The 62,703-nt window shown below is 34.9% G+C and overlaps 3 protein-coding genes across 4 annotated transcripts; all 3 read right to left on the bottom strand.

Moving 5' to 3' along the window:
- Positions 1 to 12,843: 12,843 nt before the first annotated feature.
- LOC142642953 (peptidyl-prolyl cis-trans isomerase 2) lies at positions 12,844 to 13,718 on the bottom strand. The gene has a single exon (XM_075817418.1). It carries the CDS (start codon positions 13,629 to 13,631, stop codon positions 13,110 to 13,112), a length of 522 nt encoding a protein of 173 aa, XP_075673533.1. The 5' UTR covers positions 13,632 to 13,718; the 3' UTR covers positions 12,844 to 13,109.
- Positions 13,719 to 18,353: 4,635 nt separating this feature from the next.
- Positions 18,354 to 41,878, bottom strand: LOC142643352 (uncharacterized). 2 transcript variants are annotated; one of them, XM_075817918.1, is made up of 32 exons: positions 41,644 to 41,878; positions 41,393 to 41,566; positions 41,048 to 41,143; positions 40,717 to 40,786; positions 40,393 to 40,526; positions 39,676 to 39,816; positions 39,438 to 39,595; positions 37,959 to 38,127; positions 37,574 to 37,672; positions 36,934 to 37,011; positions 36,788 to 36,847; positions 36,520 to 36,677; positions 36,116 to 36,317; positions 34,988 to 35,107; positions 32,394 to 32,479; positions 32,154 to 32,258; positions 31,813 to 31,911; positions 30,971 to 31,059; positions 30,090 to 30,238; positions 28,508 to 28,651; positions 28,309 to 28,416; positions 27,871 to 27,981; positions 26,555 to 26,662; positions 26,343 to 26,453; positions 24,186 to 24,358; positions 23,565 to 24,021; positions 23,057 to 23,164; positions 22,878 to 22,936; positions 21,748 to 22,132; positions 19,345 to 20,865; positions 18,771 to 18,978; positions 18,354 to 18,679 (listed from the first exon to the last, which is right to left on the bottom strand). In XM_075817918.1, the coding sequence occupies exons 1-32, from the start codon at positions 41,752 to 41,754 to the stop codon at positions 18,579 to 18,581; spliced, it is 5,892 nt and encodes a 1,963-aa protein (XP_075674033.1). In that variant the 5' UTR covers positions 41,755 to 41,878; the 3' UTR covers positions 18,354 to 18,578. The 2 variants fall into 2 exon arrangements, with proteins under 2 accessions (XP_075674033.1, XP_075674035.1); XM_075817920.1 differs by lacking the exons at positions 41,393 to 41,566; positions 41,644 to 41,878 and having other exon boundaries at positions 40,717 to 40,860; positions 41,048 to 41,136.
- Positions 41,879 to 55,680: 13,802 nt separating this feature from the next.
- LOC142643746 (uncharacterized) lies at positions 55,681 to 58,709 on the bottom strand. Its single transcript, XM_075818460.1, has 2 exons — positions 58,449 to 58,709; positions 55,681 to 57,831 (listed from the first exon to the last, which is right to left on the bottom strand). The coding sequence occupies exons 1-2, from the start codon at positions 58,669 to 58,671 to the stop codon at positions 56,060 to 56,062; spliced, it is 1,995 nt and encodes a 664-aa protein (XP_075674575.1). The 5' UTR covers positions 58,672 to 58,709; the 3' UTR covers positions 55,681 to 56,059.
- Between the last annotated feature and the right edge of the window lie 3,994 nt (positions 58,710 to 62,703).

Here is a 62,703-nt window from a genome sequence, read left to right as displayed (position 1 = left end):
AGAAAGATTCCATCCATAATCTTTTCAATAGGAGAGACAGCAATACCACTCTTGTACACACTATTGATGAATTTGGTGTTGAATTGGTAGAGATGGGTCACACATTTAAAATGTCATATTCATCTCCATATATGGGCATGTTCAAGAGACACTTGTAAAGTTGCAATTGTCTAGTACCACATAATGCTAGTAAGAAGTTTTGTTTGTGTAGTCATGTATTATTATTATTATTATTATTATGTTCTTTTTTAGATAGTTAGAAATACTTTTTTTTTTATAAGGATAGTTAGAAATACTATTTACACTAATATGTTGTTCCAGCATCTCATACCCAACATTTAAAATGAATACAAGATTCATCAAAGGAGAAGACATGGATATATACACACACTATAATAATAAAGATTCAATCTCACTGTAATTTTATACACACATACATGTGTATATAAACATATATATATATATATATATATATATATATATATATATATATATATATATATATATATTGTAAGTGCACAATTGCACCTAGACCCAAAGACAACTACGGGTTCAGGCCCAATGAGCCTTAAACAATAAAATTTGTAGAGCGTGGGCTTGTAACCTAGATTAGAAGTGCAGAGAACTTAATAACGGGCTAAGAGTTACAAACACATGTAGATAACAAAAGATAACTGAAAAAAGGCCTCCTCGGACGTAAGCCGAGGACCACTTCTTTTTTTGCTGATCCCCCTTCCTTTTTGGTCTTTACCCCTTTTAAATACTTCCTTCCCTGATACTTTTTGAACAGTGACTAGAAGTTTCCACTTCACTGTTCAGGGGTCACTTCCCCATTAATGCGGCCAGGGAGGTAGGTGTAGAGCATTTAATGCGGATGTGGCAGCCTTTGCACTTGATATTTTCTTTAACACTGGTGCATCTAGAAGGTTCAGGGTGTCCCCTTTTAACCATTAGTCTTTCCAGAGTTGTGCCTTGACCTTCCTAATGAAGTCTTGAGTTTTCTTGGATCTGCCCGAGGAGAAGCTCACTCTCGGCTGTACCCTCGGATCCTCGGCATATGGGCCAATTTGTAGAGTTTAATTCTGGAGTAGGTCGGCCCTCCATGCTACAGTTCAAAAGCCCATATGCCCATTCAGGTCCTTTTACTCCCCACATATATATATATATATATATTCTTCATAAAAAATCATAAAAGGAAAGAGGAAATTTTTCAAAATTTAAAAAGTTTCTTTGTATTTGCTAGTAGGAAAATAGACACTTTCAAAGTTATATAGCATGATTTATCCTTCTAGTCTACATGCCTTGAAAAAATGATTATCTTCATCTCAAATTATTCTATTTTATGGTTTAAATTAAACCTTACAAACCTAAAGGAATATCTAATATCAATTGTCAAGTCATTTAAATTTATAAATAAGGTAACGCCATAAATTTTGTTACATACAAGGAATAAAGTTTTAACATGAAATGAGAGAGGTGGTATCTTGTGTGCCTGCTCCATGGTGTAGACCACTCACAACTTTGAAATTGGTGCGTAGATAGTTATTGGAAGTAAATAGAATACTATTTCATATAACTATAACTAGGTGCAGGGAATTTCAGGAATTTCTAAACCTGTGAGAAAGAAAAATAGAAAAAAACACATGTCACAGAAAAATAATCACACGTACAATACAGTATTTACGTGTTCGGTAATTTGCCTACGTTCACAGAGTTGTAGAGATTTCACTATTATCGAGGAAAAACACAAAGTGTGGCTGCAGTTCCTTTTTTCTCTCACAAAACCGACTACAACATAAAAAACCCTAATGACAAAACTGTGTCTTTTAACTCCTGCGCATAGGATACACAATGGGCTACAAAACGGGCCAAAATTTTTTTCCCAAGAGCGTTGCCCCCGGACCCCCAAAAGACTTATCCATAAGCACTCCAGCTTGGCCCTGTCAACCCAAGCCTCCACTCCATGAACTAAACCTCAGAAAATCTCCCATTAAAAAACCAAGCAATATTATTCAAGTCAAATCTGGTCGTCAACTAAATCAAACATATATTAGGCTCCACAAAGCCCAACACTAAGAGTAGCAATTTTTATCCATATCCATGAACCTGCCCATTACCCACCTTATTTGGATAAGTCTTAACCCAACCCATTTAAATATTATGGTTAAATGGGTAAATACCCATTTGGTTATTTAATTAGATGGGTCTAAATGGATAAATCCACTAATACCCTCTAAAATTTAAAATTAAATAAACCCACATATACCCACTTAACCCTTCTAAAATCTAAAACTTACATAAACATTATAACCTTAAACACTTTCCCTCAGATTTTCTAACCCAAAACATTCGGCCCTCTCACTCTCCTTAAACATTTTCCCTCAGATTTTCTCAGTAACCAAACAAAAGTAAGAAAATTCTAGAGAGAGATGGAACGTACTTGAATAGCGATTTGAGGTTGGGCTTCAACGGTGGCGTTGAAGGCATCAGATTTCTCAAGTAAGTCACTCAATTCTTGGGTTGATTTCTAAGTTAAAGTTTTCGAGAATTTTGGGTTTGGGGTATTCGGAGACAAAAAAAAATTTCAGGTTTGGGGTTTTTGTATTTTTTTTGTTTATTGTTTTGTGATTGTTGCTGACCATGATGTTTTTTGGGTTTGATTAGAGGGAAGCAATGAAAAAGACTTGGAGAAGATAGCTCAACAAGAACAGAAGCTATTTCCCTTTGAGATCGTATAGTCTATAGCATATACGATTGTATAAATACAAATAACTAAAGGAATACATATTAAGGATCTCTATATATAGAGCTACAATTGGTTGTTTGTGAAAGTTTTTTTTTTTTTTTTTTTTTAAATTATCATTGGTAAATTACACACATTCAATAAGTTTATTATACATGACTTTACCCTCCACCTAAAACTAATAAAATGAAAAACTAGTTTGAGAAAGACGATTCCCTCCATAAATTAGACTAGTAAAGGAATAAACTTTTGCATCTAGTCAAGACAAAGAAAAACAATGCTTTTCAAGTTTTCCAAACATCGCATCAAAAAAAGCTATATTTTTTACACAATAAAGCCACTGATCGAGTTGCTTTGAGTCCATTCAGCAACATTGCTAGCACTTTTCTTTTACATCTCTTTTTAGATGACAAAGAAACCCACATTGCACAACCCTATTCTTTATTAATCAAGAAAGGAATCTAAGACCTTAGTTCCAACTTCTTTAGCCATGTAACCCATTTTACCCATTGAAATGCAAGTGAAAATTTTCAGTCAGTTTTAATAATTCAAAGATTCCTGGGAAAGGTTAGGGATGCAACGAAGAATGAAAAGGAAGCTTCCTTTCAATATTATTGCTTGGAGGAAGCTTCGTTTAGAAAGCATGCTCTAGTAGAATTCGATTTTTATCTAATTCTCACAAGCAAGAGCAATCCTTGTAAATTTGAAATACTTCTTGTGTCTATTATAATGTTTAGCTTGTTTCTTTATTAGTACTCTCTTAACTAAGCTGTAATTATTTCGTGTCCACTTCATGGAGTGAACCTCTCACATTCTGTGGATCTTATGCAGCAATGAGACCTACAACTTGTGAGAGGTCCTTAAGTTATGAGAGGCTTGTTCTATGAAGCGGGCATTTAAGATACCGTTACCCAAATGGCATAAATATTCAATATTTAGAACATTTTAGTTGATTTAAAATATAAAATTTCAAATACTATTTAGACATTTTAAATTTGCGGTCACTTCTAAATCGATTTCTTAATTATTACAATTTATAAATTTGATTTTCAAGTATTATAACAATACCAATGCATCTCTTTCATCAATATTCATTAGAATCTTAACATCAATTGACCCAAAAAACGTTGTGTTGAATAAAAATAGGAAAAAAAAATTGCAACTATTTTAGGTGGTTTATTGGTGAAAATGTGACAAGTCATGATTTTGATGGGATGGGCACATCGTTAGGATAATAGGATGTAAATTATCAATTGTAAAAAGTTTTCAAAACTGATTTAAAAACAACTTTATAATGAGAGAATGTAAAGTGAATTTTAACCAAGAACAAAATGTGACTCGTCCCCCAAGCAATCCAAGTTAAAATATGTACACATGATTCACACACCAAGGGTGGTGGGGAACCACGTATAAGTTCTCATAACTCACAAGGCTTTACACACCGCAAAAAGTGTAGAAACAGATCATAGGATAAAAAGATATTCCTCTGCTTATTAGTTATTAGTTAGTGGCGGCTACATAATTTTTTTCTAGGGGATTAACAAAAAATGTATTTTGGATAAGAGATGAATTTTGCGCTTTACAAGGATATCTTATTACAAATTTTCCCATTATATGCATAAGTAAAAGAATAAAAGATAAACTATAAGTTCATTTAGCACATTATTTCTTGATACAATGAACATATTAATTATTTTCATTAAGTGAACTTTAGTTATTACTATTTAAAATATTTTTATCTATTAGTTTAGGACAATGATATGTTAATATTGTACTATCAATGTAAGATTTATATTGTAGATTAAACAAATGTGTGCAATATTATACAAATTTGCAAAAAATGTACAATACACGTTTGTTTAGAGCCAATGTAAATCTTATATATACAATATAAACTAAGAATTTTCTATTAGTTTATTTCAAATTTGTTAAGATCTAAATAGGTTTTTTTTTTTTAGGTTTAAGATGAATTTTTTTTTTACTTTTGTTGTTGGGATTTTTTTGTGTGTTTAAAAAGACCAAAATATTATTAAGAAGATCATATTTAAGCTTATTTCAATTGTACTAAAAAAAAATTATGGTCAGGGTATTCAAATTTTCATTTTAAGAGGGACAAATCAAAAATTAAAATTAAAACATTATATATTATAAAAAAAAAAGTATGCCAACTCAAGGGGTTTATTTGAACCCCTGAGCTCTATATAACGTCGTCCCTGTTTAGTGCTCACTCCTAACACTATGGACCGTAAATTAATAGTGTCCACAGCCACAAGCCCCTCTTCAATATCGGATCCGTTGGACAAAAAGTTCAAAATCAAGATCACCATCACCTAAAAGTCATTCTCGACTTCCACTGTCTTGCTTGTATCTCAAATGGAAAAATATTAAAACCACCAACTATTTTACACAAACTTTTAATATAGTGCTTGATTATTAGTAAGTAAGTAAGTAAAAAAAAAACCGATGTTATTAGTGGACTCCAATAAGAACCTGTAAAAATTTGTCATATAAATAATTTGTAAAAATATTGTAAATTAATTTACGGGTGTCTTGCTCCTAAAATTCCATGAGCCACTTCTAAACTCGTACTATATCTATATGTCAAGAACAGAACAATTGAGAACTAGTCTCCATCATAAAAGGCCTAAGGGCCCTAAACTATATGGACCAGAAGGTCCCCACGGCCCATACGCACTAGATATCTATATGGCCCATGAGCCACAGTAATTTTCTCTCAAGGTATCTAAACATTAACTAATGTTGAGGTTTTGAGCCCATTGGACCTTGCTTTTAAGGTCCTTTAAATATGAAAGGTTTATTCAAGATTCATATAAAACTAAAGAAAATAATTTCATAGTAAAAATTATATAATAAAATAGATTAAAAAATTAGTGTAAATAACATGAATGCACACAATTTAAACCTACTTTTTATCAAAAATCAAAGATTGTAGTGGATTACAAAATTAGTTAAAACATATAATTATACTCATATTAAATTTCTTGAAATTTTTAATAATTGAATCATAATTGAAGTAATATGATAATTTTTTTTAATACTCCATAATAGAGTTTAATCATATAATACCTGATATAATATAATGCCAAATGTGAAAGTTGAAAGTTGAGAACTCTTGAATAATCTTATCTCTAACCTTCTTTCCCTACTCTAATCTAATCTATAACTAATAGTACTTAACTAGATTGGTTTCTAATCACCATTTGCAATAATTAAAATTATATTATTTGGTAATATAATTGTAGCTATAGTAGAATTTTAAATTTCTTATAATTTAGGTAATATTTTAATTGTATCCAAAAATAAAATATCTTAACAATTAGTGAGCCACTTGCCATTTAGAGAAAACTATTTTATATGATTAAACCAATCAATTAGTGAGCCTCTTCAATATCGAATCCATTGCCATTCTCCACTTCCACAGTCTTGCTTGTATCTCAAATGGAAATGTTAAAGCCACGAACTATTTTACACAAACGGTTGATTAGTGCTTGATTATTAGTAAGTAAAAAAAAATGTTATTAGGGGACTCCGATGAGAACTCGTAAAAATTTTTCATATTAATAATTTATAAAAATATTATAAAATAATTTACGGGTGTCTTGCTCCTAAAATTCCACGAGCCACTTCCAAACTATTACTATATGCCAAGACAGACCAGTCTCTCTGTTTTAGACAACAAACCCAGAACAGAACAATTGAGAATTAGTCTCCATCATAAAAGGCCTAAAGGCCCTAAACTATATGGAGCACTAGGTCCCCAAGGCCCATACACACTAGATAGTATTCAATCATACACAGTAATTTTCTCTCAAGGTGTCAAAAACTTTAACTAATGTTGAGGTTTTGGGCCCATCGGACCTTGCTTTTAAGGTCCTTTAAATATGAAAGGTTTATTCAAGATTCATATAAAATTAAAGAAAATAAATAATTCAAAAAAAAATTACATAGTAAAAATTATAGAATAAAATATATTAAAAAAATTAGTGTAAATAACATGAATGCACATAATTTAAATCTACTTTTTATCAAAAATCAAAGATTGTAGTAGATTACAAAATTAGTTAAAACATATAATTATACTCATTAAATTTCTTGAAAATTATAATAATTGAATCATAATTGAAGTAATATGATAATTTTTTTTAAATATTCCGTAATAGAGTTTAATCATATAATACATGATATAATATAATGCCAAATATGAAAGTTGAGAACTCTTGAATAATCTAATCTCTAACCTTTCTTTCCCTACTCTAATCTAATCTATAACTAATAGTACTTAAATAGATTGGTTTCCAATCACCATTTGCAATAATTAAAAATAAATTATTTGGTAATATAATTGTAGCTATAGTAGAATTTTAAATTTCTTATAACTTAGGTAATATTTTAGTTTTATCCAAAATAAAATATCTTAACAATTAGTGAGCCACTTGCTAATTAGGTAATATAATTCCTTTTAGAGAACTATTTTAATAACTAATGAAAGGTAGCTACTTGTTGAATAGAAAAAATAGCCAGTTGGTGCAATAATTGCTTATGTAAGTGCACAATTGCACCTGGACCCCAGAACAGTTACGGGCTCAGGCTCAATGAGCCTTAAACAATATGAATTTGTAGAGTGTGGGCTTGAAACCCAGGTTAAAAGTATGTGAGGATTAAATGACAAGCCAAAGATTGCAAACACTCGAAAAATAATGGAGAATATTGTAAATCAACCTCCTCGGACGTAAGCTAAGAGTTGTTATTATATTATCTTTTCCCCTTTTTTCTTTTCCTTTTCGATTACAAAGAAGTCCGTCCCCCTTTCCTGTTCTAGGTTGCCCCTTAAATACTCCTCTTTTTGATACTTTGCACACGTGTTGTCCCATCTCCCCCTTAGCCTAGATATTTCTTTTCTCAGTGCCTTTGAATAGTAACCAGAAGTTTCCCTTCCACTGTTCAAGTATCACTTCCCCATTAATGCGGTCAGGGTGGTAGGTACAGGGTCTTTAATGTGGAGGTAGCAGCCTTTATCTTTGACATTTCTCCAACATCGGTGCTTCTAGGGCATTCAAGGGTTCACCCCCTTTAACCATTGGCCTTGACCGTGTCATTCCCTAACATTTACCATGAAATCCCGAGTTCTCCGGTGTCCATCCGCAGAGAAACTCACCCTCGGCTAGATCCTCGGATCCTCGGCGTATGGGCCGACCCATAGTACTAACAAGTCCTAAACCCAAGAGCAGGTCGGCCTTCCTTAGCATGGCCCAACGGCCCATGTACCCATCAGGGTCTTTTTACTCCCCACAGCTTATAGGACCCAAATTTATTATATAGTATATGAAAATTAGAACTAAGATTGGGTTGTGTAAATTTTCAAATTATTTTATAAGATAACAAATTATTATTTGTAATTTATTGCTAATATAAAGTTCATCTCATAATAAAAATTACATATATATATATATATATTTTAAATATAAGGTTAATGGATCTAATTTTGAAAACCTCATGGACCAAAATTTTTCTATATAATTAACATAGTTTCAACTATAATTGGTAATTAATAATTAGCATAGGTTTATAAAAAGGTGAAAAGTTTTGGTCTTAGTGTTTTACCATATATGGAGAGAGAACAAGTTAATCAAATAACTTCTTAACAAACTCAAGCTTGTTAATAACCATGCAGTGTATGAATCTCAAGGATGAGAGAGAGCGAGAGAGAGAGAGTAGGAATGATCATGCAGTGCGTATGAATCCCAAGTACTACGTTATAAAAAATGTGAATGAGAAGTTAGGATGTTAAGATTCTAATTTAGGCGCAAAAGTCAAAATAATTAAGTAGAATTGTAGAAAGAGAAGCTATTTGCAAAATCTGGTTCTTGGTAGAGTAAACAAAAGCCGCAAAAAAAAAAAAAAAAAAAAAAAAAAAAAGTCTAGCCAAAAATAAAGTTTCAAAAAAATTTCACAACCTTTGTTTACAATTTGTTAACATGATAGACTCAATTAAAATTGGTGTTAATTCAGTCACAACAGATCAGGTAAACAACTATGAAAAAAATTGTAAAAAATATTATATTCTTAGCATAAGCCAAAGAAAAATGCTCTTTTAAAAAAAAAAAAAGTAATTAAGCAAGAGGAGAATAGAAAATAAAAACCTTGATGAAGTGTGAATTTCAAACCCATCTCCAGTACATTGTCTCTTCTCGTGTCTTGAAAGCAATAAGTTTGATTTTATGTAGACTTACCAAATACAATCGGCAACTTATCAAATACTTAGATTGATACACAACTTGACTCATTCAAACTTGATTGACTTAGGAGTAAATTCTAGTTTAGTCTGCCTTTTTTCTTTAATCTCAGCTAAGTCAACATTTTTTATATCTCAAGCAATTGAATTTGAGTTTAGTCTACTGTCTCCAACGTTATGTTCAAGCTTTTAACTTTGCGATTAGTCTACTTCTCCCACGTTATGTTTTAACCTTTTAACTTTGTTTAGAGCATTCGTAGTAGGTATTGCAGTTGTGTTAAATACTATAATATAACACATTTAACACATCAAACACAAAAAATCAGTTCTCATCAGGTATCTCAAATCCCAAAAATTATAACACACTGCTACAGTACCGTCTCATCTTTGAGACGGTACGGACTGGTGTGCCAAAACTTCTTTTCCTTATTTTATTTCCTTCTCTCTTCTCCCAATGCATTCTCTCTTCGTCTGCAACAGCTCTCTCTCCTCTCTGGTCTCCATCTCTCCCGTTGCTCCCTATTTCTTTCTCACTTTCATTTTTTTTTCCTCTCACTCTCTTCCTCTCTCTTCCTCACTCTACTCCGCAGAAGAATCAGTACGTGCTCGCCTGGAGCCGCCGCCCGCTGATCTCGCCATAGTCGTCCTCCACAGCTCCCTTTAGCCTAAAGCCACCTCAAGCCGCTAAAACTAATCTCGCCTGAAGCTGCCTAAAGCTGCTTGAAGCCGATCTCGCTGCCGATGTCTCCCGCCTGAAGTCAATCTCGCCGCCTGAGCTGTGGGTTTGTTTGATTTGGGATGGGTTTTGAGGTTTGTAAATGTGGTGGCTTGTGGATTAGTTGTGGTAGTGGTACTGTGGTTGTGGCGGCAATTTGGTGGTTGTGAGGGTGATTATTGGGTGGTTGTGGTGTTTGTGCCGTTAGGTTGTTGTGGATTTTTTTTTTCTATTTTTTTTTTTAAATAAGGTGGTGTTGGTGGATGTGGGTTTGTACTGGTGGTGGTTGTCAGTGTTGTTGCGGCAGTGGTGTTGGTTGTGCTGTTGTTGATGGTGTTGTTGCTGTTGACGATGGGATAAGATAATATATTATTTTAATTTGTTGTAAATATTATTTTAATGTATAGAATGAAGGATAAAACATCTGATAAATGGGATAGTGTAAAATGATGTGGTAAAATGATAAAGTAAGTGTTTGGTATGTCAAAATAACATTTTTTTTAAACATCTGATGAGAATGCTCTTATGTAGGGTTTTAATTCTCCCACGTTATGTTTTAACCTTTTAACTTTGTTTATGTAGGGTTTTAATTATTTTATAGCTTATGCTTGAATGGTGTTAACAGGTGCTTTAAGGGTTGTTGAATAACGTTGTTCTAGTAACATTATTTTTATTTTTTAAAAATACATGTGAATAAAAAAGTGTTAAAATACGTATAATGTTGTTTAAAAATTAAAAATATATATTTAAACACATATACCGCACTACCTTAATATGTGTTAATAAGCTATTTTTAAAAAGTTTGGTCCTACTTTTCTGGAAAAATATAGTAATAAGTACTTTTTTTCTTTCCCCATAATTTTTTTTATAACATTTCCTATAAAAAATTTCAAAAAGAAATATTTCCTAAACTAGGGCACCCATTAATTTTTTTTTTTCCCTAAAATAAACTGTAACACATACTCATCCTCATCCCACATCTTGTAAAATCCATATATTGTGGGTGCACATACTTTGAGGAAGAAATGGATAAAACCTAATTATTATTGCTAAAAATATCTCATTAAATATTCGCATATGTTTCACACACCAAACAACGGTGGGGCGCCACATTTCCAGTTCTCAAAAGCCACATCCACATATGTATAGGGGAAAAAAAAGAAAAAAAAAAAAAAAAAAAAAAGAAAGAAAAGAGCCACGTAAATTATTCAAACACCCCCTAATCTAATCTCTCTGGACCACACAAAACACAAACCAAACCCCCCCATTAGGTACAAAAGTCACAGTCACCTAACAAGTCTCATACTTATCCATTTAGCATTTACTATACTTTCTTCACCCAATTTATCCAACTAGTCTCCACAACCACCCCAATTCCAACAACCCCATTTCCCCAAAAACTAAAATATCTCACAAATCCAGAAAACGTAGTCCACTAAACAGTACCTCCTTTTTATTGTCATTGCCTCAATGGTACATTACAACAATAATGGGAGTGAAGAATGCTCAACTGGAGACCCATTGAAACCGATTTGGAGAAAGCTTTGGCATTTAAATCTTCCACCAAAAATTAAGATCTTTGCTTGGAGGGCTTGTATCAACGGCCTTCCTACAATGGAGACCATTAACCATAGAGGAATTTCCCATTCTAAGAGCTGTCCGGTATGTAAATATGAAGCTGAAAGTCTTGATCATGCCCTACTTGATTGTGCTTTCTCATCCTCGGTCTGGAATCTTTGGCTTGAGAATCCGCTGAGCACCCATGGTACTAAAATTTCTTTCCTTGACTCTACTATCTTTATTCTCTCCCATGCAACACTCAAAGACTTAGAGCTTTTCTTTGCTACTGCTTGGGCCATTTGGTACAATAGAAACAAGGTTGTTCATGAGGGTTGTGGGCTCCCTCCTAATCAGGTGTGGCAATTGGCGAAGAGTAGTCTTGAAGATTATGTGTCCGGCATTGTGGGATTTCAGTCACCCAAGAGCTCCCCCATCCTGCTGGGTTCCTCCTCCCCATGGGTTTTATAAAATAAATGTTGATGGGGCGTGTCTTCTGACTTGGAAAATTCTAGTATCGGTGTTGTCGTTAGAGATAGTTATGGTCAAGTTGTGGCTGCTCTTAACAAGCCTCTTCAAGCTTGCTTTACTGCTTAACTTACGGAGCAAGGTGTTCTTTTGGCTCAGGAGATTCAAGCTTGCTTTATGGCCTGGTTGGAAGTTAAAAAAAAAAAAAGGGACAGAGTAAAAGAAGAGAGAGCAATTTAATTATTTTATTTAAAAGTCTTTTAAGAAACGAGGAGTTTGGAGGCCAAATTTTCTCCCTCATTTTCCCTGCCCCAATCTATACTCCTCCAATAAAAATTTACTACTTATTTACTTAATTAATTAAATATTATCATTATTATCTTATTAATGCTATTATTAACTTATATTACCATTATTTACTTATTGTCTTATTTATACTACCGTTATTAATTTTACAATCATCCAAATAATCCAATAAAAACATCCAACCTCCCATCTCCGCTCCACTCCACCTCTAAACTTCCAAACAGACCATTACTGCTGAACTTACGGAGCAAGGTGTTTTTTTGGCTCAGGAGATTCAGCTATCTCGGGTAGCAGCTATGGGCACATTGTGCAGGGTATTCTTCAAGTTAGTGAATCTTTTGAAACCTGCTTGAAATAGAAACTTTAACTCCGTGGCTCATGAGCTTGCTCAACTTGCTAAAAGATCCGGAACTCAGCACCTTTGGATTGGACTCACGCCTCCTTGTGTAACTTCTTTTATTCAAGCTGATTTGATGTAACTCGTGTGTATGACTCTTTCTTATGGTTTAATCCCATATCATTTCCATTTCCCAAAAAAGAAAAAAAAAACAATAATTGGTCCAACACTCCCAACACAATCATCATATTGCTTCAATCCAAATTTATTGGGTAAAAAACTGTGTTTACCCAATTAGTATGGCTCATAAATTAAATAGTAATAACACCCAACTTTATCAGTCTCAATTTGACTAAATCAACTCTCAGTTCACAGTACATTTCTCAAATTAACAAACAACCATGTTAGATCTATATCATCCACTCATAGAAATTAACAATAACAAAAACAATGATCAAAGATAATTATTTAAAGGCAGCTCATCATTTATCATATTATATGAAAAAGGTCTCAGAACCACCATATCACCAGAACCACAACCCAGTTCTCATAAAGACTCCCAAAAAAAAAGAAAAAACCATAAGCACAACCCCTAAAACGACACTGACAGAGATAAAAAACTAGAGCCAGTAATAAACGACACCCCAATCGATGAAAACGACAAAGATAGAGATAACATTATTAGAGATAGTTAAAATCAGATTTTTTTTTCGTTGACTATTTTTCAGATCTAGCAGAGTTGACCACAGTCAGCGACGACCACAGGCTTCGAGGTCCTTCCGGAGCTCGATCCGACCTTCTCCACGGCCTTCACGACGTCCATGCCCTCGGTGATCTGGCCGAACACGACGTGCTTTCCGTCGAGCCACTCGGTCTTGGCGGTGCAGATGAAGAACTGAGATCCGTTGGTTCCGGGACCAGCATTGGCCATGGAGAGGATTCCGGGACCGGTGTGCTTCTTCACGAAGTTCTCGTCGGCGAACTTGGCGCCGTAGATCGACTCACCTCCGGTGCCGTTTCCGGCGGTGAAGTCGCCTCCCTGGCACATGAAACCAGGGATCACGCGGTGGAACGACGATCCCTTGTAGTGGAGCGGCTTGCCGGAGCGGCCAGCGCCCTTCTCGCCGGTGCAGAGAGCCCGGAAGTTCTCGGCGGTGCGGGGAACCACGTCGGCGTAGAGCTCCATGATGATACGGCCAGCAGGTTGACCGCCGATGGTCATGTCGAAGAAGACCTTAGGGTTGGAAGCCATTGGAGCAGGGATTCGAAGCTTTTTTTCTGAAGAAAATTAAAAATTTTAGGGTTTCGAAGAGAGAGATGGATTTTAGGGTTTTGTGGATCGAGGAGCTTATATAGGAGTTAATGGAAAGGATATGAAAAAGGAAAATTAATTTGGGCCGTTGATTTTTGACACGTGGAGGGTGAAGATGGGTTTGGGTGTGACTATAGTTAGGTTAGTTTTGACTAGGGTTAATGTGAAAGGGATCCAAGGATAAGGTGGTATATGCTTTTGTGTCATTATCCGAAGGGTAGGAGCGTGTAGACTTTAATAGGGAGAATGAGTTAAACGACGCCGCTTAAGGGTACATTTGTCATACTAATTAAAAGGCTCTTCGATGCATGTTGCCACTTGGCTTTTGATTTTTATTTCTTTTGGGGCCATTTGTGGCTAGTCATTGGTTTTGTAACTTTTTACCGACTACAAATATCTATATATTTTTCTTTCCTTTTTGCATTATTATAAAATTATTGAGAAATAAAATTTTGAAATTTACTATCTTGTAATTGGTCTTATGGAGTACACAAAATTTAGTGGTTTCATTTTAATCTAACCATTAGAAGGTCAAAATGTAACTGTTGAAGAAATTTGGGAGAAAAAGGCATCTTTGTTAACTGTTTTTTCCTTCTATATTTTTTTTTTTCAAAAATAATTTTTTTATTTTTCTAACTAGACAACTTTTTTGGTATCTCAGAATTAATTGAAAAGAAAAGCTGTTTTCAAATCTAAATTTGTGAAGGAAATAGAAGCATGAGCCTGTGTAATGAACTCATCATATTTATTTAATGAGATCGCGTTCAACTCCCAATAACAACAAAGTACAACCTTTTTTTTTTTTCTCTTTTCTCTGGTAAAATATTTTCTCCTTCTCTTACCCAAACAAAAAGATATCTTATGCGTTGATCACATAAGACCTTTGTCTTTTGTGTAGGGGTGTAAATTCAGGTTAGCGTGTCGGGTTCGTGTCGTGTTGAAATAAGGGTATTCAACTAAATAATTCAACCCATTTAATAATCGTGTCATGATCTTTCAACCCTATCCCGACCTGTTAATAAGGTGGGTTAACCTGACTCAACCCATTTGACACACTTAATAAATAAGTCGTGTTGAGTTGACACAAATGTAACACAACTCATTTTAACCTAACTACATAATATTAAATATGACATCCATCTAGAAATAATTTTTTTTTTACATTTCAAAAGCAGTGCATACACTTCAAGTCTTCAACCCACATTCAAAATAATATAGTTCAACAAAAATATAACATTCATCTAGAAATAAGTTCTTTACACTCTAAAAGAAGTGCATACACTCCAACCCAAATTCAAAATAACATAGTTTAACAAAAATTAAATAACATAGTTCAACAAAAATATAATATCCTTGGAACTCGTCAAATGCTAAGTATCAATATTGAAATAATTGGAGCAAACAGTAAACTAATCCTGACTATGACTATGATTATCATATATAGATTCTTTATTGATGTCCAAATTCATAACATCTTCCACAAGCTCATCCAATTTCATTTGTGCAAGTTCTATGCCAAAAATATATATGTAAGTATTAGTAGTTACAAAATATGATCATGCCTCAACAACTTTAAAAGCAATACCCATTAGATCTAGTTTATAAACTACCTCAATAAACTCACTTGCAAGATATGCAGACAATGTCCAACACTAATACAAACACCAAAAGAAAAAACACACGGCACAAGACAAAAGCTACAATTGTGACCTTAATTAACAATTAATATATCTCATATATTAATAATGGCATATGGGTTCAAAGTTTATAGAACAAAAACATTATACAGAAAAAATTATTACAGAAATTTAAAATACCAAGAAAACAGTTTTCTTTAATTCTAAAACTCACTAAACACAATAGAGAGAGAAAGAGCAATAACCGGTTTGAGACTTTGAGTTTGAGAATTGGTCGTGAGTGTATAAGATAGTAGAGTGAGTAGTACAGTTGAAATAAAAAAAATAAAATTAGATATTTTAAATAAGGTTTAGAGATTTAGGGTTTGTAAGGTTTAGAGATCTAGGATTTGTAAAGTTTCAATTTCCAATTTTATCCCTTATAAGTTTTTGTGATTACTCACTTTTCTTTTTAAAAAATACATGTTGGATAGGTATTTGACAAATCTAAAATAAAATGAATATTTATTTATAATATGAGTTAAACGGGTTGTGTTAAGTAGGTAATTTCAGGTTGACACAAATAAATTAGCGTGTTAAACGTGTCTATTGTGGGTTACGTGGGTTGACCCGCTTATACACATTTCTTATTGTATCGATTTCGGGTCGACCTATTTATAACCCAAACTCATTAAGGCCCAACCCTAACCCGCAAAAACCCATGTCCGATTCGCGTCGTGTTCACTGGTTGGGTCGAACATTGACACCCCTACTTTTGTGTGGGCCTCACATATTTGAAACCCACCTTATTAATAAGACAAAAGACGTATGCACCTCAAGGTTTTGAAACCCGGACCGTTCATTGAACCGTAAAATAGAGAGGTTCAAGGTTTTTGAAGTCGAATCGAGGTTGAACCGGGGTCGAACCGTGATGATGTCCTAATTAATTTAATAATTAATTAAAGCCTAAATATAGATATTAAATTTATAAAACTAGCAAAATTGACTAATATATCTATATATGTGAGAGAAATTTAATGATTTTCAAGCATATATTTAATAATTAAATAAGAAAGTTAATCAAATAAAATAATAACTATGAAAACATTAAAATTTATGATTAATTTTTGAAGTAAAGTTGAATATCTTTGAAGTATTTTAATTATATATTTTTTATTCCTTGTAAGAGATAGATAATTTAATTAAGTAGAATAAAATTGTGTTAAGTTATTTTTTTAAAAAAAAAAAATTGCTAAGGGGTTGGACCGCATGATTCTTGACCAGTTCGTGCAGTCCAACCCCGATTTTAGGGGTTCACAGAATTAACTAAAAATACTGTTTTTTATGCTTAAAAAATTGATTTTCATTCCAGTTCCTGGTCCGGTCCGGTTCTAAAAACAGTGCCTAGCACATACACATATTTTTCCATACACCCGTTCTTTTGGCTAGACAGGGATGTAGACTACTATCTCAGTCTACCCCCACCCCACACACACACACACACAACAAAAAACAAAAACAAAAGGAAAAGACAACTATCTCACCTGTAAAAAAGCCAAGGGTGTAGGCTGGTACGTTGGTTTTGCATCTTTTCCCCGACTAAAAATATATTCTCCTTTTGCATTATAAAGATATTGAAAGTAAAATTGCAGTTTACCATCTTGTGATTGGTTTTGTAACTTTTCACCGACTAAAAACATCTATATTTTACTTTTGCATTATGAAAATATTGAAAAATAAAATTGCAATTTACTATTATCTAATTGGACTTTTCTACTCCACAAACTTTTAATGGTTACACTTGATCTTATAATGCCTTTTCATTTTAATCTAATCATTTAGAACGTCGAAATGTAATTATTGAAAAATTTTGATGGAGCCAAATCACAATGAGGTAAATTTATTTGTTATTAAATGCATAGCCCCAACTGTTGCCAAAGCACGAGGGGCAAGTGAAACTATTTTAATCTTATCCTCGATTGAAACATATGAGATTTGTAAAATGTATAAATTACTGTGACCAGTACAATAATTGGATTGTTTGAATACTAAGCTATCTTAAAAAATTCTCATATCACATTAAAGAGTCTCTCTCTCTACTTTTTCCATTGCTAAAAGTGACAATATTCCCCAAATGCACTGTACACCACTTTCATAAAGCAACAGGATTCCATCCAGAAAATGTTAGTTTCTTCGTATGATATTTCCCTCATGAATGACCATAAAAACGTGAGTATTGGAAGTTGTGATTGACTGATTTCAACACACAAGTTACGTGAATGATATCAAAAGGTTTGCAAAGTGCCATTTCTAAACGGAGATTGAACAATGACTGGACCACTGAAACAATCCATTATTAGTGTTGCAAATAGGCCGAAGTTTCTGTCCAGACTCCAGTGAAGTAGACACGCACACAAGCTGAGTACTCGCAAATAATACACCAACATATTCTCATAAAAGATGGTCACATCCAACAGGAGAATCAACCACTATATTAGTCTGCAAGAACTGAAAGCAGAATTTAAACACTCACAAGAAACCAGAAAAATTCCTCAATTATGTGCGCGTGTTATTTCTTGCCCAAGAATCCGATGTATTTTCGTCGCAAATTCATGCTTGCATGGAGCAGGGTCCACCAAACACTAATACATAGTCATAGGGTCTGTTGATGCAGCTAAACTGAAAACTAAAAACTGGAAAATACTATAGCAAAATAATTTTTTAATATGCAAATAGTACGATTCACTTTTAATAAAATTTTTTTGAAGTAAATGCACACGGTATATGTACAGTGCGCGCATCGTAATTTGTCCCCCGCAGCCGAAATATTAAAAAAAAAAAAATACTGAAACGCGTTTTGCGTCCAGACGTAGACGCAAAACGCAGCTCCCAAACACATTCATATTCATATAGACTATCAAAGAGAAGTAATAATAATAATAAAATAAAAAGGTCACAATCTGGAGTGAGAACCAAGGGACCCTCTGAAAATATTTCATTTCTCCACGAAGCGACAACAATCATGCATGGAGACAAAAAATAATTAAGTGGCCCATCAATGAAGGTGTCTTTCTCAAATATAGGGTAGTCCTTGGAATCACAAAAAGAGTGGCTAAAGAAAATGCCACAAACATATAAGCATGTCTCTTTTCTTCTTTTAACATTTTTATACACGCATTCTTTTATACATTCAAAAAGATGCAATGATGTTGAAAATTGAAATATCTACACAATTTAAGCCTACAGAATTCAACATTATCCACAATTAATTTTACATGAAACCCTCCGACTGTAACAAACGTGGATAGACAAATGATACTATATGCTTCAAGGACTTCATTGATGCTTTCAAAAAAGCATGGCCTTCTGTTGCTGCATGAACCGAACAGTGACAAAGTTATAATTTGCAACCAAACCAAACATAAGAGTTATCTGATTATCAGAGGGATGAAAAGATTAGTACCTCTTATCAACAATTTCAGATCCTTTGAAAAATCCTCAACTCGCCCTAATACAGGTCTTATGCCACAAATCTGTAGAACACAAAGTTCCAAATACAAAGCCATTTCCATTATTTGCAGCAACAGGCAACAGACACCCTTGATTTCTGAATGAACCCGATCCGATTTGTTGGCCTCACACAGCTCAGTAACAATAGCAATGGCTTGATCCTGCATTGGACATGTCCAAAAAGAAATGATCTCCGGGTTACTTCATGATTTTAATTTTATATATTTTTTGTCAAGAAAAAGTCTGCTAACCAATGGAACACATCAAAACCTTGAACCAAAAAGCTTATAAATCTTTAACATCCCATTATGTTGAGATAGTACATAATTTTTTTTTGATAGGTAAGAAAAAGTATATTCAAGAAAACTGCTAAATGCAAATAAGCATCAGCATATCAAAAGTACAAAAGAAAAGGAAAAGCAGAAAACAAAAACAAAAACGGCAATAATTACAAAGAAAGAGAGCTAAGGAATAGGGGAAGAGAGTCACTAGATGTGATGCAAATAAAAGAATACATAGCATCATACCTGTAAACCATGTAAAATTTCTGGCATTGGAAGCTCAGGAAAATGAGCAAGATCAACAAACCCCACCTCCTCTGCCCTTTTCGTAGCACCCTCAGCTTGTAAAGAGAGGAATTTCAGAATAAGAAATGTGATTCTGTAGATCTGCAAGGCAATAGCATCAGAGAAGTAAGTTGGAACAGTATTTGCTTGATCCTTGGTTATCAGCGCAGTTGAGACAGCAGTGAATTTCTGCTTTGACACACAACCAAGAGGTGAAAGGGCAAACCATCCATTTTTGCTTTTGATAAATGGTGCTTTCTTGCACAAATCAAAGTCCTCTTTGAGGGTAGGGGGACACAAAAGAGGGGCGCCCCTGATGGCCGATTCTCCATGGTGTTGAGTTCCCCGGCTTATAAAGGCCAAGAGATGGATACTTTTCTCTCTTAACTGTGAATCCATTTCTTTCATGGCCTTAACCCATGAATTCCAATGCTTTGCTAGCACACACATTAGCATCAGGGTATGCTCTGTTTCTTCAAGAGCAGCCAAAGAAGTTTGTGTCCTTTGAGCCCTAGGTCTTTTCTTGTCAGGATCATCAGACGGAAAGTCTGGCGCATTGAGATAATAAGAAATCATGTAAGCTTTCTCTGAAAAGAAATACGGTATCACATTGTCCACAATATCAGTGCAAATAGAACTGTCTCCTAAAGATTGAATCATAGCCGTAACCACGGCCAAGCCAAGTCCCCAAATGTGTTGAGGCTTTTCAATTTTGTCAGATGAGTTGGAGATACTCCCCTCACCATTAATTGAGGAAGATCCCCCATCCAAGTATTCAGAAAACAAAACCCTCAGAGAAGTAAGAAAACCCGAATTAAGAAGCATCACAGCACCTCCTTTAACACGTGCGAGGGTCAGAAAGAACTTCAATAGTATGGGAATAGATGCAAAAGAATTTTTATCATGAAGCTTCAGAATTACATGCTGCAACTCGAGATGAGTCTGTATGATTGGAAACCAAGTGTCAGGTGTCAAGAAACTTCTTAGTATGAAATCCATTATTGTCAGGGAGAGGGTGCAATGCTCAGCAGTAGTAATGTAGTTGCAGAAAATGGGCAGTAGCACAATAGTTGCATTTGAAATCTTAGCCAAGTCTTCCACAGATTCCATGTCCGTCACCCCACCTAAAGGTGAATTAAGGCAAGTAAACTCCAAAGTTGAAAGAACCAACATAAGCAATAGCTCCATTGTTGTGTTAACCTCCGTAATTGATTGCCTCAAGTCACTCAACACTTTAAGACCAGAACCTGAGGTTTTTAAGACAAGTGTACAAGCATGCAAGGACAAGCTTTTATGTGCAGATCTCATAAGATGGAGAAGTAATTCCGCCTGGGCTGCTAGAAAACAAAGGATATCTTCAGAGACATCCAGAATTGGAGCTAATGATTCTACTGTGGCATAGAAACATTGGCATATATGATCTATACATGATAAAACGAGTCGATCAGGGATCTTTCCTCCAATAGTTTTTCTCTCTGTTGACTGCATGAATAGGTAAAAGTGAATTAATAGTCTAAAATAGTGCAAATTTGCAAATATTAACATTGTGGTTTTTCAAAATACGAATTTGAACCATGAAAGCTATACATCAAACCAGGCATCCATCAAGGCTTAACACATTAGGAGAATCAAATTTAGGTGTCCATGGCAGAAAGCAAGAGGAGTTTCTTTGTATGTTAATACCTAAGGTGTGTATTATATAGAAATGATTTCACTTTGTTGAATACCAAGATGTTTCTCTGTGGTGTAGAGTCTTTAGAATTAATTATTTTCATGCTTCATTTAACATTACATAATTACCCCAGGCAATTATGAAATGTAACTTGTATGGAGCATGAATTCACAATAGCTTACTGGTAGAAAGAGAGGAAGATCTAAATTGCAGAATTATTATAATCTCTATGTTTCTATCTTACAAGTATCAATTTATATTGGTTACTACCAGATCCTTCTAAAAATTTATCCCACACTCCACGTAAAAAATGATGGGTGATACAGCAGGACTTTACTTTTCAATTGTCTATAGGCCCTGGTGTCTCCCTCACATCTGAATTCTCAAAGCATCACTTTTTACAGAAAAACAGGATAATAAGGAATGATGTTTACTACAATTAATGTCTTTATCACATACAGCAAAACTTCCCAAAACACCAAAAATTAAGTTGCACAGGAGAAAACAATCCCTCAGAATATATTAGACATAATATTTAATGAACATGATCATGCTTTCACGTTTTACTTCTTAAAACATAAACATTCAACCCTTTGCAAATTTGTATGTTTTTCTTTCTAAATCCAGCCATTGTTATGTATTTCTAACTTCAGAACTTAAATATAAAGGGCATTAGAGTTCTGATTACTCACATCACCCTCAGAGACAGTTAAAACACTTATTAATGCTTTCAATGCAGAATGCTTTGAACTTGAAAGCAATATCATCGAGTTTGCATCCTGCATGCAATGCAGCATTGTTTCTGCAATTGTTTTTGATGCTTTCCATTCTGAACAATCCCATATATCTAATCCCATATCTGCTCTGAGGTGTTCAAGGTCAAACAAGTAGACATCTTTGGAAGTTGCAAAAAGGTCATCATCATACTTATGATGATAAGTCTGCAAAAACTTTGATTCACCAAGATACTGATGCAGTTCTTTGAATGCTCCAGGAGCAATTTTACGGCCTTCAAACTCTCCTTGTAATTGATAATAAAGATCACTAAGAATTAAGGTCTTTAGCTCCTTCCCTTCACTGGAAAAAAAAAAAAAGGAGAGAAGATTTGTTTTTATGCTGCATCTATAATACAATACATTGTGTAAGAAGAAATACCAAGTGATAAGAAATATACGAAAATCTTGTCTTTTAGAAAAAAAATAAACAAACTTCAATATTCAATAAGATGAGCCAAAGAACTTAGCCTGAAATTAAAATGCTCGATGTTATGTCAATGTCTAGATAATCTCCCCCAGCCTAAAATAGTTCAATTCTCCAAAGAAAATTGGGAGTGCCAACAAAAACCAGATGTTACAGGTGGATGTATCTATTTAAAATTATATACCTAATCATGGCAACATCGAGAAACAATCATATACATGATTTTACACACAAACAGAACCACAAGGAAAATAAGTTGCCCAAGTAATCCTCCCATATATATTTAGGTATACACTACACACAATAGAATCACATACACAAGAAGGGTCGCACTGCCAAAATAAACTATAGTAAACTTCTGTATAACAGGAATAGTTCTAAAATACAACAGATAAAGAAATTTTCCTTCAAAAGTTTTTATGAAATATACAGGACCATTTTGAAGGTTACAAAACATCTATATTTGTGAGGTTTTAATACCAAATTCCCCTCCCCCCAAAGCCGGCCTTCTTTATCATTATATCACTTCTTCAAGTAGTAATTAGTAAATTACAATTTTATGCATTTAGATCAGAACTATATGATATTAGATCAGAACTAGATGATTATCCAAATGCTCTACCTGTAACCACGCTGAGAATATTGAGCCAACAATTCAGAAAAAGCAGGCTGACAGCTCAACTGCAAACAGGAAATCACAAACAAACTAAGAGTTAGATGTTAATCCCAGATGATGATATGAAAGAAGAAACAACTTTTAAAGAATAAACCAACACGAAAATGTGAGGGACAGGACCAAACCTTTTTTGAAATGACAAGGATCTTCTGAAGTAATGATATAGACAAAGTTCCTGAGTCATTGGTTGCTAGTCTACCCATCACATGCACAGTGAACAAACTTGCAGCAACCTGTAAAGTTGTGACTCAGTACAACAATTCTCTCAAATTTTAAACACAGAAGATAATATTGAAAGGCTGAAACAAATATTGAGGAAACATACCACTCATGCACGCTAGACCATTATACAAACAGAATAAGTCAAGCACAAATATTTAATAACAAAAAGCACTCATATAGTTGCCTGAAGATTTGTGAATTAATTGAAGAGTCAACTGTTACAGCTTATGTCATAAGTTCTTTTAACCCTAGCTCTGTGCTCAATAAATATATAATGCAAAAAAAAAAAAAAAAAAAAGAGTTCAAGAAAAGGGAAACTAGTATGCAGAAGTAAATAACCAATTCTCAACTGATACTCTGACTAAATTAAAATATTATAGTTAAAAACATAAAATTGGAAGTAAAGATCACCTTTGCACGGAAGTATTTTTCGTTGTCATATTCACACGAAGAATATGACTTGATCAGATTGCCCAAAACAGAGCTCTCACACCAGCTTGACACAATATCTTTTGTAGCTTTTGATTTTTCAATGTTTACTGCATTTTCTATCCTGTCCTTTGATTCAGCCGTATGCTTTACAAGTGATTCAGCATGTGACAACTTTTTCTGCAGGAACATCTCGTACGAAATTATTTCTAATATTGTAGATTGGCATCGATATTTGTATGCCAAGTTTAGCCCCCCCGTCTCAGTCAGATTTTCAAGTGGAGGATCTTTAATGCCAGCAATTAGTGAAATAGCGTTGGACAATTGCTTCCAGAAATTTTCAGAGCTCCTCAGCACCGACAAAATTTGTGTATACTGAGCAGCTCCTTGCCACAAGGCCTTGATTAAGTTAAGTATATTTAACAGTATCCGGGGATTGCTGAAGATAATAAATGAAAAAAAAATCAGCAAATTAAATGTAAATCTAAGAAAAGATGTAACCACATAAATCTTGTCAAACTGAAGCCATAAAATATAACAATAATAATAAAAAGACCAAAAAAGAAACCAGAATAAAAATTAAAAAGACCACAAAATATATACTTGTTGATCAGATCATTAGCCCTATCAACATAGTGCAGGAGTGCATCTACAAGACTTGAATTCTTGCAACCCTGTGACCCAGCTTCTTTTGCTGTTTGCTTCAAACTATCAACATTACTATCCTGGACACCTGTACTCTCTTTAGCACCAAATACATCAACAAGAAAAGCAGGCTGCAGAAAGAAATCATATATTAGGAAACAACACTAGATAAAGCAAGAATAATGAAGATGATGGACTAAATTAGGGGAAAAAAAGAATGAACCAAATGATTTACACTAGGGGCATAGCTTGCCAACGAATGAGCTAAACTCAGTGAAGAGAGGAACAATTTCTCTTTTACAGAATATTCCTTTATGCGTTACGGTTTATAAGGTGTTAACAAAATTCCTAGTGAGTGGATGAGTACTTTAATACCTATTTATCAGAACAAGAGGGATATTCAAAACTATACAAATTACCATGGAATTAATCTTATGAGTCACACTATGAAACTTCAGGAAAGAGTAATTGAACATAGGTTAAGACATGAAAATATCAGAGAATCAATTTGGTTTTATGCCAAGATAATCTACCATGGAAGCTATTTCCTTCATTTGATGTCTAACGGGAAAAATATAGAGAGGCATGTAAAGATTTTCATTGATTTAGTGAAAGCATATGATAGGGGGTCCCTATAGAGGTTATGTGGTGGATTTTGGAAAAGGAAGGAGTTCCTCTAAGTATATATTAAATTGATTAAGGATATGTACAACAAAGCTGTAACTAGTGTGAGAACAAGTGGAAGAATCACATGTGAGTTTCCTATCACTATAAATTTGCATCAAGGATCAGCATTAAGTACATACCCCTTTTCACTAATGATGGGTGAACTCATAATCGATCCAAGAGGAAGTCTCTTCATGCATGCTTTTTGCAAATGATATAGTTTAAGCAAATGAAACTAGAAGTGGAGTTAATGCCAAGTTAGAAATTTGGTGAGACAATCCAGAATCTAAAGGCTTTCGATTAAGTAGGACTAAAATAGAGTACATGAAATGTAAGTTTAGTAAAAACAGAAACACAAAGGAACAGTAAGACTTGATGGTTAAGAGATGCTAAAGGTTGACAGTTTTCAATATCTTAGATCAATAATTCATAAAAATTGAGAGATTAAAGAGGATGTCAATCATAGGATAAGAGTAGGGTGGATGAAGTAGAGAAGCACATCATAAGTATTGTGTGATCATAGAATACCTATTAACTTAAAAGAAAAATTTTATAAGACTACCATAAAACCAGCTATGCTCTATGGCACTGAATGTTAGACTATTAAGAAGCAACATATTCATTAATTAGTATAGCTGAAATGAGAATGTTAAGAATAAGTGAAAATACACGGAAAGATAAGATTCAAAATGAGGAAATTCACATAAAGATAAGGGTAACTCCTATTGGTGAAAAGATGAGATAGAATCACTTAAGATGGTTTTGTCATGTTCAAAGGAGAGCAACTGATGCACCAGTAAGAAAGAGTGAGTTGAACAAGTTGAGGCTTTGTTGTTATTGTTGGTGTTTTACTACAATTTATAAGCAGTTCGGTATATAAGCTTTGACTTCGCTCACAATGTGCCAGAACCACAAACTGTTTAACTTTGTCAAGCCTAAAAAGAGTTTATATAATAATATAAAGAAACATCTAATCTGAAAAGACCAGAACATCTTTTTTCTTTTATTAGTAAATTATGCAACCAATAAGTCTTGAACCCATGACCCCACCCTCCAACCCATTGTTATGGGGAGAAGAAAGTGTGAGTTGGGCTATATAGCTCATTGGCAGATCAAAACATCTTATACAGAGATCCATGCTATCTTACAGAATCTATTGGATCTACAATGTTTGAAAACCCAATAAGATTACTGTTTAATCTAAATATATGTATAGGTAAAACCCTGTACGTTTATAACCCGTTGTTATCCAAGATAATGATAACAGAGAAGAATTTAGTTGTATAGCAACACCACCAGAATAGATAAGTAAAACATAATAATGTTGGGACCAGTCCTAAACAAATCAGATTGAATTCAGAGCCTGTAAACTTGTTATCCCATACATTTACAAATTAAATTCAAGCAACAAACACTTTTTAACCTCAAAATAGTATACAAGTTATCAACCTGATAATGTGCTGCAGAAGTAAGCACATTTACTGTGGCAACGAAGAGATCTTCATTACACACTGACTGCTTAAGTAGTATGTAGCTTATAGAATGCCTCAAATCTGTAATCTAAAACCAAAAAGTAATCAAAATTAAATTAGAAATTACAAAAAATTTATCTGGTCAATTAAATACAGAGGGAAGAAGGAGAATAAGCTCAAAATGTAAACCTGCTTATCATCCAAACGAAGGCATGCACTTCCAACCAAATATTGTTGTAAATAATCTGCCATGATCAACAATACTGACAGTACCCTAGCAGCACCAACTTGGATTGCCTGAATGTACGACTCAAAAAGAATTCAGTAAAGCTACTCAACAACAAAGTACCATATGATAACTTTGATGAAAACAGAAGAAAAATGAATCTACAAAAATACATTGGATTATTTATCAATGGTTAGTCAACATAGAGATGCACAACTAAAGTCATGCAGGAAACACAATCAAATAACAACAGTCATGAAACTCCATGACCAATCAGTATAGACCATCGGAAATTACATGCATACATAGTATATGCACAATGCCAAAATCCAAGTGGCAGGAGATCAAGTGCGGCTTCACATATACTTCTGGGGTTTAAATGAACCCCCCTGAATTGAAAATATATATATAATTTTTTTCACTATTTTTTTTTTTTTTGAGAAGCCACTAATTTAATTCACTCTTAAAAATATTTTTGCGCACCTAATAATAGATCAACCTAGGCCAAAATCAAATAACAACACAAATCAACCCATTCCAAAACTAAACAACACAAATCACAGATCCCTCTCTTATGAATCTCATCTAAACAACACAGAGTCGCTCTCTTTATTATAAATTTATATTAAATGTGTGTGGGTGTGTATCTAATACTGATTATGTGCGTTTATTTTATTATTATTGTTGTTGTTGTAATGTTATTTGTGTGAGTTGTGATTTGTGTGAATATGTACATGTATAGTATAAATATAATATAACTTTATATAATTTAATAATTTGGAAATACAAAGGGTTTGTTACATGTGTGTGTATTGTTATCATGTTATAATAACTTATAGTTATAAGTTGGTGATTCAAGAAAAAAATAGTAAAGCTAGTGATTGTTAAAGCATACACTTAGCGTATTATTTACATATGTATGAATGAGTGTAATTTTAATATTTTTATAAATAAAAAAAATGACAAATAGATAGTGACAACTGCATAAAAATAAAAAGAGACCACATAATGCAAACATTTTCCCACAAATCTTTAATTGGATGATTTGGATGAAATGCATAAAAAGAGAAAGGCAGATAAGGAACTAATTATATGTATATAAATAAAAAAATCTTCCAAAAATACAGCAAATTTTTGTTATGAATATGCAAAAACACATGACGTGCAGGGATTCAAATTAATTGCATCATTTAATAAACAGAAGATTAATAATAAATACTAAGAGAGGGAAATAAAAATGTAAGCATGATTACTGGATGAGCAAGGACAAAGCACATACAGGGCTGCGAAAATATGATATTAAGGATGTAACAGCATCAACAACGGGAACTGGTTTGGTTGTACATGACAGCACTGCTTGATGAAAGACAGAAAGGCTGGAAGATACATCCTGGAAAATTGACAGAACTGTTTTTCAACTTTTGTATTTCAAATTATATGATTCACAAAATCAACCACAATAATTTAAACAAGAAAAATATCTACCACAGATGCGGATGGTAGATTTCCAAAATTATAGTGCAAAAGTGAGTCAAGTGAACTTGAGACAGCAATCTTTAAACAAAAACATATTACATCTATTTAGCATTATTACAACAAATACAATATGAAATGCTACTTCAAAAGTCTTTCCAACTTGGCATGCCAATCTCCCAGTGAGGAAAAGAAGCCTTTAGCATGGCAATCAAATTGCAATCATAGGCACTTATATAGATACCTTTGAAAATTTGGAGAGCATGATGAACAGAATATCTAATACAGAACCTATAGCAAGCTGTAATCCTTCAATCTCCATCAATTCAAACAGACGGCTAACATAAAGATTCTGCAGGAAAAAGTTCTCACATTCGTTAGGAGAATAGAAATATAGTTTTTTCAAGGATGAGTAAAATCAGTAGAGACAGAACATGGCTGACCTCTAAGGATTGTTTAGTTGTACAAATAATTCGAAAGAGTGTGCCGTGGATAGAAGAATCACAAAGTAACATGTCCTGGATAATATCACCCAATCTTTCATAGTATGCGACTAATAATATGCATTTTTTCATCACTTCTAGCACCTAAAACAGTAAACACATCATCAACATATCATGTTATTTAAGCAAAGTCTGCAACTAATCAGACCCCTTTAAGAAGTTCACAAGAAACCAGGCATAAGTAGGACAATTGTGCAGGCAATAGGACCATTTAACGTGTATATGTCAAACCCACATTTAAAAGAAGACTTATTTCCAAAGTCAAAGAAAAAGACAGACATAACTATCCCCAGACGGGCCAGAGCTACTTTTCATTGTCACTTAAGCAAACAAGTGTCACCAATACCAGTGATTTTGAAAGCCAGAAAAGAGATGTGGCTAATACACGTACAATATTTTTGTGATTGCAATTTTATACTTCATACCCTGCAAGATAACTGTTGAAGATCTTAAAAGTTTAAGAACTCCAATGTTCATCCAAATTGGTAAATACAACTACATTGACAAATCAAACACGAAAGAATGAAACTATGTGGAACAAAATTGAAAAAGAAATATGCAAACAACAACAAAGCCTTAGTCCCAAATTTTGGGGTTGGCTATAGATCCTCAACAAATTAGTCATGGCCGGCCACATATATTCTTTTCCTCCATTCCATTCTATCTGAAGTATCATACTAGTACATAAAGTGCAGTGATTCATCCATAATTATCCATTTATGACATTAGTTTGTCAGGCAAAAACTAACCAGAGTTTAAGGGAGAGAAACTATTTTCAAATCAGATGCACACCATTCAGATAAAAGATTCGTCATAAAACAACTATAATTTGAAATTTAATGGTAAATGCTCATAAGTAAAATTCCATTAGAGAAACGTAAATAGATGGATGAAACAAGATGAACAGGAATAGCTCTCTGATCACTGTCACAACAAAAAGACAGTGAATCATGATATAGAAATAACATGTGAACAACTGTTCAAAGAGAAAACTTGGTGGGAGAAATGAAAAAGTGAAAAGATGGACAAGAAAGGAGGGATATAAAAGTGCAAAGAAGGAAAGGATATTTTTTCCCTTCTATTTTTGGTATTAGGATGTAAAAGGAGGGAGGGGGGGGGGGAGAGAGAATCTTTTTGTAATTACCATAGACACTTGCAATTAAGGGATTAACAGGGAAGATTGGCAAAAGAACCCAAATCCCTCATTCCTTCCAAGTTGTATTTCCAATTTTCCTCCCATCTTTTTTTTGGGGGTGGGAGGAGGGGGGTGGGATTTGGACTTCAAATTGACTATTTTATTAGATCCTAATCTTGGCTAATTATCATGAATAGATCTTCTTGTATGGCCCAAAGAGAAAGCTTAAAATTTTTGCAGTTTTGATTGCTTTAGGCTACTTTGTTCTTGGACCTTCACCTGTCTGTTTAGTAATATTTCTACCAGTCAAGACTCAAGTTAGCTATTGAAATATAAACAAAAATAAGATCCAAGTTGTAGCAGCTTCCAAAAATATCCAAGGTGTACCTTCAGTGTTATTTTCCAACGGACATACTTTACTTTGTATTTCCAGTACTCATGACTAACTAGGACATACTGCAGAGAGAAAACAATTAGAGCCAAGAGAGAATCATCCTCTAATCCTGTTTCCACAAGCTGCATGGTAAAGTCCAGCACTGCAAAGGTTTTGAACCATGCATATTAAAATCCAGAGAACAGATAAATAATGATCATCAACAGTTTTTTATGGGTAAGTAAAATTTATTATGAGAGGGCTATGTGCTCATCAACAATAATACCACAAAGACAGACTCAAATAATTTCAATAACAAAACGGATAACATCATAAGCATTAAGTCATCGCAAATAATAATAAGAACAGAAGTTTCTAGATCTCAGAAGAGCAAAGTGAAGCAAGGAAGACTCGACATATCAATATAATAGTTAGCCTGAGACAAATACAAGCACACAGCAAAGAATGCGTGATTCGGCCTAATTAGATCCACAAAGACTTTTTACTTATACACACACACACACACACACACATTTTTTATATTGTATTTCACATTTTAATGCTTATGAAGTCATGTTAGAGTGGAGTTCCTGATAGACAAAGTTCATTAAAAGGTGGTTTATAAAAAGAAAAGCAGTGAAATTTGGAATTTTTTATATATATACACACACACATACACACAATAAAAGGAAAGGGGAGTTGTAGGGACAAATGTAAAGGCAATACAAAGGGTTGCAAAGAGATAAGTATTAATCGAGGACATACAATCACGAAAGAGTAAAATAGGGAAAAGAGGATAAGCATACAGAACAAACAGCAATGCTTAAAAAACAAAACAGGAGGTAAATATAAACACACTAACAGCAAAAATACAAAAAGCTAATAGCAACCATACCTGATATGGCCAATGGGTGGTCGTTATCATTCTGCTCACAGTCAATTAAAAGCATCTTTGCCAATTTTCCAGAAAGTAACCATGATCCACTACAAAGAAAGAAGAGGATAAAACTAATTAAAACACAAACCATAAATCCAATTTTCAATTAACTAATTGAGTACATATGTATTACATTAAACTGCACCCCTTACCAAGACAAAGGAAGCAAAAGATCAAGTCTTTGGCCTCACACAAAACAGAAGAAGAAAATCCCCATAAAAATGCCCATAGAGTTTATGGCCCAATACATCGAAATAGCATAGTCCACAAAAGCAAAACCATAAAGCTGCAATTAGGCCACATTAACCAATAACCCTTACATTCCAGTATAAGGCTTGGAGTCAGGAACAATACAGCTACCACCAATTACAATATTATTCATTATGCACTTAAAGTAGCCATAATATATATGGCAGTAAAGAAGGCCCAAAAAATGTAGGAAAAATAGATGAGTTAATACATATATCTGTATGTGTGTGCGCACGCTTCTATCATCAAGAAAATTCAGCCTCATTTAATAAAGAAATAAAACACCTCAAAACCCATGCAAAGATAGTATGGCTAACATTTTGACAAGGTAAAATGAAAGCTTATGTATAGCACACTCAAGGCTAAATTTTGACAAAATATTTAAGTCAAATTAAAAAAGAAAAAGATTATGAAGGACTTCAGACATAACAATGGAAAAGTTAAATAGTATAAGCCACTGAACTTAGGTAAGCATGCAATTCTGCACAATCTCATCTTTATATATTGGCAGTTGAATCCAAAAGGCAAAAGGTTTAAGCTAAAGGATTCACCTTGATGAACTATTACTTCCAATATCACGGATACTTGTCTCTAAAACCAGATCAAATATATTTGCCTTTAGAGCCGCCGCAGAAACATGAGATGGAGAACTGACCAGAAAAAATACATATTAACAATTAAGGTTGTAGTATATGTGTTTCAGTTTATAATCATAAACAATTCATGTGCAAAGCTTAATTTGTAATGAATAGAGGAACAACAGATTCTTCCAAAACATCATATTTTCCAAATATCATTATATATATAAACCAATCACTAGCTGAAGACACGTTTAATACATGGAGGATCACTAGCTGAAGACACATTTAAAACATGGAGGGGTCTTGCATACCATTTCAACAACTTTCCTAAGATCTTCACACCCATGGACATCAGAGCAGCACTATTGGAATTAGGAGACAGATTTCTGACCAAAGTGCAGATGATCTCAACCGCCCTGCAGTGAACACAAAGACAACCAACTATCTCCAAATTAAAAAGAATTATAGCCATGAAATGCAAAGCATCAGAAAATGAAATCAGGAAAGGCAAAAAAGAAAAGGTAAAAAAAAGGTCCAGATTGCCTAATTACCACACATTCTTTTCCAATGTTGCAGTCATGCCAGTTTCTGGCACATGCAATAAGCTGCCGGTCTCCATTAAAGAAAAACACACATCCTACATATAACAAATTGAAGGAAAAATTCATGACAATAAAATTGAAACAGGAAAAAATAAATCAAACTATTGAAAAAATAAAAATAAAAAATACTACTGCTTGCCTCATAAAGCATGAACTTTATTTAGCACTAGGACCCTTTTCCAATATGTTTATCTACAGATCCAAATAAACCAAGCTATGCACTAGGCTGTTCTCAACTCAGTCAAGCTAGACTTGTTCAAGCTAAACTCGGGCTTTAGCCAAACTGAGGCAAACATGTTCAAGCTCAGTCCATCATATATGTACAGGCTTTGGCTTGCTCAGCACAACAGATAAGCCAAATGTCTGAGCAGGAACATGGGTGTCACGCCAAAAGAAATCAGAACATATGTTCTTGATAGGAACCAGAAGAAGTAATGGAACCAACATCTCCAAGATACCAGAGGCAGAGCCAACAAGGAACAGCAAGCAAGAAACATAGTGATCAAACTTCAGGAACCAAAACCAAACAGCAATCTTCATAAACTCAAAAATAAAGTTCATGGTCTTTTTATTACACTCAGAATTGCTAGAATGAATATAAGTTACACAAAAAATATATATTCAGAACACAGTTTCAGGAAAAATAAATGCAAGGATTCTTAAACAGAAGCAGGGAAAAAAAATGGTCAACATAAAGAATGCCTGCAATAGCGTCCAAATTGATAAGTAAACATCAAGATTATAAAGTCAGGAAAGGGAAAGAGGCAAAGTAAAAGACAAAGCTGAAGTGCACATAGTGCAGACTTTTATTTTTTAATATTAACAAGTCACTTAAATGAAGGAAAAGAAAGGGTAGCCCAAGCACACAATGCAGATCTTTTACAATTTTTTGATTGGTAAGTAAGACACAAACCCAACGGATCTTGAACCCACAACCACACCTCCATCCCATAACTAATAACCATGGGATGAGGAAATCCCATTTGAGCTATAGCTTATTGGCATTGCATATTGTGGGGTCTTGAGCTTCGGCCGAGAGCGTGGGGCTTTGGCCAAGATTGTGAGTAGTCCAAGTCTGAGGAAGAATATCTCCTCGAATAAGCTAAATGCAGATCGGGTATAGATCCTAACGATCAAAGTGACCTTCTAGGAAATTCTAATGATAAGGACGAGCATCATGAACGTACAAGAGGGATAAGGACTCAAAAATGTCTAAGGGAAAGCTGCTACACCGCATTGAATGCCCTGCAGCTAACTTTCTAACCACATTTATGTGGAAAAGACCCCTGAAGAGTGCTACCTCGGCAACCACAACTCACAGAAGGCCAGAAAGGGTGTCTGATGGGACAAGCACTCAAGTGGTGGTTCAAAAGATCAACAAATGTGGGATTAAGATCATCCAAATGGAACTATATAATGGAAGAGGCCCATCATGAAAAGGGGATGGAAAAAGGAGAAGAGAAAGCGCTGTAGCAATCTCAACAACTCCTGTAACTATTGTCATCCAATATATACTAGAATAGAGCTCCTCAGACTATGCATAGGACAAACTTTCTCGCACAAACCGGGTTCAATTCTTGTTGGCTCATCATCCAAAACCATATTAATTGTTATCCATGCAGTAAAGCCTAGCTCTTTAATCCACTCTCTACAAATTTATTGTGCTGGGTTCACTGGGCCAAGATCCCTTACATTTTTGGGCTTGGTCGGAAAATCGTGTCCCTACACATATCTTTTACAATTACATATTCCAAATTGAACTTTAAGGATATAAGGAACATGAGAAAAATAAAAGATTAATCAGTATAGAAACTGTGGAAGAAAAGATAAACTCAACATGCCACAGCAATATCAATAAGCCCATCAAAATCTCGGTTTATCATTGTTTGAGGAATGCAAACAAAAAGGCCATTTCAACATTAAAACCATGCTAAACCAAATCTCAGTTCAAGAATGCAAACAAAAGGCCATTTCAATAATAAAACCATACTAAACCAAATCTTTCCAAATCAACTTGGTAGCAAATCAAAGCTTGACAACAACAAAGAAATAAACAAATTGATTGAATGAGTCAAGTCAGCATAGAAAGCTGAAACTAAGGACCAAAGTTGTCTAACAGCAACACCATAACAATAGAGCATATCAATGAACTTCATGTCTAGTACTCAGATACTATATTGATAATAGAGGAATTTTAATGACTGAAGTGTATAAACCATAACCCAAATCCAGGCTTCAATAAATCAAAGTCTTATCAGATGAAAATAAGTATGAGAGGACAATTGACATTCAGGTTTATCCACATCCAGTACACCATCCAATGCAGCTTTTTTTTTTTTTTTGTTGATAAATTGCACCATCCAATGCCATTTAACTAACATTTCCATATAACACCATATAGCAACCAACATTCTCAGGCAATAGTCCTCCAAACTACAGGAGAATTATATAACAATCACCTATATATGATCTAACCAAATTAGTTCCAAATAAAAAATTCATAAGATACCAAACAATAGCCAGAGGGAGTAAAAACAAATTACCGTGTTAAAAGACACCATTCGGCAAAGCAGGTCAAGAGTAAGAAAAATTTCCTCACTTTTGTCTGGATACAGATCCTGCCCCAATCGGAGGAGCAATACAAGCACACCAGATTGTGTATACTACAAAAGTAGATACATATGTCAGCAGAAAGAATTAGCTGATATGAAATTGAATTGAAAGACAATTGATCTAACTAAAACTTTTCCTGACTGAACAGAGTTTCATAGTTCATTTTGACTTCTTTAGTAACACTATCATATTACTGAAATCATCTCAACCCTCCTAACTTCAGACAGTCACCTACACAATTGTAATATATACACAATAACAGTAAACTGATTTACTTTATTTTATTTTATAATTTGATAGTTATGATGGGAGAGGGAGTATTCAAACAAACCCTAGACATCTCCGTTGGAAACACCAAGACGTGTCTGTTGAGCTAGAAGGCTCTTGGCAACTAAGTAGTGGCAAGTAATTTGATGGGAGAAAGAGTAACATCACCAACAGAGATTAAGACTTTAATGTATAAAATACAACAACAAAACCTAAAGCATCATGTTCTGAGAGCCAGGAAACAAAGCCAAGCAATATGTGGGAAAAAGATATTTGCAAAGTGATAAACCAAGTCATGTAAGATTAATGTGATGACATCAAGTGCATTGTGATGCTGTACCATAAAGATGATCACATAGCGGAACATGACTACATTTGTGAATGGGTTACACTCTGCATTGTGATGCTGCACCATAAGCATGATGACAGCAAGTGCTTTCATGGAAATCAGAAAATATCCAACAGAACTTTGTCGTAAAATATGAATAACATCCTACATCTAATCCAGACGGATAGGTCAGTCACATCAGTTTTAGTAGACTAGACCTTTTGAAAACACAACACAAAGACAGTATCACCATCGTAGATTGGAAGCCAAGGAAGAAAGAAATTAGATATTCTATAGCAGCAACATCAAGAAATGCAGATTATAATTGTAATAAAATTATTGAAAACACTCAAAAGCAAGTTCAGATGTAAATTAAAGGAACCTTTTTGTTTCCAAGAATTTCTAAAGGGCCTAACACAATAAAATCAGCAAACATAGATTAAAATTTTAAAACAATAATTACCTCCCATCGGACAAGAGCAGTATTCCCACCAATCATTTTCAAAACATGTCCACGAGTTTTACTAGGAATGAGTAAACCTTCAACTCCAGGAACATGCACTGGCAGGTGTGTTTCAACAATTTGAGAGACGTTATCCACCAGGGAATCACTTCTAATCTCAAACAGAGATGATATTCCAACTGACTTGTCTAGGAAGTTATAACTGTTGGCAGAAAGAACATATAAAAAGTAGCAGCAGTATATTTTTAAATCCAAAAAAAAAAAACAAAGAATCGAGAATAGAGCTTATTTAATGCTACATTGACAATATAGATATTCTACATCCCCATTAGAAAAGGGTATCTTATACAAAAGGCGGATATACGAGTTGAAGCCAATGGGATCACCAAAGAAGTTTTACTTACACGCATTCTGCAGGCCAAGTTCCTTCACAGAGGGATGACAAAAGGCGAACAAGTTCCACAGTCCTAAAGGGAAATTCACCCTCTAAGTTGCAAAGAAGACACCGAATAGGACCATCAATAAAACTTTCCTTGTCCCAGAACTGAATACAAAGTGACTCCTGCACAATTCAAGAGAAAAATCTCCAATTAGCAAACTGTGAACAATAGACTAAATGATTAGAAATATGAAGAATGGCCCTGAAAAATAATAATCATTATACATCCAAACCTCGCCTCGATAAATTTTGTAAAGAATATCCAATATCAAATTAAGGGTACTGTCCCCCATCTGCACCATTATGTAAATAGGATAAATTAGAAAAGGCACTCAGTGAATTCCTTACAAACTACTTGCAGATATCCATAAATAGTTACCTGAAGATTGATCTCATAAGATGCAATAAATGCAGAAATAAAAGTTCTTAAGACACTTCGATAGCCAGCAACAGGTCCCTGGGTAAGACACAGAGAAAGAAAGAGAAATCACTTCTTTTACAAAACCAATATATATACAAGAACTTGGAGGGAAAGTGGACAAAATACCAGAACATGTAAGGACCAAAGTAAAGTAAATCAGATTCAAACTTTTTTGGATAAGTAATAAACTTTATTAATAAAGTAGGATATGTCATGCTCATGGTGATGAGCACTCTGGACATAAAAGAATTATAAAAAATCATGGGGGAAAAAAGAAAAAAAAAAGTGATTTTATGAAATCTGTAAGTGTTGCTATTTGTAAGACCCCACACCCAGACCAATCATAGTAAAAATCAGTAATGCTTCCAGCTGATCCTTTAATCTGGCAGTATCTTCAAAATACCATCAGATTAAAACTTAACGTCAGACAATAGACTATATGTCTTCTTCTCCTTGGAATTAAAAAAAAAAAAAGGGTTTATTATAGCTACAGGGTTTATAATGAAAAGGAAAAACCAGTCAACACTTAAAATTATGTGGGAAAACTAGAAACCAGTCACTGTAAAACTCTTGGAACTATGAACTCAGAATAACTCACATCTGATTCCTTCAATATATCACTTTGAAGGATTTCAAGAAAATAATTCAAGGATTCAACCTCAAACGCTTGGCGTACATAACCAACATGATCAATCTCCTGGAAAATAAAATAGGAAAAATAAAATGGTCAACGTTTGCTTTTTAATATAACAATAATAATAAATAAATAAATAAAGCAACAAAGTTAACAAGAGTGAAGGTAAAAACAACATTTTCATACGAGATGCACAAAATGCTCTCTTAAAGAATTACAATCGAAAAGAAAGGAAATCAATAAAATTTACATGAGTTTCGTAAAAGTGGATCCAAGTGCACAAGAAACATTTGCAATGTTTATACATCCTAGTGTAGCAAACAATACATCAATTGACACATCCACATACCATTAGTACATTGTTTTCCTCCTTTCCTGGAAGTGATGAAATTAAGCAAAGAAACACTGCCCATGCTAGAATCAGAGGGCCTGAGTCTTTTAACTCAAATACATTGAAACTAGAAATTAGTGCATCAATCTCTTGGACATCAGTCAAGGTGAAAACAGAGAAACCGTTCCTGAGAAATTGCAAAACAGGTATTCTAGCAATTAGAACAAACGTATTTAAAGAACAAAGAAAAAGCGAGTCAAATTAAAATGAAATGTACTACAAAGGATACATAATTACCATAAGAACATCAGATATTATATAAAGATTTAGAGAAACATGATATATCAAACTCATACAGATGAAACCCACTGACTATTAAATAATCTAAATAACAATTACAACTGCTCTAAATATCACCACAAAATAGCAAATCAAATAAGGGAGAATAATATCAAATTGTATAGTTTCCAGTTACAAGTAATAGTCTAAAAAGCATACGCTTCAAATTGTCTGTTATACATCTAAGCAAACCCAATCCCAACTGCCATGGAGAAATCTGCTGAGATTTTCCATTTCATGACTAATTGAACAAACTCAACACTGATCAAATAATTAGAGAACCAGCTAATCTTGGACAGCATCCAAAAACTACTACTAACTAATCGACATTGGTGGAACAATTAATTGCTTTCCCCCAAGGCAAACACTGACACTAATGTCTAATCCAATGGTCATGCTGCCAACAATCTACAGTAGATAAGTTTGACACCAATGTAACGTCCATTTTGAATAAGAGCCATCCAAGTTTAACTTTCAACCAAAAAATAAAACCTCCCAACGGAGGAAGAAACACAAACACATATAGTACATATTACATTTCCTTCAAATAATAAAAGTATCCATTTCAGCCATGGCAAAACATAGATATAAGTATAGGATACAAGCTAGATTTGTATGTCATACAACACATACCCATAGACATACTGTACCTAAAACAGAGAGATATCACCTGATTATTGGAATTTCCTAAACAACTTTGATATGGCCTGATGTTATATGTGTATTTTAAAATCAATTAAGCTACAGCTTGAGAGCAGCTATGATATCCTTGACATAAGATCTTGGAGGAAGAGACTAGAAAGTCTCTCATTTGTGCCTCATACCTAAGGATATTAAATTCAATTAAGCATTTTCAATTCATTGACTTGAGACTCAATACACGCATACCCATGCATTGTATTGCACAGTAATTGTGCAATTAAGCATTTTCAATTCATTGACTTTAGACTACTTTGTGCTTTTGATGCATATTGTAGTTTCTTTAATATAATTTGTCTGACCTATCCAAAAAAAGAAAAATTACATATTGCTAGGGTATTTGATGAATTGGACCAGCTTTTTTTCTCTCCAACAGATAAAAGACTCCTATGAACTTTACACATTACCCCCAAAAAGATATATAAAATGTAACTAGCAAGTAACAACTAGGGAAAAAACCTGAAAGGCATTTCATCATGAACCATCTGGAGAAGAATTTCCAGGTCCAGGGTTTCTATAAGGATAAGGAGGAGCTGAATTTTGGCATGATGAGAATAATGTACTGCTTCAGTTGATATAGCCAGCTTTCCAAAGTTACAAGTCCCAGATAAGATTCCCTGTGAGTTGAAGTTACAAACAATGATTAGGATCAAAATAAAATGTATAAAACAGCAATCTCATAAAGATTATGGTATACCTTGTAGAGGGAGCACAACTTTTTCCAACTTCCACCATCACAGGTACAAAATGACTCATAATACGCTAGGAAAAGAATGTCTAAAACCAAATTGTCTTCTATCAGTGTCTCCTCGGCCCACAAGGTAAAAAGGTCGACATCCTAAAAAACGTCCCCACAAGTCACGGCAGATGTTAAAAAGCCTAACTATGACAAACCATGGGATTAAAATAAGTAAGTAATTTTTTCCCATATAGAACATGCATACATTGAAATTTTTATCAGTTGTTGTTTATACGATATAGATGGTTGGAGAAGCAATAGAAACCCAAAAAGTTGCGGATATGTCATATAAGCACCATACCAAAATAGAATTGGACCAAGCCACTAAGGGAGAGTTACCCACTACACCAATCTTTATTTATTTATTTTCTTTCTTTCTTTTAGGCATGACATAAACTCAATAGCCTGGATGTAATGAAAAACATGAAGGATGAAGTAACACATTATTTCAACACAATGAACTCTATATGTTCCATTGTACAACTAACCAAAAAGCAAAGACTAAACCAACATGTACCAAAAACATAACTCCGACGGAGTGCTTGTCCTTATAAAGACCCAACATAGTAACACAATAAATTAACATGTTCAACTCATATATCTATCATCCTGGCACACCAATTACACAATTATACAGGTTTTAAAGTAAGCAACACAGGTGGACATTAAACATACCATCTGCTCAGGGTGACTAGATGATAGAAGGTCTTCCAGTAAGGATATTGATTTCCTTTCTAGTCCATCAGAAATCAGCTTTAGCACTTCTTCCCTAATAATTTGACCTTCTTTGGAGCCAGTTCCAACATATACTGCATCAAAATTAGTACGATTATCAGTATGGAAAGTCAAAATTCAGCACCTATATGCAATATTTAAGAACTTGAAGTTAAGTCAAAAAATTCTAGGTATGGTTCAATCACTATATGACACCATGGAAAAAAAACAAAATTACAGAAAGGATAATAGCTAGGAAGTATAAGAGCTCTATGATTTACTTACAAGCATGCATAAGAATCCTCCTGGTACATTTCAGTAAGCACTGCCGTTCCATGTAATACTGAAGCAATATCTTCATAACAACAGCAAAAGAAGTCAGACAAGTGGCCAGCAATGAAGAAATGCTTCAATACTAGCATCCAATATCTGTATGCAAAAAAAAAAAGAGTTTCACATGTACAACTCAATTCTACTAAGCTTAAAACATTGACATCAGTTGGATAGCAACAAGAAAACCCCACAAAGACCTTTACGCACCCATCACAACTTGTATCCAAGATTTGGCAGTGCCCAATACAACACAACGAGAATAAAGGAAAGAGAAGCTACTAACCACATGAAGATATTCTTGAACTATAGAATCGGCACCTAAATTTTTGTCCTTTAGAGTCCTTTCGACAAGAATGTACGTTTGAACTTCATCTAAAGCCTGAAACAAACAATAAGCACCAATAGCGAATCAATAATCAATGACAATATCCGATATATCATATAAACATCATGAAATTCAACTAATCCAAATATCATTAAACTCACATTCTCCTCAGAAAATTCACTTCATAGAAAACAATGTAATGAAAAACTCAATACTGCAACAATTATAGCATTGGAGGCTAGGTTTAGCAAAAACTACAAAATGAGCGGCAAAAATTGGCAAAAAAAAAAAAAAAAATCTCACCAAGTAGGAGCTGATACGCAATGCCTTTTCTTTCAATTCAGGCTGGATAGTCAATTGGCGATCCCCAATCTTCACTGTCTCTGAATTCAAAGCCTCCTTCGATTTCTGATTCGGTGACTTGAAGCGCGACACTGTGTCCACGAACCAACCTCGGTTTTCCTTCAACTTCTTCGCCTGAACAAAACACAAAGAAACCCAATTCATGCACATACACAATCATATCGAGCGAGAGAGAGAGGATTAGGGTTTACGAGATTTGGAGGGAGGTCGGAGGAGAGAGAGGCGTTCTCGAGGTCGGTGAGGAGGAGAGAGAATGGGTCCCACCAGAGAGAGGCGTCGACGGACTTAGTGGTGGTCGCCATTGAAGGCGAAAAGGAGAGCTTGAGAGAGAGAGAGAGAGCCTAAAACCCTAGCAGAAGAGTGAAGAAGAAGAAAGAAGGGGTTATGTAATTTGATTTTTCGCGCTTTGAAAGTGAGCACTTTGGAGAGTGTATGTGACTGTGAGACTGAAAAAAAACGCTAAGTGAAAACGAAAATGGGAAAGAATTTGTATTTTATTTTTTTATATGAGTATAAAAATAGGTTAGAAATTTTTTTTTTTTTTGGGTGGGAGAAATTTTTTATATTGGTAAATGTTTTTGAAAATTGGGGGATTTAATGTATAGTTGTGCTAAGAGAAACACATGTTTAAACAATAAACTATTGAACAATTATGGTAATTCTCATTTTCTAATATGATTTATTAGTAAATTATATTCTTAATTAAGTTGGCTGGTTAGCTTTGAGTATCTGTTCCAATCTCAACCATAAATACCCACCAATGACAATAATATCACATGACAAAAATGTGATTAATAAGATAATATGTAACAACTAATCGATTTTATAATTCAATGATGAGTTAATATTATATGATTAAAATGTGATCTGGAAATTGAGAAAGTAACATATCTTAAGGATTATATCTTCTAATTGGCTTATCATGTTTGTTTGCCGATCTCTTAATTGATTAAAGATATTTATTTTATTTATTTTTCTAGTTTTGCAAATTATTGGTATTCTCTTGGTTTGCTTAGGAATATAAGGTATGTGTACATTTGACGATTAAGTTTGTGTTGTATGTATCATATAAATAAAGTGTAAGCAAAAAAAAAAAAAAAGATACAATACTACGTTACAGGTAAACCAATACCTTCACACAATATAATCCTTGCATATGTTGGATGATGTTTATGTTTATGTTTGCATTTATGTTATGTAATTATGACATCCTTTGAAATATCTTTATTTATGTTGATTAATAGTTGTATTTAAGTAATAGTAAAGCAAGATTGGGCTTCTTCTTTTTTATGTGTACTTTCATTATAGTGCTATTGATAATATTGATGATAATAAGTAATGACATGATATTTTATTAAAATATAATAACATACAAACTTATATTCTTTAATTATATAAGATAGATCAATGCCTTCAAAACAATATCAAATATCATTAAATATAGAAGAAAACACACACACACACACCTCATTTTAAGTTTATATAATTACATAGGAAAAAGAAAACATTTATATTTGCTACAACTTATAGCATTGCCTATCTATTATTATTGTTATTCCTATCCTTATTATTATTGTATAGTAGGAGGAGACATAGTTAGAATTTAATTGCTATAAATATTAAATTTAATTATAATCTAATTTGAAAATTTATCAAACTTTTACTTTGATAGTAATTGACCCAACTAAAGCACAATAAAGTTTTAAAGAAAATTATAACTCGAACCTTTATGGGAGTATAATTTTGCGACTTTGACTATAAAGTATAATTGCATGTGATTCGTGTTTTTTCAAAAGTTTATTATATAGATTTTATTTTTTTTACTTTACTGGAGTATGAAGCGCAATAGAAGACTTATTTTCGATGGAAGACCTTCCGTTGAAAACAAATTGACCTTTTGTTTTGACTAATGGAGACAACAAACAAAACAATTTTATTTTATTATAATAATATTATAACAAATCTAACTTATTATAACTAATGAAGTGCAATGAAGACATCTATATTAGAATGATGATTTTTGCTAGCATTGTTATCTAGATTAATCAAACAATTGGTTACAAACACTGTTATAACGTGTAATGTATCACTTGTACTACATTTATATGAGTCATTAAAATTTATGGTGAGTGTGAAATACTTATTTTATCACTGGATGTCCTTAAATGATTTTATTGCAATTTGTTCATTCGTACTTGAAACTACGTGTTAACCCCTTGAGCGATCAAATTGAAGGCAATTGAGTGGAAAGCAAAAGATAATGTGTTTTTTTTTTTTAAATAGCTCATGGACATTATTATTGTATTGATAACTTTATTATATATAATTATGGATATTTGTTTGATTTGAAATTGATTAAAATGGGTTGTGCTTAGTTTGAAAAAATTTTGGTTTTCCTTTTATTTTAATTATCTCTTTTTGGTTTTGATTGGTTTACCAATTGATTTGGGTTTTCCTTGCAGCCTTATGTTGTTACATGGGAGAAAAAAAACATAATATGTTGACAATGTGGATTCAACAATAGGCATGAATATGGTATCAACTTAAGGCTTAAAGACCCTCAAAAAAAACTTAAGGCTTAAAAAAACCTTTAAGGCAACATTTTTGAGTAAAAAAAATAATAATTAACATATGTTCTACTTTATATTTTCATGTTTCCTTATTGGTGTCTTTGGAAAATTAAGATCTCCAATTTATTTTATTAATAATTATTTTTATGTTTATGTGTGTGTAATGATAAGAATAAGATCTTTCAAAATGACTTTAATACATTATTATTATTATATCACAAAATCAAATTCACAGACACTACAAAATTTTAGTTTACATTATCTTAAATGTTTATGTAAAGTGATGGATGATCATATTTTAATATATTGCACCCTCATTCATGCAATAATCCCCCCCCCCTCTGCTTAGTGGTCTAGTGGATGATATTTATTCGCTAATGTATCAGTATTAACAATTAATTAATTAATGTTAGTTAGTCATTGGTAGAAGAGTTGTTTCTTCGAATTTAATCATTTTTTAGTGAAGAGACATATCTCTTCCCAAGAGACATGAGCAAGTCTATAAATATAAAACTCTTTGTTTGTGTCTTTAATCATTCTCTCTACAAATATGTTGGTGATCACCAACTTGATGAGATTACCATCCACACAATTAGGACCAATAGTGATATCACAACTATTGGTTGGTTCTAAGAGAGAAAGTAAACCACCGTTACTACCACTCTCCTCCTCCACCAACTGATTAACCATTCCAAAAATTTGTTAAAAATATTTTCTAAACAATCAAAAGACAAATTTTTAGTTTGATTACATCAATTTCTTATTACAATTACCATCAATCTATTGCATATCTTGATCAAGAACCATTATGGTTTAGGGTCAAAGGAGTGCTTTTTACTGGAGACATCAATCACGTGCACATAAATTTTTTATTGCGAGAAAATTTTTGCAAAGGATTTGAAGAAATTCAAAGGGGTTAAGATCGAAGAACAAGAAAATTGCTTAAAATTTAAAATCGTATATGACCTGTTAGAAATATTGAATGATTATATTGTATTTTTCTATTAAAGAATATACATGTGTGCCTTTATATAGGAGGCATAGGAGTGCAGTACAAGTAAATGTGTAGTACAAGAATGTGTGATATACAAGTAATCTAGTTGGGCCTAAAGCCCATAACACTATACACGTTAACAGCCCCCCTCAAACTCAAGGTGGATATGAGACCAACTTGAGGTTGTCAACCAAAGCACGAAGGCGTCCTTTAGGATGTGACTTGGTGAAGATATCTGCAAGTTAATCTGTAGAGGAGACTAAGATTAGCTTGAGAGCACCATAGACAAAATGATAACGGATAAAATGACAATCGATCTCGATGTGTTTAGTCCGTTTATGAAAGACATCATTGTGAGCAATATGAATGGCACTTTTGTTATCACAATAAAGAGGAGTAGTAGAGAATGTAGACACACCTAAGTTTTTGAGAAACCATCGTAGCCAAAAGAGCTCAGATGTGGTTTTCAGCAAGGGCATGATATTCTGCTTCAGTACTGGAGAGGGCCACATGAGTTTGTTTCTTGCTTCGCCAAGAAATTAGAGAAGAACCAAGAAGAAAGCAATAACCAATGGTGGACTTGCGATCAGTGGGATCTCATGCCCAATCAACATGAGAAAATGCACAGAGAATAAGAGGAGACTGAGCAGAGTAGAAAAGACCATAGAAGAGAGTGCCTTTTAGATACCAAAGAATGCGCAAAACAGCAGCATAGTGAGTCAATCGTGGAGTAAACAGATACTGGCTCACCTGGTGAACAGCATAGGAAATGTCTAGACGAGTAACAGTGAGATAAACTAGGCTGCCAATCAAACGTCTGTAAAAAGAGGGATTAGACAATAGTTTCCCCCCTAAGGGAGTCAAATGCGCATTAAGCTCAATTGGAGTGTCAATGGTCAACCTATCAGTGAGTCCAGCTCGAGACAATAGTTCAAAGGCATACTTGGCTTGAGTAATGTAAAGTCCATCTGTAGAATAAGTGATTTAAAGACCCAAGAAGTAGCTGAGATGTCCAAGATTTTTCATCTCAAACTACTGACTGAGAAAACCCTTGAGTTCTTGAATGTCACTGAGGTCATCACCATTTATGATCATATCATCCACATACAGGAGAAGTAAAATAGTGCATTTGTCATTACGACGAAGAAATAAGACAAAATCATAATGACTGGCCATGTAACCCAAGCGAGAAATGGTAAAGCTGAATTTGGCAAACCAAGCTTGTGGAGCTTGTTTAAGGCTATAAAGTGCACGTCGAAAGTGACAAACCTTATTTGATACAACAGAGAGACCAGGAAAAGGTTGCATATAAACTTCTTCACTTAAATCCCCATTAAGGAATGCATTTTTGACATCCATCTGGAAAAGGTTCCATTTACTGGTAGCAGCAACAGCTAATAAGGCACAAACAGATGAGATACAAGCAACTGAAGTAAAGGTTTCTTCATAATCAATCTCATCCTCCTGTGTAAAACCTTTTGCAACAAGACGAGTTTTGTAGCGCTCAATGGACTCATCAGAGCGAGTCTTAATCTTGTAGATTCACTTACAACCAACCACATATTTTTCAGGGGGGAAAGTGACCAAGTCCTAAGTATGGTTTTTAGATAATGCATCAAGTTATTCTTTCATTGCAATCTACCATAAAGGGTCAGTGGAAGCCTCACGATAGGTGTGAGGCTCATGCACTGTAGCAAGGATAGTGTAATAATGATAGTCAAATAAATGTGCAGGAATGGATCTTACCCAAGTTGAGTGACGAGGTGGAATGTCTTGTGCAAGATCTTCAGGCGGAGCAAGAGTAGGGGACCCAAGCTCAGGGTTGGGTAGCTCGTCTTCGACCTGTTCATCTTCCACTTGTTCATTAAAGGGGGAACTAGGAAAGGGATCAAGGATATCTGGTAGTTGGATAGAGAAGTCTACAAGAGAATCAGGAGCAGCTATAGGAGGGTCATTAGCAGCTACAAAAGGAATATGTGTCTCATCTGAAAAAGATCTAATACAAAGGAGGAAGATAGAGAAGTACGGAAGTGAGAGAGCTCGACAAAGAGGCAATGTTCCCAAAAGATAACATTGCGGGAGATACGAAGACGATGAGAAACAGGATCATAACATTGATACCCTTTTTGAGTTTAGCCATAGCTAAGAAAACAACAAAGTCATGACCGAGGCTCAAGTTTGTTATGCTCATGTGGCTGAAGAAGAACGAAACAAGCAGAACCAAAAGAGCGAAGGTGGTGATAGTCTGGAGGTGACCCAAAAAGGCGCTCATATGGAGTTTGATTTTGGATGACAGGACTGGGAATGTGATTAATAGCATGAAGAGCATGAAGAGCAGCTTCGCCCCAAAAAGGAGCAGGAACTTTGGTAGAGAAAATGAGAGCACGAACAGTGTCAAGAATATGACGAAGTTTTCATTTGGCTCTTCCATTTTGCTGAGAGGTACCTGGACAAGTTAGTCAATGAATAATGACATAGGAATGCAAAACAGTTTGGAAAGCATATTGAGTGTACTCAAGAACATTATCAGATCGAAAAATTTTGATACGTTTGGAAAATTGAGTTTCAACCATTTTTGTAAAATTAGAATATACTTGCAATAATTTAGAACAATGTTTCATATTAAAATCCAGCTATAGCGAGAGTAATCATCAACAAAGACAACAAAATATCGAGATCCACCAATACTAGAGATAGAGGAAGACCCGCAAACATCAAAATGAATAAGGTCAAAGATATCAGTGGATATTGATTCACTAGTATTGAAAGGCAAAGCTGGTTGTTTTCCTAACTGACATGAAATACAATCAAAATTTTCTGTAGATATTGAACCTAACAAACCTCTAAAAGCCAATTGTTGTACCTAAGAAGAAGATGCGTGACCAAATCGGGCATGCCAAAGTGCAAGGGAAGGAATAGAAGAAAATGCAGCAGCTGCGGCAACAGAAACAAGAGCAAAAAGTGAAAGACGAAAGTTGTCCACGGAAAACATACACTCAACTCTAGGATTGGTCCCAAGCTCCTGTCTCGTTCTTGGATCCTGCATAATACACTCAAAATAATCAAATATAATGTGATAACCCAACTTAGCTAATTATCCCACATAAAATAAATTGTAAGAAAGGTCGAGAACATTAAAGACCCCAGGAACTGAGAGGTTGTGTTAGGAACCTCACACGTGTTGTACTGAATTGTATAGCTATAGTATATTGTAATGGCATAGCAACAGTGTACACGTATAAACAGTGGGTGTATTGAAGTGATTAATTGGTTAGTATTGATTAGGAACTAGTTAAGGTGTAGTAAGGAGTTAGTTACACATTCTGTTAGCACATTCTGTTAGTATAGGATATTCTATTAGTGTGAATATAAAGGGAGATAGGCTGTATCAGAAGGGCAATAAGAACACTCTTAAGCATTCTTCTCTAAACTTGTCTCTCTACTCTCTCTCTCTCTCTCTCTCTTTATGGAGGCCCGGTCCCCTTGAAGTGACCAAATCTTTTCTTTTCTTTTCTCATTCCTACAAACAAAATCCTAACATTTGGTATCAGAGTAGTGATCCAAGATTTGGGCATCATGACTGAGACAAGATCAAATTCTCAGAATTCTGAAAAAATTGCTGCTTTATCCAAGATTACTGACAGCCATGAACAAACCTTACAAGAAGTCACGAAGCAATTACAAATCCTCACCACATTTATGCAGAAGTGGGTTGATTCTGAAGAGCAACGTCAACATTCATCACCATCCAGTGGGTATTTGATTAATACTACGGTTACTAATGGAGCTCATGAAAAATTACCAATGGGACCAATCAAGAATCTGAGGCTGGAGTTTCCACAATTTCAAGGAGAGGATCCTACTTGTTGGATATACAGAGCCAATCGATTTTTTTCATACAACAACACTCCTGAGCATCACAAGGTGTTAATGGCTTCATATCATCTTGATGGTGAAGCTTTAATTTGGTTTCAAGAGGGTGAACAAGCAAGGGGGTTTGTAAGCTGGGAAGTGTTTGTTCGAGCTATGTAGACTCAATTCGGGACCACTGCTTATAATGACCCTATGGAAGCATTGACAAGGCTCAAACAGGTGACTTCTGTGGTGGCTTACAAAGGTAATTTCGAAATTTTGTCTAATAGAATCATGGGGTTATCGGAGTCTCACAAACTAAGTTGCTTCTTAAGTGGGTTAAAAGACGAGAAAAGATTGCCAGTTAGAATATTAGTTCCTAAAACCCTTAATGAAGCTTTTGCGTTAGCTAAGATTCAAGAAGAATATGTAAACAGTAGTAGGAAAGGATTAAGGGGTGTAGCTGATAATGGGAAGGCTTCAATTTGGGTACCCCTAAATTGGAAGCTAGGGTAGAGCCAAGAACTAAGGTTCCATTGCAAAGATTGACTGGTGCACAAATGGAGGAAAGAAGGAAGCAGGGGCTGTGTTACAATTGTGATGATAAGTGGCAGATGGGCCACAAGTGTAAGGGAGCTAAACTGCTTTTGCTGGAGGGAATATTCATGGAAGTGGAACCTAGAGCTTCTGGTGTGCAATTGGTTGAGATTTCTAATGATGAGGTGTTGTTAGAGCCTCAAGGTGCAAAACAGAGGAGTGTGGTTGACAAGTGTGGACTTGACTCTACTGCAATTACTTTATATGCATTAGTAGGGTGCCTTGCTTCTAATACCATGAGGGTGAAGGGAAGAATCAAGAAACAAGAAGTGGTGTCTCTTATTGATTCTGGGAGCACCCACAATTTCTTGGATGCTTCTGTGATACCAAAATTGCAGCTGCAATTTGATACCTCTAGGATATTAGAGGTTAAAGTAGCTGATGGCACAATCATCAAGACTTTAGATAGCTGTCAAGGAGTCAATATCATTATCCAGGGGTATCAGTTTGTCATAGATTTTAATGTTTTACATTTGGGAGGTTGTGAGGCGGTTCTTGGTACTCAATGGTTGAGTACTTTGGGCGAGATTAGCTGGGACTTCCAGCTATTGACCATGCAGTTTGTGCATTTGGGTAAAAATGTATTTTTACAAGGATTACAACCTGCCCTTTCAACTATTTAGAAACTACAGAAGCTGAGAGGTTTATTAGTGGTTCAGAAAGGAAAGGCCTAGTGTTGCATATTGCAGCATCTCCTGTAGCTGCTGCCACCCTTGCTCAGTCTCAGTTGCCTGATGTGCTTGCTGATTTGTTGGTGGAATTTTCAAAGGTTTTTGCTGTTCCCACTGGTTTACCACTTGTCAGGGGTCATGAGCATGGCATTACCCTCAAGGAAGGCTCCAAACCTGTCTGTGAAAGACCTTACAGGTATCCTTACTTTCAAAAATCTAAAATTGAGAAAATTGTGAATGAGTTGCTGGAAGTGGGTTATATTCAGCCTAGTCAAAGTCCATTTTCTTCACCTGTTTTACTTGTAAGGAAGACTGATGGTAGTTGGAGGATGTGGATTGACTATAGGGCTTTGAATAAGGCAACCATTAAAGACAAGTTTCCAATTCCAGTAGTAGATGAATTGTTGGATGAGCTAGCAGGTGCTTCCATTTTCTCTAAACTTGATTTAAGGTCAGGTTATCATCAAATTAGAATAAAGAGTGAGGATGTGCCCAAGACTGCCTTTAGAACTCATGAAGGACATTATGAGTTCCTAGTTATGCCTTTTGGGCTGACTAATGCCCCATCTACCTTTCAAGCATTGATGAACTCTATTTTCAGACCTTACCTGAGAAAATTTGTTCTAGTATTCTTTGATGACATCCTTGTTTTCAGTTATTGTTTGGATGATCATGTTTATCATTTAAAGACTGTTTTAGGGGTTTTGTTGTCTCATTAGCTTTATGCTAACCAGTCTAAATGTGTTTTTGGGTGTTCTGAAGTGGAATATTTGGGGCATATAATCTCTGGAAAGGGTGTTAAGGCTGATCCTAAGAAAATCTCTGCAATGCTTCAATGGCCAAAACCAGAAAATGTGAAGGCTTTAATGGGTTTTTTAGGTCTAACAGGGTATTATAGAAAGTTCATTAAGGGTTATGGCTCAATTGCCCAACCTTTAACTGATCTTCTTCGAAAAGATGCATTTCAATGGACTGACAAGGCTTTGGAGGCATTTCTCAGGTTGAAGGAGGTTGTGACTAAGCCTCTTGTGCTAGCTCTCCCAGATTTTTCTAAGCCATTTGTTATTGAATGTGATGCCTCAAGTAGTGGGTTAGGGGCTGTATTAATGCAAGACCACAAACCAATTGCATTTCACAGTCAAGCTTTGAGAGGGAAGAACCTTCATTTGTCCACCTATGAGACTGAGTTACTGGCTTTGGCTACTGCAGTCAAGAAGTGGAGATCTTATTTGCTTGACATACCCTTTGTGGTTAGGACTGATCACCAGAGTTTAAAATTCTTGTTGGAGCAAAGAATTGCCACTCCATCTCAGCAAAAATGGCTAGCTAAACTTTTGGGTTATACTTTTGTGGTGGAATACAAAAAAGGTAGTGACAATAGGGTGGTTGATGCTCTTTCAAGACACCCTACCTTCAGTTCTAAGTTGTCACAATCTGATTCTAATTCCAAGACTAGTTGCTTGTTTTTGCTCTCAGTACCTGACCCAACTTGGCTGTCCTTATTAAAGGATAGTTACTTACATGATGACACAATTCAGCACATAATTGCTTTTGTCCAAGCTGGGAATCCACCTAAGGGTTTTACATTCCGGAATGGGTTGTTGTTTTACAAGGGCAGGTTCTATGTTAGTCCACATTGCCCACTCAAATCTCAGTTTTTACACCATGTCCACAGCAGTCCCTTGGTTGGTCACTCAGGTTTCTTAAAGTCTTATCATAGAGATAAGAAAGATTTTTTTTGGCCTAGAATGAAGTTTGATCTCAAGAAATTTGTAAGGGATTGTAATATGTTTCAGAGGATTAAATCTGATACTACATCCCTAGCTGGCCTGCTTCAGCCACTGCCCATTCCTGCTACCCCTTGGATAGATGTGAGTTTGGACTTTGTGGAAGGCCTTCCTAAGTCTATGGGGTATGAAGTGATTTTGGTTGTTGTTGACAGATTAACCAAATATGCTCACTTTGTTCCAGTTTCTCATCCTTACAATGCTGCCAAGATTGCCTCTCTTTATATGCAACATGTTTTCAAGCTCCATGGTATGCCCACATCCTTGGTTAGTGACAGGAATGCCACCTTACTTCCCTCTTTTGGTCTGAATTGTTTAGACTCCAGGGAATTGAATTGGCTATGTCATCAGCATATCATCCTCAGTCAGATGGGCAAACAGGGATTGTCAACAAGAGCTTGGAACAGTATTTGAGAGCCTTCACCAGTGACAGACCTCACCAATGGGTAACCTGGCTTTCCTTGGTTGAATTTTGGTACAATACTTCTTTTCACACTAGTTTGAAGTTGTCTCCTTTTGAAACCTTATATGGTTATCCAGCTCCAAAGCTTCTCACTTATATTCTAAGCACTACTAGGGTGGATGCCTTGGATTCATTGTTATGTTAGAGACAATCTGTTTTGGACACTTTGAAGGTTCATTTGTTTGCTGCCCAAGCTCGGATGAAATTTCAAGCAGATAAACATAGGCAGGACAAGTCTTTTGAAGTTGGAGATTGGGTTTTCCTGAGATTACAGCCCTACAGACAGCAAACTTTGGCTTATAAGGGGAAGTGGAAGCTTTCTGCAAGATATTTTGGTCCCTTCCAAATTATATAGAAAATTGGTTCTGTCTCATATAAATTGGATCTTCTTCCTGAGGCAAAAATTCATCATGTGTTTCATGTGTCTTGCTTAAAGATGAAGTTGGGTCAACATGTCACACCTATCCCCACCCTTCCACCTGTTGATAAATTGCAGTGTTATAGACTAGAACCAAGTCCTTGAGGTCTCGGGTCATCACTGAGGTTTTGGTTCAATGGTTGGGATCCTCACCTGCAGATGCTACCTAGGAATCCTTGCATCAGCTGCAGCTCACCTTCCCTCACCTTGTGGGCAAGGTGCTTTGATGGAAGGGGTAATGTTAGGAACCTCACACTTGTTGTACTGAATTGTATAGCTATAGTATATTGTAATGGCATAGTAGTAGTGTACACGTGTAAACAGTGGGTGTATTGAAGTGATTAATTGGTTAGTATTGATTAGGAGCTAGTTAAGGTGTAGTGAGGAGTTAGTTACACATTCTGTTAGTATAAGATATTCTGTTAGTGTGAATATAAAGGGAGACGGGCTGTATCAGAAGGACAATAAGAACACTCTTAAGCATTCTTCTCTAAACTTGTCTCTCTACTCTCTCTCTCTCTATGGAGGCCTGGCCCCCTTGAAGTGACCAAATCTTTTCTTTTCTTTTCTCATTCCTACAAACAAAATCCTAACAGGTTGGAGGTCGAAATGGAACCTATATTATGACTAAACATTGTGAAACCATTTGCTATGCGAATATTAAGAGGGTATGTTACAGGTTTAAGTTCAGAAAATAAGGATGAGTGAGGTGTCATGTGATTACAGCAAGTAGAATCCATAAGCCAAGAGGAAGGAGACATACCAGATAAAGCTGAGAGAGAAGAGGAATAAGATTTATTACCAACCATACAAATGGCATTAGCGATGATGTTTTTAAGGTCATCTGTGGACATGATGAAAGTGTTACTTGAAGACTAAGACTGTACAGAGACAGGAGCTATTGGTTGGACACTTTCAGTGTTAGCAACAGTAGCAGCAGAAATTGAAACAGCTGATTTGTTGCGATGATAGCAAGTCTCAATATTGTGGCCAAAACGTTTGCGAAAATTGCAAAAACGTTTGCTGGATTGTCGGCGATGATTATTGAAATAAGAAGAAGACCTGTCCTTATTCTTCATTTAGACGCAAAATATGCAAAAAATGGACTGCAAAAATGAAATCTATGCGAAAAACTAGGTAAGGAGCACCTGGATTTCAAAAAGTCAACCCTAGAAAAAAGTCAATGATGAAAGTCAACCTTCAGTCAAAGTCAACGGTTTGGTCAATGTCTGGTCAATGCTAGTCAACGGTCTGGTCAACGATGACTTCAGCAGACTGACTAGGAGATGATGTCAGCAGATGACAAGACGCTGACCTCAACTAGGGCTGACGTGGCAGAGATGTTTGGCGCGTGAGGTGCGTGAGCTATTCGATGAAGCCAATTCTTTCCCGAAAATGTAGATCGGAGAAAGACAATTCCGATGGTGGTAGTGGCAACTAGATCGGAGCACCCCTGGTGGCACGTGAAGTGCGTGGAAGATTTTACCGAAACTTTGACCAGCACGTGGCAGTGTGTGGTTGGTCAGATGAGGATGTTTCCGGCGTCGTTGTGTAGAGTGATTGAAAAGCTACACGATGATATTTCTTATGTCCTAATCGGAGGTCCTATGTGGAAGATCTGACGGAGGCAGTGATCTTGGTGGTGGTGATCGAGCTTCTGGCGGTGAAGATTCAACCTTGGGTACCTCTGACGACGTTGGAGCAGTCAGGAGAGGGCACGAAAAAGGTTTACTGACCAAAGAAGTCGAGGCAATGGAAAATACCAACAAAGACAAGACTGCAAGACACAAGAAAATTAGAGCAATGGCTCTGATACCATGTTAGAAATACTGAATGATTATATTGTATTTCTCTATTAAAGAATATACATGTGTGCCTTTATATAGGAGGCATAGGAGTACAATACAAGTAAATGTGTAGTACAAGAATGTGTGCTATACAAGTAATCTAGTTGGGCCTAAAGTCCATAACATTATACATGTTAACATGACCCTAAAGAAGATTTTGACAAAATTTATTTAAAGTTCGAACTCACATCATCTAATGGTGAAGAAACTGTGTTTGGAGATTGTAGACACTCCATTTTATTCCAACATGTACTCAAGGTGTTTTAAAGTCATTCCATTCTATGTGTGTGTTTGGCTCCAAATTAAAAAACCAGCTTGTTTTACTATTCAATTTATTTTTGCTAATATTCATGGGTTCTATAATACTATTTCAGCTAATTTTTACTTTTATCTATAGTAATTTTAGTAAAAAAAATTCAGTATCAGCAAAATAAGCGAATTCCAAACAAACCGTACACTTGGCTCAAAGCTTAGTAGCACAAACCCCAAACCCTAGGGTCAATTTTTGGCTATAAATACCCCAATTTTTGGCTGCGGAAGGAGATTCAACCGAGATCAGTCAAGAAATCACAGTTCAGTGTAAACGATGTGAGATATGGATATTTACCATGACCCTTTCTCCTCCTTAATCTCTTGTTGTTTATTGTTTCCTATAATTTAACAAGCTCTTCACATGGCACGCATTATAATATGTTGATTAATTCATGCCTTAAATTTCATTTCCTTGACTAGTCAACAACTTGTGCATTGCTCTAGGAAGTTTAATAAAATATGTTTTTATCTAAAAATATAATTTTTTCTCTCTTTTATTTTGTATGTGAATATATGAATCTTGATAATTATGATAGTTATTAATAAATATTTATAATTTACGATAATTATAAAACTTGATATAACACGCAAGGAGGGATAGGCACAACGGGACAAGCATACACATACACAAATGATGGCTTTTTGAAAGAGGCACTACCATGCTTGCATGACTAAAAAGAAGCCATGCATGAAACAAAGCATGCAGAAGACAAGAAATAAAATCAAAACTTGATTTCATTGAGAATGTATCAAATAATTACAATGGAGAATCTATATATTGCAAGAGTACAGAGAGAGTACCATTATAAATTATTACAACAGCCAGATGAATTTGAACATCCATGAAAGTCTCATGGTAACAATGTAACAAAAAACCAATCCACACGCGTCTAACTTCTACAGGTAATAAATAATGATCTACCTTACCCCCAATCCCCCCTCCCCCCTCTCTCTCTCTCTCTCTGCTTTTTCATTCCCATCATATCTCTACTTTAAAAGCTTTATTGGAGCAATAAATTATAAATTTTCCATACTAACCTTCATCACACAATACAACATTGTTTCCACTTACATTTGGGACAAATACTGCTGTGGCCTAAGGATGAGAAGGAAAAGGTGGCAAGGGAGGGAATTTTTTAAACTTGGGATGTGGGAAATACTTTGGATGCAACTTGGGAATGGGTGGCCATGGCTTCTTAAAAAATGGAGGAACCTTTGGGAACGGAGGAAGAGGTTTATGGAATATTGGTGGTTTTGGTTTGAAGATTGGAATGGGAGGCAGAAATGGCTTTTTGAAGATAGGGACTGGTGGTGGAAGTGGCTTCTTGAATATAGGAATTGGTGGAGGAAGTGGTTTTTTGTAGATAGGTAAAGGTGGTGGAAGTGGCTTCTTGTATATAGGAATTGGTGGAGGAAGTGGTTTTTCATATATAGGTACAGGTGGTGGAAGCGGCTTCTTGTATATAGGAACTGGTGGAGGAAGTGGTTTTTCATATATAGGTACAGGTGGTGGAAGAGGCTTTTTGTATATAGGAACTGGTGGAGGAATTGGTTTTTCATATATAGGTACGGGTGGTGGAAGTGGCTTCTTGTATATCGGAACTGGTGGAGGAAGTGGTTTCTTGTATATAGGTACAGGTGGTGGAAGTGGCTTTTTGTATATAGGAATTGGTGGAGGAAGTGGTTTCTTGTATATAGGTATAGGCGGTGGAAGTGGCTTTTTGTATATAGGAACTGGTGGTGGAAATGGTTTTTTGTAAACTGGAATAGGTGGAGGACATGGCTTTTTAGGAAGAGGTGGAAGTGGCTCCTTGAATTTTGGAATTGGAGGTGGAAGTGGCTTCTTGTAGATAGGAATTGGTGGTGGAAGTGGTTTTTTGTAAACTGGAATAGGTGGAGGACATGGCTTTTTAGGAAGAGGTGGAAGTGGCACCTTGAATTTTGGAATTGGAGGTGGAAGTGGCTTTTTGTAGATAGGAACTGGTGGAGGAAGTGGCTTCTTGTAGATAGGTACTGGCGGAGGAAGAGGATTTTTGTCTATGGGAGGGAAGACCTTTGGTGGTAGTGGTGGAAAGACCTTTGGAGGGAAACTGGGTATTGGCGGAGGAAGAGGCTTCTTGTAGATAGGAATTGGAGGAGGGAGGGGCTTCTTATATATGGGAGGGAAGACCTTTGGTGGTAATGGAGGAAAGACCTTAGGAGGGAAGCCGGTTATGGGCGGAGGAAGAGGCTTCTTATATATGGGAGGAAAGACCTTTGGTGGTAGTGGTGGAAAGACTTTAGGAGGAAAGCCAGGTATTGGTGGAGGAAGAGGCTTCTTATATATGGGAGGAAAGACCTTTGGTGGTAGTGGTGGAAAGACTTTAGGAGGAAAGCCAGGTATTGGTGGAGGAAGAGGCTTCTTAAATATGGGAGGAAAGACCTTTGGTGCTAGTGGTGGAAATACCTTAGGAGGGAAGGGAAATGTATGACCAAAATTCTTTAAATATGGATGGTGGAACTTAGGAAGGGAAGGCAACTTAGGCAAAGGTGGCAATTTAGGTAGTGGTGGGTACTTATAGTGAGGCCACAAGAAAGCCGAAGTGCATGTCACAGGGGAGAACTTGAGTTTACCAGCCAACCCAAACGTGTATTTTCCTTTGGCTTTAGACTTGAATACTACTTTTGAAGACTCTAGGCCATTATGTGCAGGGCATGGTGCAGCTGATGCACTGTGAAGCTGTGCATAGCACTCTTCATTTAGTTTTCCATCTTTTACAATCTTATGATGAACAGACACTTTGAACTTTCCTTCTTTATCGAGTTTCCCTACCCCTCTTGTCTTGAAGTGTCCATTTTCTGGCTTGCAATCAATTGTTACTCGAAGCCCTGCACCATGATACACAAAATTATTGTTACTTGTTTTCAATATTGTTTGTATATGGCGTCATTAATCATATGCAAGAAAAAAGTCAGTAATTTGATTGAGACAAAACACAAGAAAGTAAGAATAACAGACAGTATCAGATCTGACTGGATAATAGCCACCCTGAATCCGACCAGCTGGTGCTATTTGACTCCTATGTCAGGTAGTTTCTATTTTTACCATTTTTAAGTATTTTTTTTGAATGTAGATTAAAACTTAAGTATAATTTTTTACTTGACATACCTTAGGTTCCTCAATTATATTTAATCACGTGGTAGCATCAACCAATGAATCACATGAATGAATTTAATTATCATTGAAAAAGATAAAAACAATATTTTTGATGTGTCACACCAAAGGAAATGTCCATATAACTTTTACCCTAAACAGAATATGGGACCAAGATTAGCAAACAGTGGCATTTCAAGTCAAAGCATGCCAACATTGCACTTTTACAAGGCAAACTTGACATTGACATTTAAAAGAACAATGCACCCATCAGGAGTAGAATAAAAAAGAAACAATGCATTGACCATGAACAATTCAGTATTTATGATGGTTCCAAAAAAGAAAACCATACCTGTAAAGGCTTGTTTAGTCTTAATGTTACTCTGCTCACAGTCTGCACATTCTCCTAGCCCAACTACCTCAACTGTCTTATGATCACCATAGCAGAAACTTGCTGTAAAAAGCAAGGTGGCCCAGAAGCACAAAGGAAGAATCCGCATTGGGAAACCACTCCTTTGGCTCCCAATGATTATGAAGCAAGGAGCAGAAGTGTTAAAAACTGAAGAAAGTAGCATATGAGCAAAGAAGCTATATGCTTCTATGGTTTGAGTGATAAGAGTTCCAAAAGCCTTATTATATAGTGATATTGAAGTAAGGGTATGATCATATGAAAGGCTCACCGACACCAACTTTAAAGCCTCACATGAGGCTAAGGACCCTATTGAAATTAATTATAGTTTTCAATATGAGAAAGACAGTCACGATGCACACTTGCCTTTGTCACCTAAGGCCATTATCTTTCATTAAATGAGCTCTCAACTACACAACTTATATCTTTCTGTGTTCTCTTTATCTCTCTAAACCTACTAACCAGCTCTCATAAATACTATGCTTTTTACAAAAACACAGGTTGGATTACCGTAAAGTTTTTCATTATTTTGCAAAATAGGCAAATGGCACTGCATTATTTGATTTTTTTAAGACCGTGCAGTTAGAGAGGCTATCAAAAATAGAAGGCACATTAAAGACATTGAGATTATTGAAGTACACAACAACTTCACGTGGATCACCTACATTTATCAACCAATTTTGTTACAAAGTCCACCACATTTTAAATTTTTACACACTTGTAGAAGGACAATATACATTACAGATAATCATGCTTTCGCTGTCTTTATTCTAAAGCAATTATGAGGCATATAAAGGGCTATGGTGGTTCTGAAATACCAAGTGAATAAATGGTCTGGGCCATGTCCTAAGCTGATTAATGTTCTAGGGCGTCACTTATTTTATTTGACCTTCACTTTTGAACCTAACCTCATGGTACTGGCTGCTAAGTGCTAACAGTTCAAGGCTGCTAAGTGCTAATTAGCAAGAGGCATTGAAAAGATTTTTGCTTTTCAAAAACTTTAGTACGTACCTATATACTATGCATCTCTTTCTTATATGTACTGATTTCCATTCAATTGTTTCTCTTTTTTTTCACCCAAAAATATTCACAGGTCTGTGTCACAAGTTAAAAGAAGCTTTTCTAATCACGAGAAAAGATCTATATTATACCATTTGGTATTTGGCACAAGCATACTGCATCTGGGGCATTTGAAATGAGTAATTATGCTCATTATTCTTGGGTAGATGTGAAATATGATATATATATATATATATATATATATATATATCTATATATACACACTTTTTTCTTGCTTAAAAAAAGATCCTTGAAATTTGGGATAAGTTTGATTTTGGTCCTTGAAATTCCGAAAAGATGAATAGTTTCATCTTTGAAATTTGTGGTAAATTTGATTCTTTTTTTTTTTGTTTTTTGTTTTTTGGAGCTTGGTAAATTTGACTTTTGATTCCTTTAATATGAGATTGGTACAATTTCGGTTACTTAAATATAGGGTTGGTCTGAGTTTGATCACTTAAATATTAGGCTGGTTCAATTTGGTTGTTTCACATGGGTGTCTTAGCATCCCAAACCTCATAAAACTGAGAGACTAAAATGGAACTGACCTCATATTTGAGAGAAAAAATACAATTTACTCTAAAAATATATGATATCTTAATGTAGTAAACATATTTTAGAATGATCATGTGCCCTTCATTTGACAATCATTAAGAAGTTTGTTACAACGGTATAATATAATTAGACACTGGTTTTTAAATCATCAAAAATGGCATGAGGAAACACCAAACTTGTGGAGAAGCTTACTCTGGTAGATGCATTGCTTAGAGGCTGTTTGGCATCATCTTCAGCTTTTAGCTTTTGGTTTTTAGTTTAAAATCTCACTTTAATCCCTTTTTTTTTTCTTCACTTTTTCCCACATTTTCCAAGGTACAATTGTATTTTAGCATTTTTTCAGCAAAAAACTAGATAAGCTTTTCTTAATCTTAGAATCCGTTTAAGAACAACTTATTTAGTTGAAATTGAAAACTTTTTGCTGAAAGTATTGTTGATAAAGCTAAAAAGTAGTTAAAATAGTACAGTACGGGACTCATGAATATTATCAAAAAGTGCAATGGACGCATAAATAGTAGCAAAAATAAATTAAATAGTAGAAAAAATAAGATAAATAGTAAAGAAAGTTGGCTTTTTAAGACAATGCCAAACGCAACCTTAAATGGGTTTTTCTAGCCTTTTCCACAAACCAGTCTCCAACAGCTGTTACCTACAATGTTGACTGAAAATCACTTGATAGAAGCCTGAAAAGGTTCAACATACAAATCTGTCGGCTTACACAATTGCAGTAACAAAAAGAATCCACAAATTCCCAATGCTTTGATTCACGGGATGCACATTGTGACCATGATGTTTGATGCATACTACACTAAATGGAAGGACCATTTTGGCGGTGTAGCTTGACTGATTATAATAGCTATGCTCACATGACATGCCTACCACCAGGGCAGAGCTAGGAATTTTGTTTTGGGGGCCAAGTTGCAATTCTAATATATTTATTAAGACAATCCCCACATACACATACACATACACACACTTTTTTATTATACACACACTTTTTTACTATTTTTATAGTGAAATTCTTAAAAAATTTCATTTTTCGATACAAATTATCAAATTTTATACTAAAGAAAGTAAAAAAATATTTCAATTAAACTAATGAAATTTTAAAAAACATGAATGATCAAAAACTTGGAAAAATAAGTTAGGCTTCAAACAAATTTGAAGCTATCTTGCTCTAACTCATTATGTAGTAACTAAAGGGACAGTTCATGTGTAGTTTTAGTAACATTATTTTTTTAATGAGTCAATGACTTGTTAATTGTTACATAACTAATTGAAAAAGATGTAGATTCAAATATGTTTTGTGTCAAACTTTATCAAATATTTAACAGATATAAGAACATATTTTACAATAAAAAATAAAATTGTGAAAAATAATGTTATGTCTCTATAATTATTAGACAAATTTTTTTTATAAGAGCATCATTGGACTCAATCAAATATTGGGGGGCAACTCTTATTTTTGTAGACTAAATTTTGAAAATATAAAAATAATTATATATATATTTTAGAAATTTTGGGGGGGCCACCCTTACACATAGCTACGCCCCAGCCTACCACTTTGTAAAAGTGAACTAAGTTTAGTCTTTCTTATTTTCATAACCAATACTTAACCAATACTCAACAGCATGGTGCAGGTTCCTTGTTCTATTGACTGTCAGTAGTAAGTTGTCCAAACATAGTGTAAGATCCTTCTACACTCTAAATCTAGACCTTTTTTTTTTTTTTTTTTTTTCAACTTCTGATGTATAGTTGATAGGATTTATTAAAGATATTAGTCTAGGTTTGATGTACTACATCTAAGGTTGGTCTATGGTTAACATTGGTTTTCTATGGTAGATGAAAGTTCAAAAAAATGTAGTCAGATACTTGAATATATTTGAATACCTTTGTTTTTCAATAAAAAATAAAAAATAAAAAATTTGTGACCTCCAAAGGTTTTTTTTTACTGTTGATGAAAGCTATCAAGCTGAATCAAATCACTGATTTACATCACATTAATTTTTTTCTATTCTCTTCTCTCTCTCTCTCTCTCTCATATTGTAGCTCTCTACATGAAAGCAACAGAAAAAGGTGCATCATCAATTATATCAAGGAAGGTTTTTGGAAACAAAATTAGGTTTAGAAATAAAGGGGGGAAAAAAAGAAGAAGTGATGAAGCCAAAAAAATCACCAGCAAGCTGCAAGTACTCCCAAACTGAGACAACACCTGCAAAAAGAAAAGAGAAGACCTAACAGAGAGTACCGGTGTGGTGCCGGCCAAAAACCCTCCGAAGGTCAAGTTAGAGTCTTTTTTACAACCCTAGAGTGCTAGAGTCGGGTTAATTATGCGTCATTTATATTATATTCATTTTTGGCTTTGTTTTCAGGCCATGTTGATGATGAAGGGGTTGATGGGTCGTTGTCTGAATCATGAAACAACTTTGGACCGTCTTAGGAAGAAGAATAAGCTGATGGAGGACGAGCTTCATGATCTGAAGGCTTGGAAGATCAATATGGAGAGAAAACTCACCTGTTCGGAGCAGGTCAGAGGAGAGCTAGAGAAGCATACGGAGCAGCTGACACAAATTCTTAAGGATAAAGA

Source organism: Castanea sativa, chromosome 7 (assembly GCF_040712315.1).
Source record: "Castanea sativa cultivar Marrone di Chiusa Pesio chromosome 7, ASM4071231v1".
NCBI lineage: Eukaryota > Viridiplantae > Streptophyta > Magnoliopsida > Fagales > Fagaceae > Castanea > Castanea sativa.
The sequence above is the reverse complement of the archived record's forward strand: the minus strand, read 5'-3'. Positions and strand labels throughout refer to the sequence as shown.

Coding starts and splice junctions, on each gene's coding strand:
- LOC142642953 (XM_075817418.1), bottom strand. CDS start 13,631: ATGGCTTCCAACCCTAAGGTCTTCTTCGACATGACCATCGGCGGTCAA.
- LOC142643352 (XM_075817918.1), bottom strand. CDS start 41,754: ATGGCGACCACCACTAAGTCCGTCGACGCCTCTCTCTGGTGGGACCCA. Junction 40,787..41,047: donor TTCAAGAATATCTTCATGTG/GTTAGTAGCTTC, acceptor GTTGTTATGAAG/ATATTGCTTCAGTATTACAT. Junction 28,417..28,507: donor CAACTAAACAATCCTTAGAG/GTCAGCCATGTT, acceptor TTTTTCCTGCAG/AATCTTTATGTTAGCCGTCT.
- LOC142643746 (XM_075818460.1), bottom strand. CDS start 58,671: ATGCTACTTTCTTCAGTTTTTAACACTTCTGCTCCTTGCTTCATAATC. Junction 57,832..58,448: donor GACTAAACAAGCCTTTACAG/GTATGGTTTTCT, acceptor ATCATGGTGCAG/GGCTTCGAGTAACAATTGAT.